Source organism: Neophocaena asiaeorientalis, unplaced genomic scaffold (genome assembly GCF_003031525.2).
Source record: "Neophocaena asiaeorientalis asiaeorientalis breed wild unplaced genomic scaffold, Neophocaena_asiaeorientalis_V1.1 scaffold649, whole genome shotgun sequence".
Classification (NCBI taxonomy): domain Eukaryota; kingdom Metazoa; phylum Chordata; class Mammalia; order Artiodactyla; family Phocoenidae; genus Neophocaena; species Neophocaena asiaeorientalis.
This window is the reverse complement of record NW_020173202.1, coordinates 1177163-1248018: the sequence shown is the minus strand read 5'-3', so window position 1 is coordinate 1248018 and position 70856 is coordinate 1177163. Positions and strand designations below refer to the sequence as shown.

Below are 70856 nucleotides of genomic sequence, written 5' to 3'. Positions count from 1 at the left end.
AGCTAAGGGTTTTGGGGAGGAAGACCCCAGAGTGAAGTGCCTTTCTCATCACATTGATTGGGTACAGAACAGCACGTAACTGGTCATTGATGCTGTGGACCTTGATCGCTGGTCAAGCCAGGGTCTGGCTCCTCCCACACAGAGGGCTACTCTTCCCTTCCACTGTCAGTTCTTTGGAAGCCAGTCACCAAGGCTACAATTCATGGGGAAGTAATTACCCCTCACCTCCTGGAAGAGGAGTGTACTTGCATTAGGTATAGTTCTTCTAGGACGAACATTTGTCCCTCCTCCCCAGTTTATTTAGCTATTTACTCAAAAGTTTGTCTACATCAGTATGGGCTCATGTATTTATGGTATCCTTTGGGTTACAATCCAATGCTACGTTACTTACTCCTTTGCTCTAATTGTTCCAACTTTGGCGACTGGGGTCTTTCCCGTTGGCACCTGTGTCCTTTCGACTCGCCCCCCCCCCTCCCCACCACTACCTATTTTGGGTTTTTTTTAGTACTTCCTCACTGTTAGGCATTCCAGAATAGTCTAGGCTCATCTGGTAACTCCTGTGCCAGCCCTAGATTAGCCATTTCTCCAAGAAGCCTGGGTGTGTTTTATTGGAGAATGGTATTAGGCAGTAAGATCTGGGTGCTGGGTGTACTCATTGCTACTGAGATGACACCGTTTCTAGGCACTCTCAGTGGACAGAGTGAGGAGATGGGCATATGCTTACTGGCCCATATATATACACACACACCTATTTACTTCTGTATCTGCGTATCTATCTATCTATATCTATCTATAAAATAAGGCTGAACTCACACTGACGTCCCAGCACACAGGCTCATTCTAGCACCCCCTTCTCACCCGCTATCCCACTGCTGATCTGTAACTTCTTTCTTTGACCGTGAGAAACCCAGTTTCCACTCTGTATACCACATTGCTTATTTGTTCAATCCTAGCTCACATGTAATTTCAGAATTGTTGAACTATTGCTTTGAGAATACTTCTCTTTTTCACGTCTTTCCCTTCTGCCCTCCGTGTCCTTAACGGTTGGAATTTGACACAATTAATGTGCTGTCTTCTTTACGTTTGGATTAAAATAGGAAACAGATCATGAGTAATTTCCCCAAAAGCCTGACTTTAGTTATGACTGGCTCTGCCCTCTCCTCCTCAGGCTGGGCCATATTCCCAAGTGGGGGCAAATGGAGTCCCCCAGACTCCCTTTCTCTGCGTTTTCTTAGACGGCAATTCCGGCTGCTGACATCAGCCTTCTGCCAGCCGTGATCCAGCCTCTCCTGGACACAGCCATCTGAGGAGGGGGCAAGGGAGGGGTCCTTCCCTCTTGTCCAGCTGTCACACGTCTTCTTCCGTCTCTGTCGTTCATCCAGAGGCACAGCCAGCTTCCCACAGACTTCTGGGTTCCAGGTCATCCCGGTGAGGGCCCCTCCTGCCTCCCAAACTGCTGAGCTGTTCTGCACGCGAGGCTGTGAGCTCACAGCCACTCGACCTCTCTTCGCTGCGGGTGGATCCCCTCACCAGGGTCACAGTTCAGAATCAGACTCACAGAATGGCGAGTTCTTCATTTGGCATTTAAGGCTCTGGGGGCCCAGAAAGTTTAAGTTTATGGGAAAACCTCAGGAAGCTGAGGATCCCATAGCCACTTAAAAGGCTGAACTGGACTTGAAACAGAACTTGCCCAGGAGACAGTGGGCAGTGGGTCCCCTTATCCTGGAGCACAGTGGTCTATAATTGTCACGACCTAAACTTAACCTTGAACTCGCTTAAAGACCCCAACCTATAGACCAAAAACGTTGACTTAAAGCTAGAGTTGGCTGTGTTATTGGATTTTCAAAACATCAGGGCGCATTTGTCAGCTACCACAACCCGCTAAGGAAGCAGCTGGACCTTTTTGCTGGAGAACAGGACATAATCCACCACTTGTAGCCATAGTGTCTCACCTTGGATTTTCTTCTCTAGCATCTTGTTTTTAGGTCCTATTTTAGAGTCACCCTCAGAAGAAAGACAAGAGACCTTTAAGTAATCTCAGAAGTTAAGTGCCAGGGTGTGGTTATTAGGTTCTCTTGGTGCGTTCACCTCCATCAGAGAGGGCTCTTTGCAGACTCCACACAAGAAGCACACCTCCTTCTGAATGTTCCAGACAGCCTCCAGTTTTCCCAAATAGGCATGTGTTGTTTAAAATGTGTATCTTATGTCATGTCTTATATCTGCCCGATGGACCCCCACCCTGAGCGGTTCCTGTGCAGATGGATATCTGAGTAACCAAATGCCAAGGGGCGTCTCCTGGGCGCTGACATTTCCAGGCAGGGCTGCAGGAGACCTTGCTGCTGCCCTCAGACCTTTCCCCCCTACAAGCCTCCCCTCTCCTGTTCTAAACGCGGGGGAGAAGGGGAGGGGTAGAAGGAAAGGGGCAAAGTTAAAGGAACAGAATGAAAGCTGAAAAATGAATATGTGCATGAAAGTTCTGCCATCAGCTCTCCCCACCACAGCTGCCCGCCCTGTAGGCGGGACAGTTCTGAGGACATGCCCGCCGCCCTGCGGACTGCGCTGCCTCTGGGAATGAAGGACTCCGGGTGTAGATTCTGTCTGGTCCCGCTGGGCTCGGGGCTGTCTGCCCATCCCCCCCCCCGCTCTGGAGTCCACGCTTGACATTTTGGTTCATACATTATCTGACCCACATGCAAAGGGGGTGCCTTGGCCCGTGCCGTGCTGTGTGTGGTCACGTATCCTTTGTTACCTGGACTGCCTCACCAGCGTGGGCTTTTGGGTTGTAAGGGGAAGGGGAGAAAAGGAAGGAGCAGCTCTCCCCCCAGGACTGCCCACCGTTTACTTGGGTTACTGTTTGTCCTTTGAGAGGTGTGCTGACCCACAGGGGTGTGCTGACCCGCAGGACGTGCTGACCCGCAGGGGTGTGCTGACCCACAGGGGTGTGCTGACACTGCAGGACCGGGTTCAGTGTTTTGCCACTTCATGAGTCACCATCCAGCCATGCGTCCACTCAGTCATTCAATAAGGATTTTCGCTGACGCTGGGTTGCGCTGGAATTATCATTCCAGATAAGATGGGCTCCTGCCTCAGGGAACCCACGGCCTAGCAGAGGACAGGGGGACGCAGGGCAAGTCCATCAGCCAAAATGGTAGGCGTGGTGACCAGGCAGCTCCGGGCAGTGCAGCAGGACATCGGCCGGGATGCTCAGGCAGGTCCCCCTGTTGAAAACTTTCCCTTCCTCAGTGTCCCCCTTCCAGACACACTGCTGCCTCGCTCACGTCCTGGGGGTGGGGTTGATTCCCGTTCGGCGAAACTTTACCACACTGCAAACAGGAACAGAAAATCATTTACCTTCACCTAGAAGCATTATCAGACTATACTAGTTTGCTAAGGCTGCCATGACAAAATACAGCACAAATGGAGACTTGAGGTCTGAGATCCAGGTGTGGCAGGGCTGTTCCCCGAGGCCTCTCTCCTGGGCGTGTACTCGGCCATCTTCTCCCCGTGTCCTCATGTGGCCGTCCCTCTGTGCATGTCTGTGTCCTGACCTCCTCTTCTTATATGGACTTATATAGTCACACGGGATTAGGACCCACCCTGATGATCTCCTTTAACTTGATCACCTCTCTACAGGCCCAACTCCAAATACAGTCACACTCTGAGGTCCTGGGGGCCAGAACTAGCACATGTGGATTTGAGGGACACAGTTCAGCCCCTATCACAGACTCAGGTCATTTCTCTCCCAAACCTTCAGACAACCACCCAAGGGCAGAAAGAGAAAGACAAATATCGTATGCTAACACATATATATATGGAATCTAAGAAAAAAAAAAAAATGTCACGAAGTACCTAGGGGTAAGACAGGAATAAAGACACAGACCTACTAGAGAACGGACTTGAGGATATGGGGAGGGGGAAGGGTAAGCTGTGGCAAAGAGAGTGGCATGGACATATATACACTACCGAACATAAAATAGAGAGCTAGTGGGAAGCAGCCGCATAGCACAGGGAGATCAGCTCGGTGCTTTGTGACCACCTAGAGGGGTGGGATAGGGAGGGTGGGAGGGAGACTCAAGAGGGAAGAGATATGGGAACACATGTATATGTATAACTGATTCACCTTGTTATAAAGCAGAAACTAACACACGATTGTAAAGCAAGTATACTCCAATAAAGATGTTAAAAAAAAAAAGCCACCCAAGGGGGTTTGAGTCCCTTCATCAAGACCTCGGTGTGGGGCAGTCTCGCTTGGAGGCTTCACCTGGCTGAACGCTCTTACCCCTAAAGTCTCCAGGAGGGGAAGGAAAGGCCCACACAGTGGTAATCCCCTTGCCCTGCGGCAGGCACCAAAAACCCCACGGTTGGATAACTTATGTACTGTGCACTTCCCCTAAGTGCAGGAATGAATGGCCTTCCCCCTTCTCGCCTTCACCTACACGGGTCCCACCTCTCGGCCTTGCTTTTCTTACCTGCGAAGCTCGGGCTTGGGCCACGTCCCCTACAGTGCTAACTTTCATCCGTTCTGTTTCTTGTATATATGATGGCTCTTCACTGCTAGAGAACATCACCTGACTTGCTATCATCCACAGCGTGAAATAATTCCAGTTTTTACAAAGGAAGGTCCTGGTTTTATTGGGAAAACTGGGCCGTGGGGAAGTTGCATATTTTCGGTAATGATCAGAAAGGTCGTTTGCGGTTTTACAGCCACATTTTCACCCGTCTCCCCCCTGCAGCTCTTTTCGGGGTCCTGTTTGAGAAGAACAAGGAGGCCGCCTTTGCCAGTTACCGCCTGTGGGAAGCCCTGGGCTTCGTCATCGCGTTCGGATACAGCATGTTTCTGTGTGTCAGCGTCAAACTCTACGTCCTCCTGGGCGTCCTGAGTCTGGCCATGGCGGCATATGGAACTGTCGAGTATCTGGGGTCCAAGAAGGTGGCCAGGCAGCTCACCGAAGAGCAGACAAAACCAGCTGAGGAAGGAGTAACACAGACAAAAACGTGAAGCAACAAACCCCATGGTGGATGAACCCAGAGCGTATCAGCGGGAGAGTTTTACCTGAAGATGCCTCAGAGTTTATAGCTGATTCTTTATGACTACTTCAACATTTCATTTTTTACATGAATCTTTTTTTCTATTTTATCAAATTTTTCAGTCCACCCTCTCATCCATAGAGATCCAGAGTATACGTGAAAGATACAAACTCAGGGTACAATCAGCCACTCAGAACTTGCCTAGAATCATGGGTAACAGCTGATGCTTGTTTTTGTTGCTGTTGTTAAGAATTGGAAGGCTGCTTAAAAAACGCAGCCCAGGGCTTCGCTGCCGGCGCAGTGGTTGAGAGTCCGCCTGCTGATGCGGGGGACGCGGGTTCGTGCCCCGGTCTGGGAAGATCCCACATGCCGCGGAGCGGCTGGGCCCGTGAGCCATGGCCACCGAGCCTGCGCGTCTGGAGCCTGTGCTCCGCGACGGGAGAGGCCACAGCAGTGAGAGGCCCGCGTACCACCAAAAAAAAAAAAAAATTGCAGCCCAACACCATCATTTTACAAACAGGTAAACTGAGGTCCAGGCAAGTCAGTGACTACCTCTGAGAGTCAGTAAGTGACAAAGCCAGACTAGGGTTTATGTCTCTTAAAACTTATAGAGTATGAGTTTCTAAATAAATGCAATTACATTATGGACTTGACTCTTGTCCACATACTTTGGACACACACACACACACACACAAGTCATCACATTACCCTGTTGTAGACCATTGGAGACAACAGACAAAAGTAATTTCCAGGGCTTCCCTGGTGGCGCAGTGGTTAAGAATCCGCCTGCCAATGCAAGGGGCATGGGTTCGAGCCCTGGTCTGAGAAGATCTCACATGCTGCGGAGCAACTAAGCCCATGTGCCACAACTACTGAGCCTGCGCTCTAGAGCCCACGAGCCACCACTACTGAGCCTGCGTGCCATAACTACTGAAGTTCGCGTGTCCAGAGCCCATGCTCCGCAACAAGAGAAGCCACCGCAATGAGAAGCCCGCGCACCGCAACGAAGAGTAGCCCGCACTCGCCACAGCTAGAGAAAGCCTGCACACAGCAACAAAGACCCAATGCAAGTAAAAATAAATGATAGATAAATAAATTTTTTAACATCTTTATTGGAGTATACTTGCTTTACAATGGTGTGTTAGTTTCTGCTTTATAACAAAGTGAATCAGTTATACATATACATATGTCCCCATATCTCTTCCCTCTTGCGTCTCCCTCCCTCCCACCCTCCCTATCCCACCCCTCTAGGTGGTCACAAAGCACCGAGTTCATCTCCCTGTGCTATGTGGCTGCTTCCCACTAGCTATCTACCTTACGTTTGGTAGTGTATATATGTCCGTGCCACTCTCTCACTTTGTCCCAGCTTACCCTTCCCCCTCCCCATATCCTCAAGTCCATGCTCTAGTAGGTCTGTGTCTTTATTCCCGTCTTACCCCTAGGTTCTTCATGACTTTTTTTTTTTTTCCTTAGATTCTATATATATGTGTTAGCGTATGGTATTTGTTTTTCTCTTTCTGACTTACTTCACTCTGTATGACAGACTCTAGGTCCATCCACCTGACTACAAATAACTCAGTTTCGTTTCTTTTTATGGCTGAGTAATATTCCATTGTATATATGTGCCACATCTTCTTTATCCATTTATCGGTTGATGGACACTTAGGTTGCTTCCATGTCCTGGCTAAAATAAATTTTTTTTAAAAAAGAATGTATAGAAGTAATCTCCAAAAGGATACGACATGTGAGGCTGATAACACGATGAGCCTGGAGGTGGGGCATGCCAGTCACATGCCTTCTGCCCACTCACCAGCAGTACCTACGTCCCTCTGTCTTGCTCCTTCCTCACCATCTTTGACGGCTCGGGAACACCTGGTAACGCGGTCACGGCCCTTCTTTGAGCCCCGCTTTCTTTCTGAGGCATCCCAACCCTCTGGCACCTCTCAGACAGTGTTCCCCGTGTTTCCTCTTTTCTCCTTTCATGGACCTGTCAGTTAGATGGCTGTTTAAACACCACCCCCCTGTGGCCAGTGTTTCCGAGGTGCGTCCTTCAGCCCAGCCCAGCGCCCTCCAGGAGGCCACCTGGCCGCTCTCAGGGGCACTCTTGCCTCTAGGGCTTTGCTCACCTGCCTCGTCGACCTTGAACACTCTCCTGCCCTCAGCCCCTATCCATCGAGCTTGTCTGGGCCATGCTCGTGGCCCATGAACACACACTTTCTGACCTCGGTCTTTTGTATGAGCATCTCCCCCTGCTGGACCTCAAGCCTCCCAGTGTCCACTATGTAATACTAGTGGGTGCCTAATGGAGGTTTGTTGAGTGAAGAAAATGTAGCAATAATTCAAAGAAGGATGAACCCATCCTTGGCCTGTCCACGAGCTTCCAGCCGAAGCCTGGCCCTTCCTCAGTCGTTGGTTCACTCACTCACTCAGTACCAACCGAGCCCCAGATGCCCCAGATGCAAAGCTGAGCCAATACACACGCTGTCCTTCCTTCCTGCAGCTTTCAGCTTCAGCCAAGAGAGAAGACAGGTGTTAATCAAATAAACATTTCGGCTGCTGTGAGTAGACACATGAGGCCTCTCAGATGCCACCTGCCCCCGCTGGGATTCACCCAGGACCCCCAGCTCCGGGACTGGCTGCGCTCTGCAAACCCCGCCGTCCAGGCTGGGCCGTCCTGTCCGTGTGGCACCCTCTTGCCCCACCCGTCCGTCAGACAGCTCAGGTGCTGTGCTTCCCCTCCGTCCTCCGGCCGGTCTCCTCCAGGCCACACACACACACAGCCGCTCCCCATCACGTCCTGCCTGCCTTTCACGGCTCCCAACTTCCAGTCCTTCCTGCCGGCGCCAGACCCTCCCCTCCGCCCAGGACCGACCCCGTCCATCCCACAGCCCAGCTCCTTCTGAGGGCTCTCAAGTTCAAGTTCACGGTCTGAACGGACCGCGACTATGGTCTTCTTAACACCACTGACGCTTTACGTTCTCGAAATCTCATAGCACCGCTTCCCCTTTTCTGCCAGTCTTGCTGGCCACCTTGCGCTGTGTCTGTTTGCAGGAGGCCTGACCCCTTTGCATTCCCCCAATGCGGAGCTCAAGTAATTTCACAGCGAGTCAAAGCTCATTGAGCATCTCTGCAGAAGGCGCTCGACGAGGGCTGGGTAGCACGGACCACCCGCCGACCTGCAGCGCTGAGACTCTGTACATAAGCCACGTGGGCCCTGCCTGCACATCAGGCTGACCACGGCCTGATTCGGAGCTGGGCTTTGGGTGCTCCCTCAGCTCAGAGCATCTGAACCTGAGGTGCCCTGCCTTGCTCAGGAATCCCTCAGACCTTGGCCCCGAGACACAGTGGCGCCAGGAGTATGCCCTAGGCTGAGGGTCCTGCAGGGATGCACGCTGTCCAACAGTGTCCCAGCATCAGAGCCCGGAGACAGGGGCCCCCCAGGCAGTCCTGGGTTTCCTTGATTTCTTTTAATTTTTCGGAAGCCGGGGAGGCGCCCTCGGCGACTGACAGCACTGGTGTGACCTGACGCAGGGCCGTGTGCTGTTGAGCAGCTGCCTGCGCCCCGAGGATGGGCTGACCTGGCTTAGAAGGCAGCCGCGAGACGCTCAGTACCCTTGCTGGGAGTGCTCAGTCCTCCTGAGCCTGGGTGCTGGTGCTGGGGGCACTCTGCCTGCAGAGATCCAGCAGACACCCAGAAATGAGGGGGATGTGGGCAGAGAGGCCCGGACTTGAATGTGCGGCCCAAGGCTGCCCCGTCTCCCAGTTCCAGGCAGAGAAGCCAAGCGGAGGGCATCTCGGCGTGGCCCTGAGGCAGATCCCACTGCCTGAAGAGCGCACTCGAGGCCGAGGCGTCACCAGGCTCTGAACAGATGGCTGAGCACCTTGTTCTGTTTGCTGCTGCTGCTGCCCAAAGAAAACTGTGCCAGGAGCCCAAGCCCCTCCGGCGACGGGAGGGCGTCAGGTCCAGCTGGACGCAGGCCTGGGCGTCTGGAGGGCCGCCGCCAGGGCTGCCGAAGCTTCCCAGCTGGATAACACTTTTCCACCTGCCAACCGGCTGCGGGGCCGGCACTCTGGCCCTCCTAGAGGGCTGCCTACGGCATTCGGGCCGTTTCTTTCCTCTTCATCCTTTGAACTTGGGCGTGTGCCCAGGTGCCCTGGAACGACGGGGCCGAGAGGCAGAGTCCTCGGGGCTCTTGTCTCCACCTGGGCAGGAGCGGGTGGGGAAGATGAGCAGTGGGGCCCCTGCGTCATGTCAGCGTTGCTCTGGGAAGGCTGAATGGTGGCAGAAAGCAAGTGATTTAATCTTGCTCTTACTGTTCCATTTGCAAAATGGGACTCTTCCTGCTTCATAAGGAATCATTAAGACAGTGTGCGGGCTTCCCTGGTGGCGCAGTGGTTGAGAGTCCGCCTGCCGATGCAGGGGACACGGGTTCGTGCCCCGGTCTGGGAAGATCCCACATGCCGCGGAGCGGCTGGGCCCGTGAGCCATGGCCGCTGAGCCTGCGCGTCCGGAGCCTGTGCCCCGCAACGGGAGAGGCCGCAACAGTGAGAGGCCCGCGTACCGCAAAAAAAAAAAAAAAGTAAGACAGCGTGTTATTAAAAGGGGAAAGGGGCAGGGGAGATAAATTAGGAGTTTGGGATTAACATAGACTACTATATATAAAATAAACAACAAGGACCTATTGTAGAACACAGGGAAATATACTCAATATTTTATAATAAGCTATAAGGGAAAAGAATCTGAAAAAGAGTAGAGAGAGAGAGAGAGAGAGGGAATATGTATATGTAAAAAAATAAAATGCTTCGAATTTTTTTTAAAAAGACAGTGTGTTATTATAAAACACTGTGAAGGGCTGCACACAGTGGAGTGAAGAGAATGAACACCCCAGACCAACGTTAAAATGCAACGGTTTTGTCTATCTCTGAACGCCGGTGGAGTTATTACAAGCCTCGACTGGATTGGATCCAACAATCGTAAATCTCTTGACCCACCTCCCAGGGCTCAAGAACAAAGGTATAATCTTACTACTTGCTCAGAGTAATTAATGAGGGCAAGGTTTTTAAAAATATAATGTATGAAAGCATATCACAATATGTTGTTAAAAATTTCCTAAAAATTAATGGTATATCCAAAATAAAATGTTAAATGTAGAAATAGCAAAGTTCAAAGCATATAATAATAAGGAGAAAGTGAGCATGGCAGTCATCTAGGCTTATGCTCCCGGACTCACGGTCATCGTCTAAAACGAGTGCTGAGTTTACTGGCAGCCCAGGCGATAAAAAAGAGCACAGATGGCCTAACAATCATTATCTGATACAAGGAGGCTTGCCAGCGTTTCAAAAGAGAATAACTTCCTAGGTCCTGAGAGAATAGTTTCCGAGGTCCTAAGATGTAAAGGAGTATTCATGTGGGTCGCAGGTGAGGAATGTGGACAAGCCCATGGATGCTGGCTATGTTCTGGCTGGTTGGTCCTGGTGACCATTGACAGTAGCTCAGGGACTTCTGCCGGACGGTGATTCCGTGGACAGGTAGGGCCAGGAGTGCTGCAGGGCCAGAAGGGCGGCTTTCGGTGAATAAGGTCAGTCACTTCCCACTGAGCCCTCCAGGAGCCTGGAAAGTTCTACTCAAGGCCAGGCTTTGGGCCTTAGGTGACCCACACCCTCAGCCCCATGCAGAACGCACTAGCACCGCTCCAACAGGGTTTACATAGTCAGGGAGTAAAGTATACAAGCCAGTTTACTAGTCAGAGATGAAGACAAAATAAATCACATAGAACGTGAGGGTTAAAAAGGACTAAGGTGTTTGTCAATCCTTTCCAGTTTCACGTTCAGATCAAAAACGAGGATGGTGTTTCTTCCCGAGTCCCTTTCCAGGCCGGGGTCGCAGCTTTCCTCTGCATCCCTGAGCCCCCTCCAGCCCCCTCCAGACCTGGTCTCAGAACCTCCCCCTCCCCCAAGCCCACGGCCCTCTCTAGGCCTCCCTCCTGCCCATCACCTGTGTTCATCTCCCATTTCCCACCTCCCCACGTGCTTCCAACTGCTCCATCAAATTACCTCCGCTCTGGCTCACGGGGCCCAAGCTTCCTGGTATGTCTCCAGGGCTTCGTCTCTGCTCAAGGGCAAGTCTCCCCCCTCACGTGCCATGGGGAGGTGAGGCTCTGCAGGCAAGACCAGCTGGGACACATTCACAGTGGTGCTTCGTCTGCTGGCCTCCAGATGCTCAGCTAAGCGTCTGGGTAAAGCAGCCTGTGGCGGGGGGCGTCTCGTGAGCTGCAGGGGCGCCCCCAGCCCAGGCGACGCGGTTGCCCCCCACAGGGCCGTCACCACCACCTTGCTGAGCCCTTGACCAGCCATGAGCCTTCTGCGTGTGTTAGCTCATTTCATCCTAATGGTTGGGGGCCGTTTGGGTTTGTCTCTCCCGACCTCTGACCCAGGGGTCCAGCCTGGCGTGGAGCCCAGGCATCAGCATTTTTAAAAGCTCCCCAAGTATTTGAAAGTGTAGCCGGTGTGAGGCTCCCCCGGGTTTAAAATCGTGTCATTTCTCTGCTACTGCAGCAGTTTGCTCCCCCCGGCCTCCAAGCCACCCACTCCGGGGGCCAGGCCTCCCCTGCAGATCTCTGCCCCCCAACTCAGCCACGGGCAGACAATACTCGTGAGTTCCGGGGGGGCTGGGCCTCGGCTCTCGGCTCTCTCCCGCCAGGCCCCAGACACTCCTCTGCTTCCAGCATCACCTCCCTCGGTCGTCAGCCCCTGTGGGTTTTGCTTCTGCGAAAGCTTCCAGCCCCTCTCTCCTTGGTCTCTGGTGCTTCACAAGCCGACAACAACCTTCCAAACTGCCGGGGTCACGTGCTGCTTCCCTGCCCACAAGCCACCAGCCGTGGTCCTTTTCTTTCAGGGTGAAATCCAGCGGCTTAGCCTGGTTTACAGGACCCTCCAGGATTCGGTCCTCTCTCGTCCTTTCCCCCACCATCCCTTTTCTCCCCGAGATATAATATACACTTCCCCCAATACAAGTTTATGTGTGTATTACTTACAAAGATAATCATCTCTGCATCTCGGCGGGTATTGCTGGCTTTATTAAAGTTCCTTTCTTCCTCCACTCCTGGCCTACGTTAGTGCTCAAAATTCCCCTTAGATGTGTTTCCTTAGGGGAAGTCTTTTAAAACTGCCCTAACCTCCCCCAGGCAGCAGCCTGGCTGGCTCAGGTGCCCTTCCATGGCTTCCCCAGAGGGTTCTGCCCTTTCTTCCTCGCCGGCCCTTGAGGCTCCTCCCGGGATAACAATCTGTCCCCTTCTCTGTCCCCTCCCAGCGTAAGGGTGGGAACGTGGGCAGATCCCACAGCTGGAGGAACCTGGGTCTGGAGCAGCAGTCGGTTAGTTTGTCCTTTCCTCCCGCCAGGGCTCAGCACCCTGGAGGGGCAGCAGGTGGGAGAGGAGTGCGTGTCCGGGGCCGTGGGGACCGCGCGGGCTGTGCCGCATCACCCGGGCTGCGGGAGCGGGCACGACGGGTGCACGGCGCCCCCTGGCGGGTGGGGCGGGCGGAACAGAGCGCGCGGGCGGGCGGTCCTGGGCCGGTCATTCACCTGAGTTCCCCGGGCCATGCTCCAGCCACAGGTGATGCTCCTGGCCCACCTTCCTCTGGTTCAGTGGCCCGCTTGTTATTTCTGTTAGAACATCAGTCCGACCCTCAGCGCAATGCTCCTTCACCTCTTCTCCCCCAGTTCCCTACAAAAATAAAACAAAAAACCACAAGCCTCCCCACCAGGCTGCTTTGGGAGGGAAAGCCTCTTATCTAGGAATTCAGAAGCAGGTCATTCTCCTATGAGGCTCCGTCCATGTCTGCCCTCAGGATGTTTTCATACTGTATGGAGCAGCCCTTAATTAGAGACTAGTTCTTTCCTTCCAATCTCCAGTTCTGCGGGGTTTCTGTTTCCCTCCACCTACCACCCTGGAATGTGATCAGGGACCCGAGTGGAGATTTTAACCTGTGGCCATGAGATCCACAAGGATTCACTGGTGGACACACACAGGGAAACACGCATTCCATCGATGAAATTCTGAGGCGAGGGAAACGTCCTTAAAGAAAACCAGGTTTGGGAGGGTTTACATTTAATGTAGGTCTGTGGGAGGTTCCAAGGACGTGAGGAACCCCAGTGCCACCGTTTGAAGGTCTTTGCCCCCAGCCCCTCCCCTCTGCTGCTGTCTCCTCAGCCCCCTCGCTGTCCCACCTGCCCCTCCAGCTCTGCAGCTGAGTTTCCTACTCCCACCCACTGCCAATCCAGAAAACAGGCAGAGGCCTACTGTGTGCTGGGTGGTCACCACACAGGGTAAATAGGGTAAACAATGTCCGTGACAAACCTTACCAAAGGGAAAAAATTTAACTCTGGTGCACCCCGTAGCTGCTGGGAGACATCTGACTGAATGCAATCCAAACGTTGCAGAGCCGAGGGTCTCCATCACTCCAGGCAGAGTGACGCCAGGGCCATAAGACTGACCAAGAGGGTCTCCAGGGACACAAATGGCTGTAACGTGCTCCACAAAGCAAGTCTGAGGTGGCGTGGGCCCAGAGGAGGGGGCAGAATCCTGCCGGTGGGAAGGAACAAAGGGCAGGTAAGTGGGCTTTGAGAGCCGTGGGGCAGACATCTTTTGGGCAAAATTAAATTCTTTTTTATTCAGAAAAATCCAGAAGGTATTGTGTTGCTCATTCTGTGCTGAGACTACAAATACTTATAATTCTTCTAATACTTCCCAGCTTTGAGCAATTTATATACCAGTGAGGAAGACCAATGAGGACACGCATCTGTAAAGAGCGACATGATATATAATGCAATACAATGTGTACTTGAGTGGCAGCGGGGTCAGGGAAGAAGGAGAAACATCCCGAGGCGGCCAGGCGCAGGGAGAGGCCCAGCGCCTGGAAAGGGCAGCCGGGGATGTGGAACCGCAGCTCAGGCACAGCTGTGGACCGCCCACCAGTCCCATGCTGGGAGGGCCGCCCACCTCTCTCAGCCTCGGTTAGCGACTTCCCCACAGATTCTCAGAAGTCCCCGGAGCCAGGCAACGGCCCGGGCCAGAGTCCTGCCCTTCCCCTTTCCGAGGGGCCTCTGCTCTATCCCACGTGGGCTGACTCTCCAGGAGACTTGCTGACTCTTCACTCTCTCATCTGAGTTTCACCTCCGGCCTGGGAGGGGGACCTTATAGAAAGGAGCTATGTCATTTCCAGGAAAAGAGGTCATTTCAGAGGAAGACGCTGGAAGCAGTCTCAGAGGCTGGAAGTCCCCGCCTGGGGCAGTGTGCGAGGGTCCCGGGCACCAGTCTGAGTTTATGGTTCATGTCAAGGAAATTTGGCACCCTCAGAATGTCCCTAGGATGTGAATAGCACGTGTTTCATGCCTAAGAAATCACCTTGAGCATCATTTACTGTTGCGGAAACATTTTTAATCTTACAAAAGTAAAATTGCAGCAGAAGTTGAGTAATTGCACTTAAACTGCCACACGGTGTGCAAACGCACTTCCTAGTTTAAAAAAGCCCTTTAAGGTTTTTCTTCATTTTTTTTTTTCAGGACAGGTGTAAATGAACTGAGTTTCAAACTCAAAATGATGAAAATCCCCTACATAGACCTTCCTGAGTGGATACACAAGAGGAAGATGAGGACAGAAGTTAAGGTGACAGCACAGGACTTGTTTTCAAAGGTGTTCTTTTTAGTTTCATTGCTCCTGGAGAAATCAACTTATATCAAAATATGGCATTCCTTATATTTTTTGTGAAACTGAGAATTTGTAATTATTTATTCATTCAGTTGTTTATTCAAGAAATCAGTGGGGGCTTCCCTGGTGGTGCAGTGGTTGAGAATCTGCCTGCCAATGCAGGGGACACGGGTTCGAGCCCTGGTCCGGGAAGATCCCACATGCCGTGGAGCAGCTAAACCCCTGCGCCACAACTACTGAGCCTGCACTCTAGAGCCCGTGTGCCACAACTGCTGAGCCCACATGCCACAACTACTGAGCCCGCGCGCCTAGAGCCCGTGCTCTGCAACAAGAGAAGCCACCGCAATGAGAAGCCCGCGCGCCGCAGCAAAGAGTAGCCCCCGCTCGCCGCAACTAGAGAAAGCCCGCGAGCAGCAACGAAGACCCAACACAGCCAAAAATTAATTAATTAACAAAAAAGAAATCGGTGGATCACTGCCACACACACAGTCCCTCTCTGCCCCTAGGGGTGGAGCTGCGTCTGATCCAGGTGACACACCTGGGTCACCCAGTGGTGGTGAGTGAGCAGTGATGACGGCAGTGCTATTTTCGAAGGCTGGTCCCCGAAGGCCCTCTTGAAAAGTGACAGTTGAAGCGAGTTCTTGAAGGGAAGTGAGCGCAGGAGCGTCTGCGTGTGGCGCGGAGACAGGCACGACGGTGCCTCGAGGTTGAAGGAGTTTCTGTGACTTTCTCTTGCAAGAATAAGTAAAAGTATCCAAGAGCATTTTCTAAATTAGATACTACCACGTAGTCTCAAGTTACGAAAATTAAAACAATCTCATCTTGATGCAGAAGTAGAAAGTTGAAAGTTCAGTGGAAGGGAATAAATAGTAAAGAAATAAAGTCAAATATGTAGAATGTGATAAATTTGCTTTTGAATATTTTGTACTTTTATTTAAAATTTTTCCTTCTGTCACATCATAGGAAATCACAGACGCCCTTCTGTGGAGCTAGCACCAGTGAGTAGAGACGGTCCGTAGGGGACAGGCTCCCAGCGGGCGGGGTCGGCATGGGGTGTGGTCAGCTGTGTGCCACCCGCTGTCCCGGCCAGGAACCCTGCAGGAGGCAGGTTTCAGCAATGACCTTCATGCCGCTGTTGAAATTTCCATGCCGTAAATGAGACGAAGGTCACTGGAAGCCGTGCCACGTCGAGGAAAGGCAGGGAGAAGGGACGTCACCTCCAGGGCTCTGCACTTGCTGGAGGAGACCTCACGTCTCGGGGGAAACTCACCGAAAGTGTCTTCACCAGGGAAACAGGCATGAGTAACCCCAGGACGCGGGCCCCCTTTGTCCCTTCAGACGGAGGATACACGCGGGAGCTCGAAACCTGGAAGACGGGCAAGCAGGGCATAGCTGCTAACGGTTTATGAGGTGGCCAGTAGCCTCCTGCCTTGACCACGTTTGGGAAGCAGTGAAATCTTAGTCCTTATTTATGCAGCAACGTCGTGGACCTGGAGATGCTCACACTAAGTGAAGTCCACCAGACCGAGAAGGACAAGTACCTCGCGATATGACTTATGTGTGGGCTCTAAAACACGATCCAAATGAACTTATCCGTGAAACAGAAACAGACTCACAGATGTAGAGAACAGACTTATGGTTGCCAAGTGGGGCAGGAGGATGGATTGGGAGTGTGGGGTCAGCAGATGCAAGCTAGTATACATAGAATGGATAAACAAGGTCTTACTGTACAGTACAGGGCAATATCCTGTGATACACCGCAATGGAAAAGAATATGAGAAAGAATGCATCTATGTATGACTGAATCCCTTTGCTGTAGAGCGGAAAATAACACAACATTGTAAATCAGTTGATTTACTTCAATACTTCAATAAAATACTTTTTTTTTTTTTTTTTTTGGCGGTACGCGGGCCTCTCACTGCTGTGGCCTCTCCCGTTGCAGAGCACAGGCTCCGACGCGCAGGCTCAGCAGCCATGGCTCACGGGCCCAGCCGCTCCGTGGCATGTGGGATCTTCCCGGACCGGGGCACGAACCCGTATCCCCTGCATCGGCAGGCGGACTCTCAACCACTGCGCCACCAGGGAAGCCCTACACATATATTTTTAAGCATAAACTGTGTCACACAGCAACTATTTTTTGTGGCTTATCTGATCATTTTCCCGGATCAGAAGACACGATGCTGCAGGGCGGGTTCCCTGGCGGGTGGTGGGACTGCCCCCTGCCCGCCCCCTCCTCAGCCTCCCCTGGTCAGCACTGCCTGCAGTTTCTTCTCTCTTCCTCTCTTTCTCAGCTCTTCTTTCCCCAGACATGGAGATGGGCCAACATCATGTCTCTGGCTGTGAGAGCTGTCGGAAAGGCATTTAGTGGACTTTAAACCCTTGTTTTCATGAGCTCAGTCACAACATCTTAATCACACGTATTCTCTCTCTCTCCCTCTCTCTCCCTCTCTCTGTCTCTGTGTGTGTCTCTCTCTCACCCAGAGGGTGTGATGCCCACCTGGACATAATTAACCACACAGCGTACACTGCCAGCCTTAGTCTCGGACTGACGCTTCCAAAGAAAATGGTTCCCTCTCATGTGTAAACTCACAGTTTAAAAACTTAATTTTAAAAGTTACAGTTATTTCCTGATTATTAAAGTGATCTATTCTGTTATAGAATATATAGGAAGCTCTAAAGTAAAAAAAAAAAAAAAAGTCGTTTATAATCCCATTACTTGGAGATAGCTACTTGCTAAAAATTTGGTAAATTTCCTCCCAGTACTTTCTATAAACAAGCAAGATTAGGCGCTGCTCTACACAGTTGACATTGTGGATTTTTTTATCCATTTAATCTGTAATCTTAAACAACTTCTCATGTCATTGTGTTTTGAAATATTTAGAACATCGGTATCATAGACATATTACAGGGATCTCCTGTCGCTAAGTCTTTGTTTATGTCACTAGCTATCACTTCATGAAAGATTCTAAGACATGGAACTTGTGTCCGAGGTATAGGAGGGCTTTGTGTGTGTTTGATTTTAATTTTTGTTGTTTGTTTCTAGTAAATAGGTGTAAAGTTGACAAAGAAGATCTTACGTCCCTTTGGTGTTCTTTCTAGATCTATTAGGCCAGGAATCCGGGGAAGAAAAATAATTTGAGGGGACCTGCCGAGGAGGCACTGAGAGTGGATTCTCCAAGGACGGGACCCTGCGTCCACGGACACCAGGCCCTACCCCCTGACCCAGACTTGCACTCCTGGGACCGTGTCACGTCCCGGCAGAGCTGCAGCCCTGTCGTTCTGTCAGTGACCTGAGACATACCCCTCCAGCCTGGTTTCGCTGGGCTCGCCCCAGGTCTCTTCAGCTCTGAGAACTTGTACTCGGCCCGCCAAAGTGTGAGTTTCAGGGACAGGCCCTCCTTTTCCTGTTTCTCAGGCTTGTGGTTACGAAGAGACGGCCGCTGCCCAAGCTGTGACACTGGACGGGCAGCCCCCTCGTGGGCGAGTGGGTGGTAGATTCCCACAGGGCTTGAAGGGTAGGGAAACTCTGAAAGAGAATCACAGTTTACTGACCAAGTATTCTTCATTTATTGACATCGAACAAAAAGCAAAACCAACTGGAGTGAAAACAGAGAAGTTTCCTTAATAGGAAGAGTATTGAAGAAATAGAATGGTTTTTGAAAATGGAGTTTCTAAGGATAAAAAGATTTAACAAGATCCCTAAGGGAAAAGCTCGAATATTATAACTTTAAAAGAGAGGAAGTAAAGGACAATTCAGTCTTTCAGAAGTAAGGGAAATACACCAGGGTGTTGATAAAGACAAGCAGAATTTTCAAAAATTCTGTAACTTTGATTTTCTATCTTTAAAAAGGAAAATGTGTAATTATTAATGTTTATGTTACCTATTGAGCTAGAATATTTATAATTTAGAAAGTCTTTGGTGGACTGTGGACAGAAATCTGCACTTAAGGGGTAGCTTTTAACGTCTCTCAAGTTATCCTTATGTTGAGAGAAAGGATTTCATCCGTTTCTTCCCTGCATTTGTGTAACTCCCGTCCCTGAAAAGATGAGTGAGTGCCAGCTTTTCTGGTGTTACCGTGCGTGTGCCACGGCATCCCTGGAGGTGAGACACGTGGTCCCCAGCCAGCCCTCACCTGGAGCAAACGCATCCTTGTGTGCCCCCAAGGAACCCTTTATAACAGGCATGCAGTTCATGGGAGGTGTCACTACAGGTACCAGTCGGGATGTTTCTGCAGCTCTGGACGCTTGGAAGACTCTCCAAGCGCACCTTCTTAGGAAACACGAGGCAGGTGAACCTGCGTGACGCAGAGATGGGGGGACGTGTGGGCTGGTGGCCCAGTTGGAAAGGAAAACCCTGATAAAATTAAAGCAAAAAGGACTGCAAGTCAAATGACCCAAAATGTCATGTAAATCAATAGTCGTGGTGGGCTTCCTGAGACATGGACTTTTCATGCACACAGGAGTGAGGCTGCTGCCAGCAGGGAAGCGGTGGGCAGCGTGGTCAAGACCCTGGGCTCTGGTGCAAGCTGGGCTGGGGGGACCTTGCTCCTGCCGCTGACTGCCCTGTGACCTGGAGCGAGTGACCTAACCTCTCTGAGCTGCCACGCCTTCATCCATAAAATAGGGCTTTCCCAACGCAGCCAAAAATAAATAAATACATTTATTTTTAAAAAAATAGAGCTTAAAATTGTACCTACTGCACCTCATGTTGCTCAGTTCATTGCAATAACACAGGAGAGCACATGACACGTGGAAAACATGCAGCGAAATAGTAATTCTTACTGTTGAGACCCCTTAAAGCTTCCAAGTTAGGTCTCAGAAACGAAGGCATCGACGCACCGTGGAACTGCAGTTGGGTGCGAAATTGTATTACTACATTGGGAAAAAAAAAAAAGTTTCGTTAAAAGTCTAAGCATCGGGCTTCCCTGGTGGCGCAGTGGTTGAGAGTCCGCCTGCCGATGCAGGGGACGCGGGTTCGTGCCCCGGTCCGGGAGGATCCCACACGCCGCGGAGCGGCTGGGCCCGTGAGCCACGGCCGCTGAGCCTGCGCGTCCGGAGCCTGTGCTCCACAGCGGGAGAGGCCACAACAGTGAGAGGCCTGTGTATCGCAAAAAAAGAAAAAAAAGTCTAAGCATCGTTTTGTTAAAAGTCTAAGCATCAGACAGAAGTTAGTAATTACTGCAGCAAATGTATCTGGCAGCCGAGATGCCCCAGATACAGTACACAGTGCTGTACCTGTAAGAGTACCTCAACTACAAGGACCCCGCAGGTAGCTATTGTCATATTCACCCCACATTGCTGCTAAGTGGAGAGACCAGACAGAACCAGAGTCCGTTTGATTCCAAAGCCCGAAACAGGCTGAGCAGGGACTTCCCCGGGAGTCCAGCGGTTAGGACTCAGAGCTTCCACTGCAGGGCGCACGGGCTCCATCCCTGGTCAGGGAAGCCTCCTCAGCAGAAAATCAAATCTAACAAAATGAAAGGACAGGTGAAAATGGGCAACTACAAAATGGCCAGGTCCCCCCCACCCCATACCCTCTTCGAGGGGAATGCGGGACCAGATCTACCGGAAAACAATGCAGACTTAGAGAACCGTCTATTTGTTTCCATCATTATTTTAACTTTATAGACAGCAAGTCTTCCCAAACTTCTCAAGCCCCTTCAGTGACAGCTGTGGATGGAGAGCCGTGCTCACGTGGACACTCTCAGGACACTAGGGCTTCAGTTTAATGCCAGATGTGGGAAGTGAAACACAATTTCCCTGCTTTCAGGGCAAAACAAAACTGTAAGAGGTTTTTTCCCTCTGCCCCGATCCTCTTTCCACAGACAAGTTTTAGTTTGCCTTTGACCTTATTCGATGCCGGTCAGTGTGCCTTCTGTCCTTCTGTGGGAAAGAGAACGAACTCAAGCCTGCGTCCCTGTGCTCCGCTGCGTCAGGCTCGGCCGCGGCGGGGACTCGGCCACATGTTGCCACCCAACTGCTCGGTGGCGCACAGCTACGCGGCGGAGGTGAGCACGGCCTCGCTGCTGCTGCTGGAGTGTAGCCTGGGCACGCTGGGCAACGCCGTGGCGCTCTGGACCTTCTTCTTCCGTCTGAAGGTGTGGAAGCCCTACGCCGTCTACTTGTTCAACCTGGTCCTAGCAGACCTCCTGCTGGCTGCCTGCCTGCCCTTTCACGCCGCCTTCTACCTGCGGCAGAAGACCTGGGGCTTGGGACGTGCGTCTTGCCAAGGGATGCTCTTCCTGCGGTCCCTGTGCCGTGGGGCGGGTGTCGCCTTCCTCACCGCCGTGGCCCTGGACCGCTACCTCCGGGTGGTCCACTCGCAGCTCAAAGTCAACCTTCTGTCCGCGCAGGCGGCCTGGGGGATCTCGGTCCTGGTCTGGCTCATGACGGCAGCCCTCACTCACCAAAGCGTGTTCCTCTCTGAGGCCGAGTGCCCCAGTTCTGAGCCCAGGACGGAGTCCTCCTTCAGCCTTATCTGGCAGGAAGCCCTCTCCTTCCTCCAGTTTATCCTTGCCTTCGGCCTCATCCTGTTCTGCAGTGCCGGCCTCATCAGGACTCTCCAGAAGCGGCTCCGAGACCCACACAAGCAGCCCAAGCTGCAGAGGGCCCAGGCGCTGGTGGCCATGGTTGGGGTGCTGTTCACGCTGTGCTTTCTGCCCAGCTTCCTGGCCCGCATCCTACTGGCCATCTTCCGAGGGGCGCTCAGCTGCGGGGTCCTGAGCTCCATGGTCCACGCCGCCGACGTGACCGGCAGCCTCACCTACCTGCAGGGCGTGCTGAACCCCGTGGTGTACTGCTTCTCGAACCCCGCCTTCAGACGCTCCTACCGCAAGCTCTTCTACACCCTCACCCTCAGGGCCCGAAAGCAGGAAGCAGAGGCTCCGGGCTGTGAGCTCAGAGATTCTTACTCCTGAGGATGGCCAGCTCCCCACCTCGCGTCCACGACAACTACCCGGGGGGCGCTGAGCAGTCACGATGGTTACTTAAGATTCTGCACTCCAAGCTTGAACGCAACTTCAGCAAGTGTCACTGTTGTTTAACAGGATTTCCTTCAGCTATTTTGTGTCGCAGAGCAGTTCATCAAAATGAGCGAGCAGAGCCTCCTTTACACAATTCCCATGCAGGTTCAATCACTAAATGACTACGACACAGTCATAGCTGGAAAAAGATGCTGTGGTGGACCGGTGACGCGGAAGGCGGTGGAAGGCGGTGTTGCAGACGCGGTCCTGACTCCGTTTGGTGTTGGCAAGTCACTTTACCCTTCTATGCTTGAATGCAAAAAATGCAAAAACTCTATGCGCTTTTTCTACTTACTGCACAGACTTGTGGTAACTGACATGGCGAAGTGGGGCTTTGGGTCTAAAAACAGGTTCCGCAGGCTGTAAGTGTCCTGAGCTCGGTTCTTCTTAGCTCACAACTGATTGGTAAACGTGAGCTTCACCTGCACAGATTTTACACATTACATCCGAGACAACACCGTCAGCGCCCTCGTTTATTATAAGGAATACTTTCCTACTAAACGTCTCAAAATTGCTTCTAGTACTTTTTTTTAAGTTTGAATGCCTGAATACTTTTGAAACTCAATCTGCTTCCCCTGCTCTAAAAAAAAAATCACTGTACTTTAAGCCTCCTGGGAGAAACACACAGCGTGAGATACCAATTTGCATGTGAAACGGTGATTTCCACCCAATGGCAACTCCTGAGGACAGCAGCCAGGGACCAGCCCGGGTGCAAGGCCACTGCAGGGAGGGTGGGCACAGCCCCTGGACACCAACAACGGCTGCATCTTTTCCTCTCACTCTTCTTAAATTATGTCCCAAATTTGTAGCTCATGCCGGTGACAAAGGATTTAGGAAGTCCGCTTCCTATCTGCCTTATCTCTCACTCTCTGTTCAAGGCGCTTGTGCTCTCCCCCAAAGGGACTCACCAAAGTGCTTAGAAGAGGCCTGGGGTCTGCGTGTAATACAGGGTCCCATGCAGCCCACACCGGGCGACCTCACCTGGAGCTGCACCTGTACTGCCCCCAGGGAGAGACCTCTGCTTTTCCCAGGAGGTAGTCCTATGATCGCTGTAATAGTTAAGGTTAAAACTGCTGGCATTAGGCAATAGAAAAGGGCAAATCCTCACCCTCTCCCGGAGCTGTTTGCCTCCCGGGTAGGTTCCTTTTACCAGAACCAGACTTGAAATGCGGCGTGACCCCCACTATTGTGCTTCTGAAGGATGTAGACCCTGTTGACACCGTAGTGTAATGTGCCCAGTGGTCCCCAGGGGAGCGAGGGTCCCATCAGCAGCATTGTGCTATTTTCTCGGGTTTTATTTCCTCCTTAGTGAACAGAATTTCAAAGGGCTTAGAAGGGAAATGTGACCAGATGAGATGCAAAAAGGTCAAATAAAATTCTCTGATGGGAACATTCTATGCTGTGTTTCTTCCCTCTCAAAGAAAAGAAATGTCTCCATTTTTCTTCCTTTGGTCTTACTGCATATACAATTTTTAATGCTCCTTTTAAAAAAATCCAACATTTAACATAAATATTTTCCATATTATGATAAATTCCCCGTAAGCATTACTGATGACCTAATCGTCTTCCCAGAAGCTGTTTCTTAACCATTTCCCTGCTGATGACATCTAGATTCTTTACTCCCCACACAAGTAAATTCCACACCCCGAAAGCATGTACCCATCTACAGACATCAGGCGCCCTTAGGTGGGGCAAAGCCAGCTCATGTGGTTGTCTAGACAGGCCTACTGGTGAATGCTGGGCACGAACGCTTCTCACGCACGGTCGGTCCTGCCTGGCTCCCTCCACGATGCTACGGCCAGTGGCTCTGCCTGGCGAAACGGGGAGGTCTCCTCACAGCATTACTGCCTCTCGGGCTCTTGCTGACCTTCTCCTGGACTTGCCGTGGGATCCAGGAGCTTTGAAACCCCCATGTCTCGGCTAACCCCGGGGCGGCCTGACTCGGTTGGTCTGGGAGACATGGGTAGGTTCAAAGGCCCCTCATTAACCCCTTTACTGTGCAGCCAGGGCTGAGAGTCCCTGGGTTACTGGCCACGGTCAGAGCCTTTGGGTCAGCATCCGCTCGGTCACTTCCCTGCTCTGTGACCCGGGACAATTCACCGAACCGCTCTGAACTTTCCTCTTCCATAAAATGGGGATAATAACAACAGACCGTACGGGATTATTGTGGAGACCAAATAATACATAAAACTCTGTTGGGCACAGAGCCTGGCACACGACAATATTCAGTGGGTGTTACTTTGCTGTTTCCAAGCGATAGGTTTATTCCCTGACCTTTGTTTACGTCTCCAACAGTCTGTGGGCCCTTTGCAGACACAGCTTTTCGCCAGTACACCCTCAACACAGAGCCTCGTGAACTGGGTGTCACGCCATTCTGCTAGGTCAAAGCTTTATTACTATTCTTTCTTTCTAGTAATTCTTTTCTGCATATTTTCTAAGGATTCTGTGGAAAGGACAATGCTTTGTAGTGGAAGCTTCAGGATCCTCTGAACACCCATCTCTGAGGATGTTTTGGTCACCCTGTCCTGTCACTCCCGTCAAAGACACCAGCTCTGCGCTCAGACAGTTGTCTGCTTTAAAGACGTAGAGTGACAAGGTTCTCGTGTTCTCCAAATTATTTTCTCTGAGAAAAGGAAAAGACTCAAAATGAAAGTGTGATTAAAGAGCACACGGTAGGCCTCAGAACCACAGCTATTTGCTACCAGTAGCAGATTTTGGTTTCTTTTCCCGTGTGACTCGCTTCTTGTAAGACAGCAGGTACCCAGCCCTGGCTGCGAGGCTTGTAAATCTCAGAACTGTCTTAATCCCGACATATTCAGGAGCCCAGATCTTCATGTGAGTGGTGCATTTCTTTCCCTATTCAGGTAATGCCATCCCTGTTTCAAAATCCTGGTCATCTACGCCTTTTTCTTTCCAAAATCCAGCAGAGGCCACTGAGCCCTCCCTGCACACACCCTGCAGGTGCCGGTGTGCTGTCTGGGACACTCCAGTCTCTGTCCTGGGAATCCCTACCCGCCACTCAGGTCCAGCCTCTGGGACCTACCTCTGACATGCCCCAGCCAGACCCCAGCATAGCGCCTGACTCAACCCAGCCCAAAGGCCTCCGGTGGGCCTCACGTCTGCTCTCCCCACCCAGTCAGCTCCTTGCACGGGGCCTGGCACACAGTAGACGCTTAATAAATCTGTGGAATAAACACATAAACAAATCAACCAGATTTAAAGTTAAAAAGTTCACTTTATCCACTATTTAATAGTTTTTTTTTTTTTTTAATTCACTTTGAAACACTAGATCCAGAGACAAACTTAAAATTGTATCGTAGGGCTTCTCTGGTGGTGCAGTGGTTGACAGTCCGCCTGCCGATGCAGGGGACTCGGGTTCATGCCCCGGTCCGGGAGGATCCCACATGCCACGGAGTGGCTGGGCCCATGAGCCATGGCCACTGAGCCTGCGCGTCCGGAGCCTGTGCTCCACAACGGGAGAGGCCGCAGCAGTGAGAGGCCCGCGTACCGCAAAAAAAAAACAAAATTGTATCGTAAAGAATCTTCTAGGGAAACACAATACAAAGGAAAATATAATTTTCCTCTATATTTTCATAATAACTTCTGCCAAGAATTCAGGCAACGATTTTGATCTATCTAAGGGTCGGGATGGCGAACGGATACCATGTTTGGCTGTGGCCTTGGCGGGAACTGGGAAATGCATCACGTACCTCTCAGAGGCTTCCCGAGCACACCGCCCGTGCTCACGGGAACACCCCCTCCACAAACAACAGTCACCCTCAAAATGTCTCTTTTATAAAACTGGGGTAAAATGTGCATAAAATGTACGATCTGACCCGTTTTAAGCACACAGTTCAGTGGCATTAAGTACCTTCACACCATTATGCGACATCGACACCATCCATCTCCAGGATGTTTTTGTCGTCCCAAACTGACGCTCTGGCCCCATTAAACGCTAGCTCCCCTGCCCCTCCCCCAGCTCCTCCCTCACCCCCTCCTTTCTGTCCCTATGGTTTGACTCCTCCAGAAGCTTCACATACGTAGAAGCAGACAGTACTTGGCTTTTCTCTTAATGGCTATGTCACTGCACATAACGGCCTCGGATTTCGTCTATGTTGCAGCCTGTGTCAGTCTTTCCTTCCTTTTTAAGGCTGAATGATCATCCACTGCACAAATGCACTGCGTTCCATTTATCCATGGGTGTCAGTGGACACGTGGGTTTCTTCCTCTTCTTGGCCGTTGTGAATAAGCTGCTATGAACATGGGTGTGCAAATAACTCTTCAAGACCCTGGTTTCAGTTCTCTTGAGTCTATACGCAGAAGAGGAATGCTGGGTCACAGGCTAATTCTAGCTTTAGTTGTTTGAGGACTCTCCATACTGCCTCCACAGCGGCTGCACCAGTGTCCACTCCCACCAGCAGTGCAAGGGCTCCAATTTCCCCACACCCTCGCCAGCACTTGCTGTTTTCTGGTTTTGTTTTTTCTTTGTTTGTTTGTTTGTTTTTTACAGTAGCCATCCTAATGGACGTGAAGTGGAGAAATGCTTCTTTGAAAATCGGGAAATGCTTGGTAACGTCAGAGACTAAGAAGAAGACATCGTGTGCCTGGATCCCGGAGCACCAGGCCCAGGCCCACCATGAGTTCGTTTGTGGCCAGACTGTTCTCTAACCCACCGAGATCTCACACAGTGTCTGGTTCTAAGGCTCTTTTTCACTGAAACCATAGGCCTGAGGACAAGTGCACGGGGGATTGTCAGAGAGGCCGTCCCCTGGATGCAGAGTCGTGCCTCTCCTCTCCCAAATCTCAGCCACAGATAGCGGCCGTGCCCTCGGCTCTAAAGTCAGGACCAGACAGGCTGCCGTCCAGCTGGGAGTCCTTCGGCCCCGGCTGGAGTTTAGCCCTGCTGCTCTTTGGCCAAGGGACCTCAGGCACATCACCTTGTGGAGGTTACGTCTCATCTGAAAAGTGAGGGCAACGACCCTTTCCTGGAAGGATGGCTGGGAGGACAGCTGACCACCCAGGGCCATTTCCTGACCCATCCACGCTCGATGTCACGGGGTCTTCAGTGAAAGGGCCCCTGCAGGACAGCAGTCTGTGGGCTGTGATCAGAAAAAAGGAGAACCGGGACGTGCGAGGCGCCGTCCCACTTCACACCCTTCCCCTCCCCCAACCCGGCACCCACAGCCCAGTCTCTGCCCGCCTCTCTCTGCCGCACACGCCAGCCCGGCCCCGTGGCCTCTCCCTCTCATGCAGGGTTACAGACGCTCCTCCATGGTCCGGGCTCTTTTATCTTCTCTTCCTCTGTAATCCGACAGGCTTTCCACTAATCGGGCAGGTGGTCTGAGGGTGTAGATGGTCTACACTCGCACACACAGGGCGTGCTGGGCTGAGTTTTGCCAGCCAGTACTGGACCCACTTCTATGCAGCCATGTGCTGGTACCAGGCTGTCTGGGAAGAGACAACAGCCCTGACTTGCAGCAGTCGAGAGGTGTCAACACTCCCACGTGGCTGACTTGAAGCTGTGACCGACTCACAGCGGCTTCCCGAAGGCTCCCCGATGAGTCCACAGCCGTGGCCCCCTCTCTCCCCCTGTCCTGGCCATCAGTCCCCGGGAATGATGTGCATCTCACTCCCGCACCTCGGGTCACCCGACAAGGACAAAATGAAATGCGCTAAGAAGAGAAGAATCTCCCGCAGACCTCGGGGCGGGGGGCGGGGAGAAGTTCCCACTAAGGGTTGGCAAGGGGGATGCTCGGGAGGGTGTAAGGCACCCGTGATCCTGCGCCAGCATTTAACCCTGTCAGCCCTGCTCGTTGTCAACCAAAAGTATCATGTGTCCCTTCTGGAGACTTCTGGAAACATCCTGCAAAGAGAGCTTGTCTTAAAGGCCACCAAAAGTCCAGTCAAACCCAGGCACCCAGAAGAAACCTAGTGGGATGCTTGAAGTGTGAGCTTTAGTAAGTGGAGGATAACGGAAGGTAAGACCTCGGATTTCCGAAGAACTAACAGGAAGCAATGTGCTTCGGCAGATGGTACGTGAAGAGGTCGGACATTCTCAGGCTGGAATTCCAGCTTCTCCACTTACGGTTTCCAGCTGTCCCCCTAGAGCTGCATGGCCACGCTGTTTGCACGTCTGCAGCGAGGAGGTGATGCGAGTGTCTGCCCAGTGAGATTGGTGTGTCCTCTGAGATGCTCGCATGATAAAACCTCCTGGTCCCACACGTCTGGACACACTGAGCTCGGGGCCCTGGCTGGGTCAGGCTCAGTCCTCCTTTCCCTAAGGAGTGAATAAAACAGCATCACATCTACAGACAGAGGGAACTAAGATGATTTTTGGAGAATATCTTAAATGAAAACTTACAAATGCACGTGATATTCACCAAAACCGCTACAAGATCTCCCTTTCACGTATTTTACTGGAGAAGTATATAATAACACAGAACTTCTTTCTTAAGTGTTCTAATCAAGGACAGCATCAGATGGGATGAAGTGAGAGAGTGGCATGGACATATATACACTACCAAATGTAAGGTAGATAGCTAGTGGGAAGCAGCCGCGTGGCACAGGGAGATCAGCTCGGTGCTTTGTGACCACCTGGAGGGGTGGGATAGGGAGGGTGGGAGGGAGGGAGACGCAAGAGGGAAGAGATATGGGAACATACGTATATGTATAACTGATTCACTTTGTTATAAAGCAGAAACTAACACACCATTGTAAAGCAATTATACTCCAATAAAGATGTTAAAAAAAAAAAAAAGAGTAACAGCAGGAATATTAGGTCCAAACTATTCTTATTTCCTAAGTTAAACCAACTGACTACGGCACAGCGGGAACTGGGGGAGGAGGTGGGGTCTCTTCGAGCCGTCCTTAGCACGAGGGCGCCGACCTCCTTAGGGCCCCGCCTTCCTTTCTACACCTCGGGGTGCTCTAGTGTCCGTCCTGGTGAGCCCTGGGGGCCGCACTTCCAGACAGCGCCTGCTCCCCGGACGCGGAGATGCCACCGGAAGTCATGCGGGAACAGGCACCTGAATGTGCCAAAGGGCTGGGTGGAGCTGAGACCCCCCGACCCCCCAGACCCCCCTCCTCCCAGGGCCGCTCCTGGCCCCAGGCTGGGCTGTCAGGGAACACAATGGAACCTTCTACCCAAGGTCCAGCCCCTGACAAGCAGCACAGGACGCTTTCCACATTTTCATTCAAACGGGACGGTTTGCGCAGTGGGCCACTTTGCACGGACCAGACAACGGTCTTCGTTCTGTGACATTTTACGTTACATCCAAGCAGTTTCTTGATCCTGTAAAGGGAGATCACGGCAGGAGATTGTGCTCCAGACGATTCCTGTTGATCCTCGATGCCCGGGCAGCCCTGGCAGACAGAGATTCAGAGAGGGGAGGACACAGATCTGTGTGCAGTGGACGGGGGGAGAGAGAGGGAGGAAGGGACGGGGTTTCGGGCCCAGACCCCAGGGGCCCTGCACAGCCGCTGGCCCGGTCACCCGGCTGTGCACTGCGCCATCACTGCAGCAATCTGACAGCCCTGGGAGGCGTCTCTCCAGTCTGCTGCTGCGTCTGGATGGTTAAATCATTCTCAATCTCAGAATTCTTTAACAGCTGCCCAAGGGCTGCGTTCAGCCCACAGAAGGCTTTTGATTGACTCACAAGTTATTTTTAATGACTTTATATTATACATAGTTAAAAAAAAACCCAAGGCTCTGCCTTTTTAAAAGTTCAGATTTTCAGCTCTTCTTGAAAAGTGGCAGATCCGCCAGCCCTGGACGCACACTCCCCCGGCACTGGTGGGGTTGGAGCCCCACTCCTCGGGTGGGTTTCACCTACCAGTCCCTGCGTCTCGGCTGGTGGGTGTCCTTCCTGGTCCCAGCGAGCGTTTACGCCATCGTAGACCCTGATCTACACCTCACTGAGTTTCAAACGCAGTTTTCAGTTTCCCCTCCTGGGTAAGTGTGACAGTTAATTGTCTGCGTCCGCTTGGCCAGACAGTGGTGCCCAGCAACTCATCAGACACAAACCCAGTTGTTGCAAGAAGGTGCCTGTGGACGAGGTCAGTGTCGTGAGCAAAGGAGACTCCCCCACATAGCGTGGTGGGCCTCGTCCAATCAGGAGAAGGCCTTAGAGACAGAGCCCCAAGGTTTCCCAGAGAAGGAGGCATTCTGCCCCCAGACCGAACACAGAAACCCGCCGGAGCTTGCAGCCCTGTGAGCTTCATTCAGCCTTGTCACCCTCACAGACGTCGGAGTCAAGTCCTCTAAAGAATCCCTGTATCTGTGCACACAGCTGTGTCTGCTACCTGCTCTGTCCGTCAGGAAGGAGAGCTCTCCTCCACTCTTGCTGTCCGCCTTCCCACTTAGCAGAGGCAGCGATCCCAGTGACGGCTGCCAGTGCAGATCTTCAAAAGATTTGCTTTTATCACTTTATTTCTGTTTCCATCACCCCCAGTCTCTCTCACTCACATCTCTTCATGCTCTTAATTGCAGGCTTCACCTGGGCCTCTGCCGCCTTCTCATCCAGAGTGTCCTCCTGTCCTTTGACGCCCTCGTTTCTCCCCCGACACGCTTTCAGACCCCTGTCTCTGGCTTTTCTCTACGATCTTCTTGTACCTGCGCTGGGGTCAGTCCAGAGCCCCCAGAGCTCGTGCATTTGGTTTCTGTTCAACATGAACCCGAACGGTTCTCGGTTAGATTCAGCCTATATAGGGTCCGGCTGTATGTTTGTGCAGCCCCGTTAAACTTGAATGTTCAGTGCAGAAGGCAGGTTTGTTTCTGACCTCTGGACAAAAGCTCAAACTGCTCTGTTATCTATACATTCATATGACACCTTTTTTCATTGAGCAAGAAAAAAGCGGCCAGGTCTCACCAAAATCCTAACCCCATCCAGCACCTGCATGAAATGCAATCACCAGTTCTGAACTACGTTTTTTCCTCAGTTAAAACTCAACAAAGGTATATTTCATAATAGCAGTTATTCCCAAATTAAAACTACAGGCAAAAGAAACCTTCTTTAATCCTGAACAGGAAACTGGGGCGCGAACACACTGGCCATTCTAGAGAAAATAAATGTGTTTCAGGGAAATAATTCCTCCAGGCAGCCATGAGCTCGGCTCGGGGGAGACTCAGGTGCATTGTTTTTGTTTCTAAATGTGAATTTCAACGTCGAGTGGGAGAAGTTCCCGAAGTCTTTAATGACTCACTTTTCTCATTTTTACTGGAACTGTGATGCAATCATACTTCTATTATCTGAGACTGCAGTCCAGCTGCACAGCAACAAGCCTGTTATTCTTATTAACAAGCCTGGGACTCTCCTGTGATTATATTATTTTACCCACAACACATTAAAAGCATTACAGCTTTAATCTATGGCTAAAACATTTAGTTTGATTCCCAACACCAGCATCCAAAAATTTTAAGAGCTGGCTGCCTAGAAAAACGCATTGGCTATTACTTTTGCCAATGCAAAGGTAAACACCGTTAAGATAAAGGGAGAAAACAATAAAAACGCGGTAGCAAAATTACCTGGAAAGTGACCATAGTTACCTAGAGACCATGGTAACTTAGCAGTCGCAATACTTGAAAATTAAATTCCCAACCTGACATTTAAGGGGTGTGGGGGTGTGTGTGATGGGAGGAGACTGAGAAAAGTGAACAGGTTCACCAGCAGAGAGGCAGACAAAGGGACTCTGCGTCCTCAGTGGGCAAGTGATGGAAGGGGCGTCCAGTGGATTCTGACCAGAGGACTCACAGGCTCTTTGGCCTTTCACACTGGACAGCAGCTTGAGTGTCTGCAGGTGGGAAGGGGCTTCCTGGGCGCTGGTGACAGGCGGATGCTCCCCTCCTGGTCCTGCCCAGCTGCCTGGTAGCCATGGTGGCCGTCACCAGCCTGGAGAGACCTCGGGGCCGAAGTTCCTGGCGAGTGTCCGGCCGGTGTCTCTTCCTCAGTTGTGAGACATCGACAGATTCCTTCAGCCCCGAGGGTGGGCGCACAGGGTATGAAAGTCACCAGGTGAGGGTTCAGGAAGCCCAGCTGTGACTTAACAGGAGGGTCATCATAATTCCCACACAGAGGGCTCTGCGTCTGCTCCTCTGGGTCTGCTGTCCCACCTCCACACTCAGCTTGGGTCTCACGGGGCCTGCGACTTGCACCCTCTTGCCCAGACAAATCGGAACAGCAAGGCTGGCATTTCAAGTGGGACCGAAGTATTTATGGAGAGCAAAGCTAGGAACCAAGTGCCGACGACAGGCCAGGCTTTCTAGGCACAGGGTGCGGACTTGAAAAATGGCCCCCTGACCACAGGGCCGCCCCTGGGGACCTTCTGCCGTTTGAACAGAAGAATGTGTGCTTTTCACACAGTGCGGTGGAATCAGAGCTGCAGCCCAGCCCCAGAGGTCAGGGAGAGTCGGGCAGAAAAGGTACTTGAGTATGAAAGTGTTAAAATCTGTGTCTTCCTCTGTGTGTCAATTAGACAAACACGCTTTGGGTGTGGAACCACGTGCTAGACACTGGCTGTCACTGGTGAGACAGACACGATCCTGCCCTAACGCCGGCTCGTCTAGAGTTCGGCACAGACTCTAAGAAATGAAATACATAGAACAAACGGAGGACGGAATGTGTGAGAGGCTAGGAGGCCACCAAGAGGATGCATGGGGACCCACCCGGGTCAGGGAGAGACGTCAGGAAGGCCTCACCAAGAAGGGCGCCTTCCAAGGAAACCTGGCGGGAAGAGCAAGCATGATCCGTGCCCAAAGAGGAGCATCCAGGCGGAGAGGACAGTGCCAAGGAGGGAAGGCATGGCCTTGGGAGGAAGGGGGCCAAGCTCTGGCTGGGACCCTGGGCGTGAGAGGGGCCTGAGGTGGGTAGGGGGCAATGGGGCCCAGGATGTCAGGCCCAGCGGGGGGCAGTCAGGATTGTCTTCTAACTGCAAGGTCAGTGACTGAAAGGGGTTAAGCAGGGAACGGAGAGGATGCACTTTGGGTTTACAAATCCACTCGGGCTGCAGTGTGAAGGCAGGAGGGAGGGTGAGAAGACAGGCCATGGTGCTACTGCAATGGTCTGTGTGAAAGAAGATGTGGTGGGTTGAGGGGCAGTGGGCCCCGCTATGCAGAGATGTGCTGGGAGACAGAGCCGGCGGGCCTGGAGATAGCCTGGAACGGGGGCTTTCCAGGGAGTGGGCTTGGTAAACACGGTGGGCAGAGGCAACAGTCATCAAGAAGAGAAAGACCGGTGCAAATCAGCTCTCTGGGAAAGATGGAGTGCTCGTCAAGTTCAGTGTGGAATTTGAGGCCTGGTGGAGGTATCTGGCGGGCACATCCAAGAGACAGGTCTGTCTGCCAGCCCAGAACTTTGGGGAAAGTTCCAGACTTGTTTTTAGCTCTGTGTCGTGGGGGCGGGTAGAGCAGGAGGGGCCCCCACGGCAGCACAGAGGATGAGCCGCGGGAGAGAACGCCCCTGGCCAGGACACGTTTGGAGATGCTGCTGAGAGGCAGGTGGCCCCTGGGTCTGAGGAGATGGCCACCAAGGTCATGAACGTCTCCAGAACTGCCACCCCGCAGCCCCTGCTCCCCAGATGTGGTGGGTCAGCGGAGGGTCTCTGCGTGGTGGCAGAGACCTGACCTTGGAAGTCAGCTCTGCGGGTGACCGAGGACAGCTCGTTGGGAAAGCTTTCCCCAAAGGCAAGGCTGTCAACAGCCTTTGATGTGGATCTCCGGTGCGGCCACCCCTCCTCGCCCATCACTCACACCGGCAGACCAGATGCAGGGACATCTCACCTGGAGCCCCTATGACCGCAGCCTGCGTCCAGCAGGTGGCGGCAGCGCCCCGTCCAGGAGGCCAGTGGGCAGCGCATCTCCGGTGAAGTAAGGACCCTTGTAAGGACCCCCTTTACAGCGTCTCATAGATGCACTTGTTCACTACTAGCGTGGAGAGATGTGCTGGGTCATCGCCTACATGCTCGGTTCAGAAAAAGGACCCCCAGATGTCCTTTGTAAACTCAAATTCTTAAATTCAAGGAGCCAGTTAATCTTTCAAAATAAGGCAGAGAAATAAAACTTTCTCATTAAAATATTAACCCTGATTCCAAACACGGTACTTGGGCAATTCAGACTGACCAGGTTACCACGAAGGTGGGGAGGGAGGCCGCTCCTGGGCGGAGGGAGCTGGACCGACCCCTCTTCTCAGAGACCCTGGCCAAGACCATCCCCGCTTCTTGTGCTCTGTTCTTTCTACTGCAACTTGAACGTGTCTTTAAAATTTGCAACCTTTGCTCTTTTTTTTGAAGTGAGTGGTACAGCTGCCCTTCCTTCCCTTGAAGTTCATTTTCCCACCGTCTCCCCTCCCCTCCCCTCCCACAGAGTAACAGTCCATGGTGACAGAACTGTGGTGTATTCACTGTTATTACACGTGTGTGGACACGTGGCCGCCCAGTGGGAGACATTTCTCCAACTTTCTTTCACCTTGTTGTAACCACACGACTAAGTTGAGGCCAATAGGTTGGGAGAAGTGATTCCCACAACTTTCAGATTGTGCCCTTAAAGGAAAGGCCACCTGCTTCCCCCTTTTCCTCCTTCTGTTGCCTGGGGCGAAAATGTGAAAGAGGGAGTTACAGCAGCCCCCTTGCACCATGAAGACAGACTGAAGTTGAGGACAACGGCATCCCGCTAGTGTCCTGGATTGTCTACCTGGGCTCTAATACAAGAGAGAAATAAACCAAGGGATCAGAAAAGATACAGCTCCTACTGCTAGCTCTCTTGTAGATTTTCCTAAATAAAACATCAGGAAAATTAGTATATTCGCAAATGCAACTCAAGCAAGAACGTAAGAAAGCAATCTCGCAATTCGCAGTGAGTGTGGCGGGTGTTCATATACTGAACCATAAAACGTGAAAATAAGTCACAGCTGTTCGTTCTGAGCTCTGCTTCCGCAGCCTCCCCGCGTGTAAAGTCCCTGAGCACAAAGACGGCATATGTACCTCTGGCTCCCACAGGGCAGTGAGCTCCACATCCGAGGACCTGAACTCCGTGAGGGCTGCAGCGATTCGAATGGTCTTCCCGCAATTGTGAGGGAGGATACGGGCTGCTCTAGGAATCGGATGAGATAACAGAGGCCTCTGAAGTCTCGAGCCAGGAGTGCCCTGTTCGTATAAATGGGTGGGCGAAGGGGGTCCCACCCCCCCCGGCACCGTCACAGCTGCCTTCTGCGGCCACAGCTGCTGCCCACCACCCTGAGGCCCCCGAGAGAAGAGGGTGCTCTCGACATCAAGTACAGAAGTGGCCCAAGTTTGGGGAAATTCCCACTGCACTGAAGAGCTGGAGGGTGAAGCAGGGAGGCGGGAGAAGCCCCCTCCCCCAAGGGGGCATGGAGGGCGGCAGACTGGCCAGCAGAGATCCTCAGAGGAGGGCCATCCACGGTGGGAGCGTCAGCGCTCAGTTACTGTGCGGGCTGACCAGGCAGGTGTGGCTGACCAGCACCACAGTGTCCGTTGTCGTCCTCATGTTATGGGGATATGCACCTGAAAACTGAAAGCCTGAACTGGGAATGACTACCTGGAACCCAACTTACCAGAAAGGGGGACACCACCCGGAAATGAATTATCACATGTTTGAAATTAACTCGAATATGAAAAGTTGCTCTGCCTTTAGAAACCTAGCTGTTATGGGCTAGTTGGACTTGTGTCCCCCCAAATTAACACGTTGGTGTCCTGACCCCTATTCCTCAGAACGGGACTGTATTTGGAGAGAGGGCCTTAAACAGTTGATAAGTTAAAACGATACCATCAGGGTGAGCCCTAATCCCATGTGACTGGTGTCCCTGTAAGAAGGGGAGGTCACACACTTCCCCCACAGAGGGACGACTGTGTGAGGACACAGGGAGAAGACGGCCGTCTGCAAGCCAAGGGGAGAGGGCTGGGGCGAAACCAGCCGTGCCCACACCTGGATCTCAGACGGGGAGATAGAAACGTCAGTTGTTTGAGCAGCCTGGTCTGTGATATTTTGTTACGGTGGCCGTCCCAAAGTGGTACACCAGTAGGCTCAAAACATACACACTGTATTCCCTTAGACCAGATTCCGTGTCCTCATACCTCCCGAACGCCTGGAATTTGCACACACTATCAGAAACCTTAAAAGGATTTAAAAATATTGTACTTTCCTGGCTTCACTTAAAAGCTAGGCTATCTGTCCTCAGAAGCAAATCAACATACAATTTGCAAGATAATACCTCCGTGCCTGAATTTCACCTTTGCTGAGATATACATATAGTAAAATCTCAGTTATCCAGAAATAATTGATCGAGACCGCGTCTCAACTACTTTGTAACGGGAACGAAGAAAAATTATCCTCTGGTCAGCACATAGATGTGATTGGACATAAACACACACACATGCGTGTGCCATAAATTACACATGTGCATATGATTAATGCATGAATAACAGCCTGGCAGGCGCGAACCCATTGTCCCTATTAATACACAGTCCTGACAAGTGTAGACAGATGATCCCCAAACACAGTGGAACAATGTTTGCAAAGAGTCAGAGGAGGGACGAAAGGCACACACTTAAGGTCCAGCCAGAGCCTGACAGTGAGAGAAGATACGAGAAACAGATGAAAAGGAGACCCGGGAACCGTTAAAGAACAGTCCGGAGCCCTTTAGTGTAAGAGCAGAGACCCCGGCAGCCCCGGGTCCCCGGGGGCGTCGGCCTCTGCAGCACCAAACGGTTGTTGATGCACCTGTTCTGATGCCCAAGGCAGCACGAGAAAAGGATGCCGTTAATAAAATATGTAGCACATTTTAGAAACACCTTTATTCATCATGGCTGAAATCTGAAAAGGGTTATTGCATAAAGAAGCAAGTCTCACTCCTCTGGAGACTGAGATGCAGAAGACCTTGATTCCAGCTTCGCCGGGTCAGTATGACGTTTCTGTGCCGGTTTTGAAACACGCTTTCACGCATCTCATCAGCGCTCTGGTCAAACCGAAAGAAGCATCTGAGTAACGCCTCCTCTGCTTTGATTTCTGAAGTCACACGCTAACAGATTTGAAGGACGTGGGACCCCTGAACACCAGGGTCTCCCAGTCGGAGCCCTGAGACTGGAAGACAATTTCTACTTCACCCACAGAACAGTTTTATTTTGCAAAGCCAAAACCACGTGTTAAAAATACAGGCTTTGGATCTTAAGAGATCACGTTGAATTTCATGTAGAGATGTAGCTGAAGCGTGTAAGAACAAGAGCAAGTTTCAGATAACACATTAAATACACATCAGTATCTTTGCAGCTCATGTCAGGACTTTTCTAATAAGCACTGGTGGGTTTTTTGTTTGCTTGTTTGGTTTGGTTTGGTTTGGTTTGGTCGCGCCTCAAGGCTTGTGGGATCTTAGTTCCCCGACCAGGGACCGAATCTGGGCCGTCAGCAGTGAAAGCACAGGGTGCTAACCACTGGACGGCCAGGGAATTCCCGTGTTTGTGTTTTTGTAAGATGGGTTGACGCTTTTCCACTTAGGTTCATATATTTACAAAGCACTTTCAAAACTTGAGTTCTATGAACTTTTGACGCAAAGAGATTTGTGAAAAACTGATTCCATAGTTAAGCTCAGACTTTAGGTAAAACCACTTTACTGCAGCAGAAGCCAACGTGATCCAAGCTCTCTGAGAAGCTAATTTGAAGCTCGTCACAGCCAGAGTCCCCTGCACACAGCTTTCTTCAACTCCATGATGGAAGTGAACAAAAGTTCTTACATTATTGTCTCAGTAAAGTTTCCTGGTTCTTTTTTAAAAAGTACTCTATTTATTAAAAAACAAAAAATTTAAACGACTAACTCCTTAAACTGCACTATAAGCTCCAACTTTATTGTGTTCTGTTAAACAAATAATTATTAAGCCCCTTCTGTACGCTAAATGCATGCAGTCTAATGGATTTTTAGAGAATTTCCAGTCACAGAGGGAAATGAAGCAAACTTACACTTCCTGACGGCCTGTTACAACCTCAACTGCCTTATCCGCCGTGACAAGTGTCCCTAGTACTTATGCAGCCACCTCTTCTGTCTCTGAGCTTGTTTTTCTTCTGCTTTTTTATGAGCTCACGCTTGAGAAATGAGAAAAAACTCACACTTTTTCACAGGGAAATGAGATAAAGCTCAAGCCAGCCCATTTTGCTATTATGACACCAACAGTAACCATCGCGATGGAAAGACGTTTAAGCTTCTGCCTAAAATGAGTTACACGAGGGCATTCGTTTGTTTTTTCCATTTTTTGTGAGCACAGGCTCCGGACGTGCAGGCCCAGCGGCCATGGCTCATGGGCCCAGCCGCGCGGCGTGTGGGATCTTCCCAGACCGGGGCACGAACCCGCGTCCCCCGCATCGGCAGGCGGACTCTCAACCGCTGCGCCGCCAGGGAAGCCCATCCATTCTGGGTTTTTAAGCCGTGGGATGTTTTGCGACGACCAGAAGAAATTGTGGTCTAGGGCTGCTTCGTGAATATTCCTGATAGTGTTCGCATTTGTCAGCAATTCATTTTCATTCAGCATTTCCTAAAGCCTGTTTTGCAGAATGCCAGCCAGCAGGGACGGGGGCACAGAGCGTCCCCGTCAAGTGAGTTTGGGGGACGCTGCGCGTCGGTGCCTGCTGGCACCCCGAGCGCGTGCAGCCCTGATCTTGCAGGAAAGACCCCGCTCGCTTTGGCTTCGTGTCCACACGCCCCGTGCGTTTTTGTCCTGCCTGTTCGCCCGTCCGCGCCGAGCCTGGGGGGCGTCACATGGTGAAGGAGGACGGGCTGTCGTTGTCCGCGGTCTCGCTGTTCTGCCGGGAGGTGAGGGTGTCTGAGTGCAGCCGGGAGCACGAGAAGCCCGGCGACTTCTGTCTCCTCTTCACGCACCACAGGTCCTTCGTGATCTTCAGAAAGTAGCTTCTAAACTTCTGACCGACGAAGGCATAGAGCACCGGGTTGAGGCAGCAGTGCAGGAAAGCCAGGACCTCGGTGACGTTCCTGGTGTAGCCCAGCAGCCTCTCGCTGCTGCACGAGCGGTCCGTCCTGCCCAGGTTGACGGCGGTCACGAGAAGCACCATGTTATGTGGGATCTGGCAAGCCAGAAAGACAAGGACCACGGCTATGATCACGCGGATGGCTCTGTGCCTTTTGGAATTCTGAGCTTGAATTAAGGTCTTGACAATAAACATGTAGCAAAATATCATAAACACCAGCGGGATGAAGAAGCCGAACAGGAGCTGCAGCCCCAGCATCAGCAGCTTCCACCGGATTGGCTCGGAGACGGCGTGGTACCTGGGCTCGCAGACGTCGCTGCCCTGCAGCTTGTATTTCTGGTTGAACATGAAGGTCGAGCTGGAGATGAAGATCGACACGACCCACACGACCAAACAGATGATCCTGTGGTGGGCCAAGGCTCTGGACCGGAACCGGAAGGACTTGGTGGCCTGCACGATGGCGATGTAGCGGTCCAGGCTGATACAGGTCAGAAGCAGCATCCCACAGTTAAAGTTGATGGCGTAGATGCCCCGGGTCAGTTTGCACATGACGTTGCTGAAAATCCACTCGCCAGTAGCGTGGTTGACGGCCCAGAACGGGAGGGTAAGGACGAAGAGGATGTCTGCGATGGCCATGTTCAAGAGATAAACGTCTGTCATAGACTTGGCTTTCTTATAAAAAGCAAAGGTGACCACCACCAAAATATTGCCCAGGAGGCCAGAGACACATATCAAGGAGTAAGCGAGTGGCACAAATAGCCCCGAGAACTTTCTGACCTCCTGCAAGGAACACAGAAAGCTATCAACATCGAGTGAGTAATCGGAACTATTAGCGAACCCAAAATAATCCTCATTTGCATCGTAGATGTTGGTGGAATTCACGGGTTCCTGGAAAGTGAACAAAGACAGAGTTGGCAGTAGTGTCGTTTTCAAGGAGCACGATTGACCGAAATTATACTCCCAACCAAAATGAAAAAGATGCTCAAATTATACCCCGATAAAGATGTTAAAAAAAAAAAAGTATAGTGACAACATCAAATGCTGGCGAGTACGTAGAAAAATTACATCATGTCACTGGTGGGAAAATAAAACGGTTTAGCCACTCTGAAAAAAAAAAAAAAAAAAAAGATGCTCACCTCTCTCATGGTGGTGCTTGATCTGGGCAGAGAGTCCGGGCCTGGACTAGAAGGGGAGTGGATTTTCAACTCCTCTGGCTCACAGCGGAGAGAATAGGAGAGAAGTGAATCTAAGGAGGAAAGAAAGCAAAATGCATTACAGTTAAGTATTCTCAGAGATCCAGAGAATTAAGGAAATAGATTTCTTCCCATTTCAACACAAAGAGTGCACAGCATACTATTTTACACAGAAATGTTCAGTTAGAGCTGATGTCAGCAGCCTCTTTCTGTAAAAGGCCAGATGGTAAATATTTTAGGATCTTCGGGTCCTGTAGTCTCTGACACAGCTACTCAAATCTGCGGGCGCAGTGTGAAAGCAGCTACAGACAGCTACACGAATGAGTGGGCGGACCAGACATGGTGCCATGGGCTGTGATTTGCCGATCCCTGATCTAGAGCATAAAAAAGGGTGATATCAGCAAAACCACAGATCTGATCTGCAGAAAAAATCTGCAAAATTCAAACTAATTACATTCACAAGAGTCCACTGAACAAAACCTATAGAAGTGTAGCTGTTGCTAGGATACTTATAATTTATAGTCCTAGCCTGAAAATATTATATATGATATTAAAGGCTGGGTATATATTTATGGTTTTATATATATAATCCTGAAAAGCCACAGATACGTCCAATGGACAGTCTAGCTAACGACCACTAATCTACTGGGGCAAACACATCATAGTCCGCAGAAACCAGAGTTTGGGAAGGAAGGTTCAGGTCGGCGTGGTTAGGGAAGGCTCTGCGGACAGGCCCACTCTGGGTCCTTGGAGAACAGGTCACCTGCAGGTGACCGCTCTGGCTGAAAAGGAATACTGAGCGCTGCGTGTTTGTGAAACGGTGTGACCAGCCTGGCCGGGTCAGCCTGACCGTCCAAACAACCTTGATGGAGCATGTGACATGCTGGGAATGCCAAGAGGGGGGACACGGGGTCCAGGCTCAAGAAATTCACTAAGAAAGGATGGAGCTGGAGTCTCAGCACGCAGGACTCTGAAATCTATCATTTGAAACAAACAGGAAGGAAAGAAGGATTCTTTGCTCTTCCCATACTCACTCATCCTTCTTTGCTTGGTGTTCATCATCCTGCTTTATGATCCAGCCCCACCCCCGACAAAACCCCTGTCCTGGAATCCTGACACCCCTGTGAAATGCACACTCCCTCTCCTTCAGCTCCCCCCTTGCCACGTGGCCCAGCAAGGTCAAGAAGACGAGGAACAACAGAAACGCGGGCCTCAGAGGCTCAGACAGGAAGGAGAAATGTGTCCCATGACATATCTACCTGCGCCAAGTCAGTCCCCACCTCCAGAGTCAACACTGACATCTGGGGGAAGGATTCGGTAGATCACAGAGGGCACCCCGAAGGATTTTCTGAACATACTTCTTGTATCATTTGATTCTCCCGCTGTTGCTTCCCAATCACAGATCAGGTGGCCTGAACCCACTCCTTCCTGGATGCCTGGACACTGAGTGTTCGCTGCCGCTCGGGTCCCTGCTGTGGACACAGGACTGCAGGGAGGCTGGGCTCCCCTCTGCACTTTTGCAATTGCCTGCAAGTTTAGAGTTCTAATGGGCACTTCAGAGCATGCAGAAGACGCATAATACAGAGCTTCTGTTCTGCGAAAGCATATTGAGGAAGTAGACACGTCGATCAGATTATCAGATTAAACGTATCAATCAAAACTCAAGACTTGTGCTTCCAGCCATGATGGATTAACAGAGGCCAAATGCACCTTACGCATTAAACAACCAAGAAAGCCTGTAAAATGCATTAAATCACAGTTTACAGACATCACAGGACTATGGTCCCCGACAGGAGACCAGTGAAGTGGGCAATGGCCTGAGCTCTGCGAAGCCCCCAGCTCTCAAGGGGAGCAGTTCCCAAGTGCAGAGCAGGGGGGTAACCCAGAGAATGGCCCTCTTGCTGAGTTGAGGAGACCGGGACCAGAATTCAGGGAGGCCGGGCGGCTGGGAGAGGAGGCCCTTCACACAGAAAAACGAGGAGACCAGCAGAGTGGTGTCCTTAACAGGAAGCGACACGCGACTGGGGGAAGGACCACCAGAAAGGATGGGCAGCGGGGTTCGCAGTGTCCTCCCAGGCTGGAAATAGCTCCCACGGCCAGATCGCTGTTGCAAGAGAAACCAGTTGATAGCCTCCCTCATGTTAAACTCTATTCTTTTAGCCCATCCAGCCACTCTCCCCCACAGATATATATATATATTTTTTTCTTTTTCTTCTTGCTTAACTGCCGTTTGAAAATGATCGTTCTCTGGTTAGAATTGAACTATGCACCTGGTGTTTACTTCTTGGAGAAAACACTCCCTAACAACCCTTCCCTTGTGAGCCTTCTTCATTCCAGAAAGAAGGTCATGGCACGATAGCCTCAAGGGCCACCAGAGCCCATCCTGGGACCACCTGACGCCAGCTTTGATGGTTCTGAAACTTTGCTGAAGTCAAGAAGAATGTGCCGCTTGACCCTTGTCTGCTGCCCGATTTCCCACCCCGAGACTATAGAGCCTTTCGTACTCTCAAGGGAGGGCACATCTTGAGGACACTGGCCTGCTGTGGCCCCCTTTGCCTGGCAAAGCAATAAAAGCACTCTTTTCTACTTCACCCAAAACTCTGCCTCCGCATTTCTACTCGGCACCAGTAAAGAGAGGCGGGGTTTCGGCATCAGTGGCAACCATGACCTTCCACATCCCAGAGCCCTGGGAGCATCCTCAGAAGGGTGCCATCTTAGGAGTAATGGGGTTAAAATAATCGGACCTAAATGCTGCTCTGGACCTGCCGTCCAGAGCAAAGTCTGAGAGGAAGTCTCAAATGATCCATCTGATTCCAATAATACAACTACATTCCAGAATAAAGCCCAAAATTATTTAAGGAAATAAACAAAACTCAGCCTTCAACATGTAAAACCCATAATGTCAGGCACCAAACAAAAATTTCCAAACCACAGTAGATCGAATGTTTGCAGCTCCCCAAAATTTGTATGCTGAAGCTGAACCCCCAGTGTGATGGCAGGTAGAGATGGGGCCTCCCCCCTCAATGGGATTCGTGCCCTTACAAGAAGAGACACGACAGGGCTTGCTTCCTTTCTCTGCTCTGCACCCTGTGGGGACACAGTGAGAAGACTGCAGACCAGGAAGCAAGGTTTCATCAGACCTGGATCCTCTGGGGCCTTGATCTTGGATTTCCCAACCCCTAGAACGTGAGAAATAAAATGTTTGTTGTTTCAGCAACAGACAACAATTTGTGGTAATTTGTTATGGTAGCTCAAACTGACTAAAACACAGACATTTAAAATAACAGAAAAGTGTGATCCATGATCTACACAAAGAAACAGAAAAATGACAGAGATGATAGAATTAGCACAAAAAGATGCACCAACAGCTACTGTAAATATACTCCACACGATCAAGGTAGAGGAAGGCATAAACATGACGAGGAGTGTCATGAAAGATATAAGAAGACCTAAGAGAGATCCTATAGGTGATATACACAGTATGTAAAATGAAAATACATTGATTGGGGCACTTCCCTGGCGGTCCAGTGGTTAAGAATCCGCACTGCCACTGCAGGGGGCATGGGTTCGATCCCTGCTTGGGGAACTAAGATCCCACATGCCTCACGGTGCAGCCAAAAAAAAATAATAATAATAATAATAATAATGCACTGATCAGGGTTAACATCAGACTGGACACCAATGATGGACACAAATCAATTGTCATTCTATGCCCCAGCAACACTTGGAAATTGAAACTGAAAAAAAAGTCATAATAGCATCAGAAAACATGAAATGAAATACTTATGAATACATCCACCAAAATGTGTACATATCCTGAAAACTACAAAACATCGCTGAGAGAAATTAAATCATCCTACTTAATGGAAAGATACGTCATATGTAGATTAAACAATTCAATATTGTTAAAATGTCAGTTCTCTCCAAACTGATCTACAGATACAACAAAACCCAAATCAAAATTGTGGCAAGGGTTTTTGTAGAAATTGACAAGGTAAATCTAAAGTTTATTAAGAAATCCAAGGGATTTAGAATAGCCAAAACAACTTTGAAAAAGAGAACAAAATTGTAGGACTCACAATACCTGATTTCAAGGCTTACTGTAAGCTACAGCAATTACGACAAGAGGATAGATTCGTAAATCAATAGAACAGAATAAATACAGATTTTTAACTAAACTACCAACGTAATTCAGTGGGAAAAACAGTCTTTTCAGTAATGGTGCCAGAACAGCTGGATATTCATGTATAAAAGTTGATCCAAACCCCTTATATCACACCGTAGGCAAAAAACTAATTCAGAACAGGTTATAGAGCTGTATGTGAGAGCTAAAACCATAAAACATCTAGAAGAAGACATAGGAGAAAATCTTCACGCCCTTGGGAATGAAAGAGATTTCTTGTATAAATTGCTCAAGGCATGAACTGTTATAAAATTGATAAATTGTAACTGATCAGAATTTAAAACTTCTGCCCTTCGAAAGGCTTCAGAAAATGAAAAAGACCATTGCATGGGGAAAAAATTGTAAACTTATATCTGATCATTGTGGCCAGCATATTCAAAGAACCCTTACAACTCAATGTCAAGAAGACAAACAACTCAAGAAGAATAAGGAAAAATTTTAAGTCGATTCACCAAAGAAAATACATAGATGTATTTATAAGCACAAGAAAAGGCACTCCGTGTCATTAATTATTAGGAAAATGCAAATTAAAACTGCAATAAGAAGTCGTTTCATGCTCACCAGACTGGCTAAAATCAGAAAGGCAAACAAGACTGTGGAAGACGATGTGGAGCCTCGCGTGCTCACCAAAGTGGTGGGGACGCAGCACAGAGACCCGCTCTGAGAAAACAAGTCAAAGTCTCTCATAAGTTAAACACACACTTACCACGTGAACCACAAGTGACTCCTGCGTGTTCACCCAGGAGAATGAAAATGAAAGACTTGTACTCAAAGGTTTATTCTTAACAGCCCCAAACTGGAAAGAACCCCAGTGCCCATCAGCTGGGGAACAGATGTGTGGGTTGCACCCCATCCACACACTAGAACGCAGTCAGAAGATGAAAAGTGGATACTGACGCCCGCTCCACACACGTGAATTACAAAAGCATTTTTCTGGGTAAAGAATTCAAACATATAAGACCCATGTACTGCATCATTCCATTTATATGAAATTCTAGAAAAGGCAAAGCAATAGTGGCAGGAACCAAGTCAGTGATTGCCGTGGGTGAGGGGTCGGAAGAAGAGACCGGCTGGGCCAGGCTCGGGAACTTTTTGTGGTGCGGGAGATGCTCCCTGTCAGGACGGTGACTGTTGTCAAAACCCACTGAAGGGTGTACTTCAAATTGGTGACGTTTACTGTTATAAATTATGCCTCAAAAAGCTAATAAAAATAACATGCACACAGCTTCACACAAATGCGCTGATGCGGGGGACTTGTCCTCACTTGGGACTGAGCAGGTTGTGGAAGGTGTGTGGGAAGAAGGACTTTCAAGGACTCCAGAAGGAGGAAAAGGTACAGACTGAGGGAGGGGTGGGCTACAGGTGCATGGGAAGGGGGCTGGGAGCAGAGCAGGAGGGGATACCACGGAAGCGGGGACACAGGGCTGCCGTGGAGACCACGCTGCTGGGGAGCGGTGCAGGGACCGAGCCCAGACGGAGTCCAGACCTGGGGAGGCAACATGGGTGCTGGTGAGACGCAGCTGCGGGGTGTGGGGGTGTCAGGCCTTCATACCATATGGAGGTGGGGTTGGCAACGGTGGGAATGGCAGCCCAGTTATAATGCAGTAAGGGATGACCCGGCATGCTTGGCCCAGCTGGGACCCCACTTAGGGAAGATACTTTTTAACCACACCGTGGTAGAAATGTTTTCTGAATTCAAATTGAATTCAGTTCAACCAATGTTTATGAGTATCTACTGAGGAGAAACACAGAGGATGCAGAGATGCATTGAACGTCAGCTCCAGCTTCTAGAAGCTGTCAGGTAAACAAATCATTAAAAAACTGTGCAATACTAGTAATAATAGTGGGGTGTACAGAAAAACAAGGGGTTCCCTCTGGTAAGGAGAAGGCCAGGGTCAGGAAAGTCTTTGTCATGAGTGTCGGCAGGAGGGTCGAAGCTGGCACCACAAGAAACCAGATATTCAGGCCATGCTGCTGGGGGGCGCGCTCCAAGCAGAGACCTTAGAGGTTCGGTCTGACTTATGTCTGTTCCTGAGACATTATTTTAATCTCCTTTGATTTACTCTTATTTCTGATTAGAATGGCAGAATAAATCACAATATGTGATATTACCCTAATGTGTAAGTCCTGCATCTTTCAGGGACAGTGTTACATAAGTGTTGGGTGTAAACCATATAGAAATCTGCGTGATGACCAACATAACGCTTCTGTGGTTGAGGATCAGTGTTCTCCAGAAAGGCTGCTCTCAGGTTGACACGTGCGCGAGGCACTCGCCGTCACTGGGTAATTCACCCTGCCCCAGGCCACCATTTTCGTTACAAAGATCATGTGAGTCGTTTGGAGGAAATTGTGCTGGTGACAGATTGGCATCAGGGGCACCACAACATGGAAAGAACCTTTCTTTTTTCCTCAAGTAAATTACCTCAAATCTCGAGCAGCAGTAGTCAACTTTTTGGAGAAAGAATCTGCGGACTTTCTGTTATGAAAATTGCGCTATTAAGACATTTTGAAAATAGATGTTTCGTACCTTCTCTAATGAACTGAGAGTTAAGTATACGTGTGGTCATTTGTTATGGAAGCAATAGAAAACTAAAATAATGCTCAATAAATGTAGCCTGTTAAAAGTAATTGATGTTTTATTTTTAGGCCAAATTATCGTAAGGCTTAGGATGAGGTACGTGATGGTTTCATCAAGTCTATGCTGATCACACTTACATAGGAATTTTGAGTTGAGCTACGGAAAAAGTGGCCAGCTTGAATCAGCTGAAGCCGAGTGGCTATGATGGTGAAGAGAGACCCCCATGTGCCAGAACTGGAGATGTTCCCCCTGAACGGACGGAGGGCCAGGGAGGAATGAGGTCATCAACTACCCACAAGGTTGTCACTCGAAAGAGGGTCTAGGCTTACCCGTCCCCGCACGGGGTCAGAATGTGCCCATGCCCAGTGAGTGGAGACGGTATCCACAGATTTGACCAAACATTAGAAAGAACACTTGAACCGTGTAGTAAGAATGACACGAGCTGCCTTGGGGGACGGCAAACTCTCTGGCAGGCACAGTGGTGAGTCCTTAGAGAACACGAGGTGGGTGTGACATGGGTCAGACCTGCTGAATCAGAGTCTCTGGTGATGAGCTCTTTGGTGAGGAAAGGGTTGAAGCAGGTGCAGCTCTCCCTTCCAGCTGGAGACACGGGGGCAGGACTAACCTTGACCGGCCTCCTTGGAACCAAGCTAAGTGCATTTGCCTGTGGAGGCCCTGACGGAGAAGCTTTGAGGCGGACAACACCCTTGTTCCTGGATGTGGAGCATGGGGGCCGCTGGAGCCCCGTCCACGGGAGGGTGCGGGGCACGGGAAAGAGGCAGCCTCCGACTGTGCGGTGAGCAGGTCAAACCTGCAGAGCCCTGAGAGCAGTGTTTTCACGCGTGCTGCTCATGGCACCCCATATTGATCTGAAACCAAAACCCACGTTTAGTAAGCTGTATCTGATGGTTCGGGGCGCCTCCAGGAAAGCAACGTCACCCTGTGCCTGTGCCTGCCTGTGTCTTCTGAGTCATCAGTAAAGCTGGGGGTGACGTAAGCTCTGGAGTCCTGTGCATGTCCGCTGTGATCATGGACCATCTCCTTTCACACTGTCTCCGGGTTACTCTAACGCACGTTTGTGTGTGAGAACTGGGACTTCACCGCGAATTCCAGCGTCCAGCAACTTAGATCATTGGAATTTAGATCAGCATTTAAAAGTGAGTTCCTGGGAGATGCTCTGGGTACAAAGAACAGCGGGAGAGAGGGAGAAAGGAAGAGCAGGGGAAAGATTGCTCTGGGGCTGAGTGAGATTGGGCAATGCTGCCACCTGCATCCTCCTCTTGGTTATTTATGTCACGGTTTCTTACCACGGCTCAGAGCCTTGCTGAGTAAGCACACCTTCCCAGCCTGCCCACCCACAGGAAGTTTAGAGTCGGTGTTCTTTGGAAAACACTTTGGAAAAAGCTGACCTAGAGGAGCTATCCCTTCCTTCCTTCCTTCCTTCCTTCCAAGACAAGTATAAACGCCAGGCCCACATGCCGCCTGGTGGCCAGCAGCTCCAGGCTGTGTCCAGCGCTGGCACTTCCTGGTGGTGAGGGACATCACTAAGGCGAACAGATCCCCCATCTTCAGGCAGCAAGCTGGTCTCCACGCCGGCCTCCAACTAGGAGTGTATCCCCCACTCAGAAATTGCATGAAAGGAAAAGTGCACAGGCCTTGCGCTAACTCCTGATGGATTCTTTTCTCATCGTGGACATACTTAGAGTTCATCTATTATTCACGAACCCGCGTCCCCTGCATCGGCAGGCGGACTCCCAACCACTGCGCCACCAGGGAAGCCCCTAAAAGATGTATCTTTGAATGGCTTTTCGTCCGTTTATAGAGACACACGGTGATAAGTTGAACCTTCATATGACATTTGCATTTAAGATTTGAAACCATAAATATGTTACTCTTTTAGATGAAAAGTAAATGTGCTAAAGTCCCAAGATTCAACGTATGCACATGGCGAGAGCGTCTGCCTCCCAACTGTCACATTTCAAAGATTTTGTTACGACCCAGGAAAAAAAAAGTGTTACTTCAAGGAAAACTTAATGTTACTTAATTAGATGACCGTCTTTAACATAGTGTTTTAAATGCTAATTTACTTTTTTTTTTTTTTGCAGTTAAACGCTGTGGCTTCCTAGTACCATTTTCATTAGGTACAATATGCAAAAGAAGGTATCTCAGAAACTAACAGCTAATTGACTACTTCATTCAAAAATGAAAAGAATAGGGCTTCCCTGGTGGCACAATGGTTGAGAGTCTGCCTGCCAATGCAGGGGACATGGGTTTGAGCCCTGGTCCAGGAAGATCCCACATGCTGCAGAGCAGCTAAGCCCGTGAGCCACAACGACTGAGCCTGTGCTCTAGAGCCCACGAGCCACAACTACTGAGCCTGAGAGCCACAACTACTGGAGCCCGTGTGCCACAACTACTGAAGCCCATGTGCTTGTGATCCCATGCTCCACAAGAGAAGCCACCACAATGAGAAGCCCCTGCACCACAAGGAAGAGTAGCCTCCGCTCACTGCAAATAGAGAAAGCCTGTGCGCAGCAACGAAGACCCAACACAGCCAAAAATAAATAAATAAAATAAATTAATTTTAAAAAAAAATTAAAAAAAAAAAACTCAAGGCAGTGCCCCTTCTCCCTACTCAGCTGCTCTCAAATCCACCAGAGGCCGCCCCCCGGGTCTCCACTTCACAGGAGCTACTCCTCTGCTCTGGTCTTTGAGGGCTTTGGAAGCCCTCTGGTCACATGCAGAGGACCAGGGACAGGCAGAAAACAGTTTAGGGCATTAGCAGCCAGCGTCTTCACTGGTATCAGTTGACCAAGGACAGCCTCGCAGGGTCTGTCTGTCAATTACTGGTCTGCTCTCTGTTCGGACCAGGAGTGGGTGGCAGCAAAAAGGAAGTAAGATCCCCAAGAGAAGAGAAGAGGTGGCTGAAAAAGCAGAAGGGGGTGGGTAACAGACCAACTTCAACCTTTTTGTGCATTTGGCCAGGGGCAGAATCTACCCAACAAAATTAAATACAGGGAAAACATGAATAATTTTAACAAAATATTATCAGCAAGGAAACTGTTAAATTTTTGATTTAAACAAATTTAATAGCAAGTTTAATAGTTTGTTAAAGTTAAGGCAGAAGATTTTAAATCTGTGTTTATTCTCATAAATAGTGACGGCCCACAAGACAAGGAACAAGAACTAAATGTGTATGTGTACATATGTTCGGTACATGTATGCACATGCATACATGTGTGTGTAATGTGTATGCATGTGTGTGTCACATTGTGTGTATGGGTATATGTAGGTATGTCGTGTTATGTGGGTGGGTAACAGACCAACTTCAACCTTTTTGTGCATTTGGCCAGGGGCAGAATCTACCCAACAAAATTAAATACAGGGAAAACATGAATAATTTTAACAAAATATTATCAGCAAGGAAACTGTTAAATTTTTGATTTAAACAAATTTAATAGCAAGTTTAATAGTTTGTTAAAGTTAAGGCAGAAGATTTTAAATCTGTGTTTATTCTCATAAATAGTGACGGCCCACAAGACAAGGAACAAGAACTAAATGTGTATGTGTACATATGTTCAGTACATGTATGCACATGCATACATGTGTGTAATGTGTATGCATGTGTGTGTCACATTGTGTGTATGGGTATATGTAGGTATGTCGTGTTATGCATTGCATGCATGTGTGATGTGTGGGCTATAGTGACGGCCCACAAGACAAGGAACAAGAACTAAATGTGTATGTGTACATATGTTCAGTACATGTATGCACATGCATACATGTGTGTAATGTGTATGCATGTGTGTGTCACATTGTGTGTATGGGTATATGTAGGTATGTCGTGTTATGCATTGCATGCATGTGTGATGTGTGTGCATGTATGTTGTGTACACACATAGAGTCAGTCATATGTAGGTATATTATATACGGGTGTATGCATTGCCTGCGTGTATGCGTGTGTATGTTTGTTGAGTGTGTGGAAAGCGGGTGTGCACGCTTGAAATTAAGTTCTAACTACACACTGGGCATTGGGATCACTGCTTTACATCCATTATCCCTTATAGCCTCACAAAAACCCTCTAAGGTAGACTTATACCCATTTATAGATGGGAAGACTGCAGTTCCTCTAGGGCTGTGAATTAGAGACCTAATTCACCTTGTCTCCAGGACTATAAAATTCCCACAAGATCTTAAATAATATGTTTATTTTTAAACGATATGTATATCAGAATCTCACAAACTACAAAAGTAAGAATTCAATAAATGTAGGTTCTCTTAATTCATTTGAACCATGGGTGTTTTATCCTTTTTTAGATGAACATCGGTGGAGCTGAAACCCTAGTCTGGCTTCCTTCTGCTTTTGAATAAGAGTGGTTAAGAAAGAAGCCAGAGGGTTTTTTCCAGTGATTGGTATATAAGTTTGCATTTTTTTTTCTTTTGGTTCCCTTTGCTTCTTTAAAAGCTCACTTTTACATTTTCTTTTTCATTACAGAAATTATATTTCATACCTCTAATCATTTCCAGAATTAGTGATTAATTAATTCAGACCTTGCATTTGTTTCTTTACTGATCTCTGCAACAGCTGTTTTCTGCCACTCCACAGGCTTTGGATGGAACCTGCGGCAGACTCTTTTCAAGACCACTGCGCATTCTTTGATGGTCATGAGACACTCACTCCACAATCGTTGTGGCATTTGCAGCCATTATCAGAGCTTTTCGTGTATTTCACTGAGTCTCATAAAAATTTCCACCCAATCAATTTCTCTTAAATGACTGCCTGAAAAGCTCCTTCCCAGTCAATCCCCAGCTATTCGAGACCCTCACTCGTCATCTTTCGGTGCGTAAATCACCTATCGCGTGGCCGCCAAAACATTATTTTAGCTCAGGTTTTAGCTCTGCAAACTCTTTACGTACTTATTTAAATAAAGAATTGCTCTCCAGACAGGTACCCCCTGGACTTTTCCCCTATGAAGCAATGCCCGAACCATCGCCCAAGCTCCAGTTCGAGGCAATTAGAATGAAATCACTTCCTGTACATTTAGAGGGAAAGCGAGCTTCCTGAACACACAGTACTATGCCTAAAACTAGTAGGACACTGTATGTGTGAAAGTGAGAATGTTTCACTAAGTGTAAACACAGACAACATGCCAGCATTCTGGAATTCTTAAGAGTAAAGCACTCCCATGTCTAATATTCCTTAGATGTGGGTATCAGAGAAGAAAATACACTTTTAAAAGGAGTCGAGGGGGCTTAGCAGGGCTCACCTTGAGAAACGCCGTGATCCAAAGTGCCCAGTTCGGCTACACGCCCCTCATGACACCCCAGGAACGCACGGCACCGGTGTGATTCTCTTAACCAGATGCACTTTCTAATGGTCATTAAGAAAAAAGCAGTGAGAGACCAGAATTAACCAAAAGCAAATCGCTGAATTACCACTTCCTATGTAAAAGGAACGCCTATTTGCCCAAATACAGATGGTTAACCATCTATATCCTGTAGGTTATAAAATAATCATATGACTCCCTGGAGCTGGTGGTAAAGTTGCTGAGAAGGGAGGGACCTGGGTGCTGTTATCTCCCAGAAGAAGGACTCTGAGTTGCCTTTCAAGGTGTGACAATGAGTTTATGCTCAAACACTCACTCCGTCTCCTGGTCAGTTACCTCTGGGAGCAAGGGCACTTTGCGGGCTGCCTGGAAAGATTTAGGAGCATTTAGAAAGGGCCGTGTGGGCATTGTGGTTAGTGATGCAGCCTCTGGAGCCCCCTGCCTGTGTTCACCCCGAAAGCTGTGCACCGCAGGGAGGTACTGACCTTCTTCACCCCTCATTCCCTCGTCTGTACAATAAAGACCATGACGGGGCAGCCTCAGAGTATCACGGAGGACAGCAGCCTCAGTTCACGTGACGCTGGTAGGACACTGCCTGGGATGAGGTAGCTACTCAATAAACACTAGTTTTTTGGGGGGATAAAAAGACACAAGTATTACTATTGTATCATTTGGGATCAAAAACACCATGTGTGGTGATGGATATTCACTAGACTTATTGTTCATTTCACAATACATGTAAATATCCAATCATTATGTTGTACACTTGAAACCAATATAATGTCATATGTCGATTATCTCTCAATTTAAAAAAAAGAAAAGCGTGAGATGCTAAAAAGCTGGGCACTTGATCTTTATGAGATGGCAGGAGACAGATCTAACAAGTGCCCTGTCATTAGGTATGGCAGTTGATGGAAGGAAAAGCAATTGATGAGTCACTTGGAGAACTCATTTTTGGGTACAAGTGATTTAAAAAAAAAAAAAAAAGACAGAAAAATAAAAGAAAAAGAATTCTGGAATCATAAAAGTGTTCACGACGATGTAGTGTGTTGTGATTCAAGTCTCAGGAAATAGGTTTTTTACTTTTTTTTTTCTTATACATTTATGTATTTATTTTTGACTGCATGGGGTCTTCGTCACTGCGCGCGGGCTTCCTCTGCTTGCAGTAAGCGGGGGCTACGCTTCGTTGCGGTGCGCAGGCTTCTCACTGCGGTGGCTTCTCTCCCGTCGCGGAGCACGGGCTCTAGGCGCACGGGCTTCAGTAGTTGTGGTGCACGGGCTCAGTAGTTGTGGCTTGCGGGCTCTAGAGTGCAGGCTCAGTAGTGGTGGCTCACGGGCTCAGTTGCTCCATGGCATGTGGGATCTGCCCGGACCAGGCCTCGAATCCATGTCCCCTGCATCGGCAGGTGGACTCTTAATCACTGCGCCACCAGGGAAGTCCCGGGAAATAGTTTTATAAAAAAATTTATAGCAAAGATCAATTAAAAGCAAGACCAGGTTGACTGACATGTTCCCTCCTCCTTTCTCTTTAGCTTCCTTTCTCTTCCTGAGTTGAGCAAGCTGCCCACGGCCCACCCTCTGCTTTGTCTTACTAAGAGCTAGTCAGGAGTCTCTCCTTCCTACAGACCCCAGAACGCCGCTTGTCCCCAAGTCTGAGCAACACTGAACGTGGACCTGTCCCCTCGTCAGCTTCTCTGGGGAATCGTCAGCACGGCGGGACCCTCTTCCCGGCCATTGTGGGTCATTTCCCTGCAAAGTTTCTGATTCCTGTCTCCTTCCCCAACCCTATAGAAGAAAAGCCTTTTTCTGTTTGACTTTGAGGTGCGTGCCGACCTCTGATCCCAGGGCACCGATGTCACAACAGTCCCATTCCTCCCTCACAATGATCCTTTTGAATGTCATTCGCTTCTTTCCAAGTCCTGACTTGTTTTTCTCTGACGGAGCTTACGATTCTGCATTGACACGGGTGTCCCATCCCCTCCTCTGTTTGAAAAGAGCCCTTCACGTGACATCCCTCGGGGTCCCTGACCTGGACCGCTGATCCCTGGATGGAGAGCAAGGGAGTGTGTCCTTTCTGCCTTTCCCACTGCTGCCCCATCACATCCCCTGCTTCTCATCACCACCCACCACCTCCTCCGAGGTCCTGCTTCTTGCTTTGGGTGGAAGCTGCTGGAAGGGCTGCCTACCAGGCCCCAGGCTCCTGGCAGAGGAGAAAACAGGCCACCTCAGGGGCTGGTGTCACGCACACACCTTTTCTGCCCGTTCCTTCCGAAATCCCCTTTGATGGTCTTGTTTAGCAAGAAAGTGGGAAGGCAAACCCTTCTGCAGCTCATTATCGCCTTAGAGCCGGCCTCTGCCTGAAGCAAAAAAACAGCTTTGACTTCGCTGAAGACCAAGACAGAACCGTGAGTAGGATTCAGCATGCTGAGAAAAGCGACGCCGTGAGGCCACACGACGGGCCAGGAGGCTCCATCACTGCAGCCACACGCTTCGGCACCCGTGCTGGCCCACCGGTCAGAAGAGTGGGAGACACCCCCAGGAGGGACCACTGTCCCTCACACGACTTCTCTGCCCCCAGAGGGAAGGAGAATCCGTAGAGGGTTTGGCCCTGGCCTCCAAGCAGCTCCAGCCCTGGGCCTCTGGCCTTCCCGTGCCGTCCACGGGGCTGCTCCTCTGTGGGACTCCAGGCCTGTGTGGTCCTCATACGGCCTTCGCCCCAGCACCCCTTCTGTACTTCAAAGTAAAATCCAAATTACATGTCATCCTTGGGAAGCTCAGACCATTTTGTTTTCTCTCTCTAGAATATGTCCCACGTTACAGATCCTGGGAGCTCTCACCTCATTTAAATAAAATCTGCTGCTCATTTGCATGGCATCGTGAGGGATGTAAAAGGCAAGAAGTACACAATGCGGTGATGCATTTTACATAAATAGTTTCCAGTCTGAAAGTCTGACAGTGGGTGTGAAAAATTCATTCAGAACAAAGTCCAGGGACAGTTTGGTAGATTAATATCATGGCCAAGCAGGAAGTGCTTTACACTTTGCGGTGAGGCTGGCTGTGATACTCCTGTGTAGGTCTGGGCTTCCCGGGGACCCCTCCTCTTAACTGCGGGGTTCACCCTGGGGTGTGGAAAGGCAGCTCGTCCAGCTGCAGGTCCCTGTTTAATTAGAAGGAAGGGGAGTCTTGGCCACACAAGCAGGGCAGAGAATACGAGTGGGTTCCCCTAAGAAGGAAGAAGAATTTAAAAGGAAAAATAGGAACTTGAGAAATGTGTGTACATTATGAACAAACGCATTTTTTCATTATAAGAGTTAAAGTGATTTTAGGCAAAAATTTCATAAAGTTTTTCAATCAAATGGACTTCCTCACAGATGATATCGAATGTTCCTTTAAGGGACAACAAGGTTTTTTTTTTTTAATTCTTTCTTTCTTTTAATTTATTTATTTTATTTTTGGCTGTGTTGGGTCTTCGTTGCTGCACGCGGGCTTTCTCCAGTTGCAGCGAGGGGGGAATACTCTTCATTATGGTGCGTGAGCTTCTCATTGTGGTGGCTTCTCTTGTTGTGGAACATGGGCTCGAGGCACGCGGGCTCAGTAGTTGTGGTGCACGGGCTTCGTTGCTCCGCGGCATGTGGGATCTTCCCGGACCGGGGCTCGAACCCACATCCCCTGCATTGGCAGGTGGATTCTTAACCACTGCGCCACCAGGGAAGACCCATAACAAGGATTTCATACATTTTCAACTTTGTGGATAATTTCCAAAGACGCATGACGCCCGGATCACCAGTATCTGCCGATGGGATCGCGGCGGATAAAGCCGATTGCCTTTGGCATTTCAGAGGACCTCGGCCCTCACTGATCAACAGTTCCGGTGTCTGATATTCGCCGGCCGCTGTGCAGGCTCAGCAGATGGTGCTTTGCAGGGTTTCCGAGGGACACGCTTGAGTCTCGGTTTGGTGGCTGGAGTGCTGGGATATCGGGGACCTGGAAAATGAACGCAGCTGATGTCGGTGTTACCCGTATCTTAACGAGATGTCCGTTTCGTGTGCTAGATAGTCTTTGGAGACCGCCAGCTTCAATGCCTTTTCTTCTAAACAAGCGTGCGGCTCACGTGTCAAGAGGTAAAATCTATTTCCCTCTTCTTTGGTCTGGACTGGCCTCGCTGACTGGCTTGACCAATCGTTCTGTCAGAAGCAGTGATCCGGGATTCCGGAGGCTGGCTCACAGGAGCCCTGCAGCTCCCCACTGGGCTGTGCTTTCTTTGGAACCCAGCCTCCGTGCTGGGCTGAGAAGCCCAGGCTCTGCAGAGAAGCCACGTGTGGGCAGCGTGCGGAGAGCTCCTGCTGAGACCCCAGACAACAGCCAGCCCCGTGGAGCCTTCTGACCACTCGGGTCCCAGCCACCCTCTGGGTGTAACTGCATGGCAGGCCCCTCCTGAGAACCGCTCAGCTGAGCCCCGCCAACCCCAGAGCCTTGAGAGGTCATAATAAATCGTTCTGAGCCACCACAGTCGGAGGTCGTTTGCTGAGTAGCAACGAGTAACGGGAGCCGTTCTCTCCTCTTCAGCTTGAGCTCTAATCCTCTTCTGAAGTAACGAGATGTGTTACAAATAACAATCAAAACAGAAACGGACTTTCTTTGTTTAAAAACGATCCTCCCCAGGAAAGCCAACAGTGAGAAGAGATGCTAGAAGTGGGGGGACAAGAAACGTAAGCCAGCGATGCTGTTGGAGAGATGAAGCCGGGCGACTCTAGAAACAGAACATCTCATCCAGCAGCGGCTTAGGTCTGTGCCCTGTGGTTTGGCTTGGTAGCTTTTCCTCCATCTAGAAATACGGAAATGCTGTTCATCAGATTCTGCCAGCAAATTCCCCAGTAGGGACAGAAGTGCATTTTACAGACGGAATTGTCGACCACGCTGACCCCTCGTATTCTGGAACTGACAAAGATTTCGGGTTGCACAGCCTTCGTGTTCGGGGCACGTGCTGTAGCTTTGGGCCTGCACAGTTTGACACTCTTCTTCACTCTACGCGCTGAACGATCCAGCCTGAACGTTGTACTGCTAGAGAGCCAGGGGCACGCCGATCTCCTTTGCCTGCTGTAAATTAAACTCTCAGATAGCTACCCCGTGCTCTACACTACATACAGAGGCGCTTTAAAGTATGTGATTTATTTCCTGCCTTTAAGGGACTTCCACAGTTGCCAAGGTGAGGTGCAAACACATGACATTTCAGGCAGTGAGTTCAAGGCTGAGTGATGCTGCACAGGACTGAGAATGCGAAGAGCTTGAGCGGGCATAGAGCGCAGTGTCTGTGGGGACGGGCCAGAGCTCAGCCAGGAGAGCTGACCCACTGGCCAAGTAGGGAGGCGGAGGGGGCGAGCCTCAGGGCGAAGGCGTGGTCACCGTCCTGGACCAGCCTGGGCAGCCGTGGAGGGGCTGGGCTGCAGCGGGAAGTCGAGGAAGGCTGGCCGAAGAGCTGGGACTTGGTCTCAGTGACGACGCAAAGATGTGGCAGTTTTGTGAGCTGTGGAGTGACAGGGAGCAAGTTCCCAGCACCGACGTGGACAGGAAACCGTCCAGAGGTAGGCAGCCCAGAGCCCCAGAGCGACTGGCAGGGCCGATGGCTCACAGCCAGGCGTCTCGCTGTTCCCCTCACCCTGCTCTGTTCATGTACACGAGAAGCCCAGAGGGTGCTGGTGTTGTGAAACTGAAACTCAGAAATAGAGCAGCTTCCTCAAGTTCACGCATCTCATAACTTGGAGAGCCAAGACGCAAAGCCATGTCATCCGACCCTGAAGTTTATGCGTTTCTGGGATAAATGTGAAGAAGAAATGACGTTTTGAAAAATCAGTAAAAAGCAAGAGGAAGAAGGAGTAAAAATGATGCCAGATTTTCCACCTCAACAGAAATAGGGAAATCAGAAATGGAAACTTATTTCTAAGTTTCTAACATAGTTCTAACCAGAGCAGGTATAGAAGCTGATGTAAGGGGAAGGAAATGAGATTCATTTAAGGTACATGGGGGTGTGAGGAGACTGAAGTACTGTGTAACCGGAGAGCCTTGACTTTAGATCTGGGTCGGCCACATGCTGGCTACTTTTGAAATTAATTCCTGGGTGTCCGTCTCCTCATTAATAAAATGAAGCGGAGAGATTTGTGAAGGCTTCAGGTGAAGACTAGAGACGCGGGAAGTGCAGATCTCCCGCATGTTTGGTACGTACCCCCAGAGCTGACCTCTCCCCCCTCCTTCCCCTCCCCTCCCCCTCCTCCCTCTCTGCCTCCAACCCCTCTCCTTCTGTCCTAAAGAGGAGCTCTAGCATGAGACGCAGGGAGCGCTATGCACAGGAGGTTGTAACTGAACTCAGAGACGCAGATGAAAGCCCTGGGAGCTTGCACTTAAGCACAGGAAACAGGAGAACAGATTGAAGTGAGGAAAAGGACAGAAAAGAAGTGGCCAGAAGAATAGGTCCCTTGAAATCAATACAGTGTTACTGGAGCAAAGGGAGAAAAGTGCTTGGAGAAAGACCTGCGGAGTAGAGACTCTGAGGACTGAAACTGACCTCTGGATTTAATCACTCGTGTTTGCAGCGCTCTTGGAAGATAAACTTTCAGTCTGAATGCTCAAGTGAAAGCTTTATGATAAGGATCTAAGATGAGAGTGTGGCCTCAGGAAATAAAGACCAGAGATGTAGAAAAAAAAATTTTAATTGGCTGTGGTAAACAAGTTCCTACTGTATCTTGTAATAAACCATAATAGAAAACAATATAAAAAAGGGTATATACGTATAACTGAATCACTTTGCTGTACAGCAGAAACTAACACAACATTGTAAATCACCTAGACTTCAATTTTAAAATGCATAAATAAAAAATCAAACAAAAACCAAAACCTGGCAGTAAGACGCCAAGAAGTAGAATGGCGTGATGGAGGCAGCAGGCACAAGTGAGGCTTTCTTTTTTGAGCCCTGGGACTGAGCAGACACCACTGCTGACCCCACTCCACACCCCCGGCCCACGTCCGCTTTTAGCTGTGACTGTGGGAACAGAGACTGCCCCCTGCACAGTCCCCATCTCAACGCCCAAAGCGCTGGTCTTCTGACTCCAGGCTTTGCTCAGCCCTCAGGCACAGCCCAGGAGTACAGAGGAGCCGGTGTCCCCTGACGGACCAGCAGCGGGAGGGGAGTCAGCCCTCACACCACGGAGATGGGAGTCAACGTTTCACGCCAGCAGCAGCCGCCCAGTCCCCCTCCTCGTGGGCTGCCAGGATTAGGGTGGCCAGCCGTCCTGGTCTCCCAGAATGCAGTGGCAGACCAGGATCTAACAGAAGTCACGGCACTGAGGACCGGGGGCGGGGAGCCCTTCTACTCAGCCATGGCGAGGGCAGGGCGTGATTAGGGAGATGAAGGGGCCTGGGACCAGCACACGCCAGGAAGGAGGGGGTCGCGAGGGGACCTCAGGGAAGATGCAGCCTTCGGTGTGTGAAGAAAGCCAGCAAGGAAAAGGAACGGCCTTATTCTCCACTGTGCCAAAAGGAGGATGTGGGCCAAAAGACATGAGAGTGGGAGGAGGTGGTTTCAGCCGGGAGAAAGGAGGGATTTTGAGACACCCAGGCTGCCCAGACATGCTGGGGAGAGAAAGGTTCTGTTAGCTCGTGTGCCAGAGGAAAGGGGGTTAAACAGAAAAGATTAACCCGATCTAAAAAATGAAGCTCTGGGAGGTGGTGGAAGGAGGGAAAAGCTGGGTTTTTTTTTGCGTGTGGGGGAGGGGGGTGGGAAGAAATATATTGAAATGATAACTATGGTTGCTTGGTGGCGGGGCTAGAAATATAAGAAATATAATTTTGTTTCTAAATCTTTGTGCTCTCCATGTATTTAATAATGAGATACATTGGTTGTACAATGAAACAATCTCTGAGAGCTGTAAAAAGACTAACTGTAGTAACTGTTGCCGATATCACTAATGTTCACTTCTGGAAAAATTACACCTTCTAGATATTTCCTGTTAATCTTCATTGTCTCACTGCTCCCATATTCACCACTTTTTCCATCAGTTTCCAGAACAGTGAACATGCTATTTTGCTCCAAATCAGTTACAGTAAATGGTGAAAGGAATTGTTGGACACGACTCCCGGCTCAGAACAGGAAAACCAGAGTGAGATTATTACAATCAATGAAAGAGCTCTAAGTAGCATTAAAACTAACTTCCAGTGGGACTGGCTTTTCTCAGACTTAACTTTAAAAATATCACAAAACTCTTCAACGAGGGCATGACTAATTTTATCAGGATAGACAGGATTAGATCACAGAGTGGGGAACAGCAGAAAGGCCCCCTTTCCACCTGTTCTACCAAATCAAGAAGGGGGACAGGAAGGGCACTGCTGGGGCTGGTCCCCGGCAGACACCCCATAGGAGGCCAGCAAGTCCCTCCACCTCGGGTCTGGAGAGAGGACGCCCACCCCTGACCAGAGCACATGGGAGGAGTTGTGCAAATCACTTCAGCCTATTTTACAGAATCTGAAAAGGCTAAAAGTGACAGAAAAGCCAAAGAAGACTAAGCTATTTTATTGCATTTTCATTTAATTTTACATACAAGACAGTGGCTTTTAGTTTCCTAAAACCTCTGTTTATCGGTCAGAAACAAATCTGAAAGCCACACATCCTTTTATGTTGGGGACCTCCAATCAAACAATTTTGATGTTAGATAAACCCGCAAATAAAATCTGTAGCCTCCTTCCTTTGACCCGTAAAGACATCACTGCCCCAGTTCCCGACGGTGCTCTCTGTGCATGGGAGGGAGGGCAGCCAAGCAAAGGGCCTGGGGCCTCCACTGATTCATTGCATTCCTCGGTGACCCAGATTCAGGCCTCTGTTTTCATCCTGTCTAACGGGAACAGCCAGGCTGACTTATAAAGGTCCTACAGAAATGAGAAAGGACAAGGTCATGATAATGTGACAACAGCCCCACTGCTTTCCTAGCCGTCACCTCAGCAGCCACTAAGATGGCTGGGGAGAGAAACGTAACAACACAACAGCAGGAGCCACCGCCTCCGAAACAGTAATGAGCCTTTGGATTGAGGATTTCTCTGCCTAGGCGGGGCGGAGGCGGGGGGGGCCAGGTAGGGGTTCCGAGTGAGCAGACGGAGTGAGGGTCTGAATCCCCTCTCCAGACTCTGACCGAGTGGGCCTGCAGTTCTTAACACCCCTGGGGCTGTTGCTGCCCAGGAGGCCACACGTGAGCAGGAAAGACCAGGGGCTGCGCTAACCTGTGGCTCATCCTCCCTTCACCCCCAGAATCTCAGGTGGTTGGTATGATGAGCAGGGAGACAGACAACGGGGAGGGTGAAGTCCTCACAACTCCATGCAGAAGGAGGCTGAGGGGGGAAGTGCAGAGGCCTGGCCGCACCCCAGGCCTAGTGGCTGCTGCCAAGGGCTGAGGGCGAGCCCTGCTCTCTCTGCCGCCGGCCCTCCCCTGGTCCTGGGTGGCTGCACCTCCCCCTCGATGGCCTCGCTCACCATCTTAACACTTCCCCTCTATTTCACTCCTTACCTTCTGCTCAGACCGCCCCCTCCTTCACATCTTCATTCTTTCTTTGTTCCCTTTTCTCTTTTTTCATGCATCCAACTCCTCACTCTACTCCCCAAACGGAAGAAGTTGTGCAAAGTAAAATGGAACGCATTTCACAGATATCAACCTTCTCTGACATGGAATCCTCTGTAGATCCTAAGACCTCGCCCGGCCATCATGAAGAACTCGCTGGATGCTGAGTGTACTTGACAGAGGAACTTGGCAATGTCTAATTCACCTTGTCCTGGGGGAAGGTAATTCTGAATTAACTTTCAACTGAGGTTGATCGTCTGCAGTTTTAAGTATTTTAACATTTGAGACCTGGTTGATGAAATTCTGGCTCAAATGCATCTTCTAATAAAATTGCCGTGGTCCAGCCCTGCCTCTGATGCCTTTGTGGTCACCACCGCAGACGTGAGCTTTTCTCCTCTACAGGAAAGCACCAAATTCCAAGCAGAAGTCGCTCAAATACTGAGGGCTATTTGCTTGTGCGTTACATGGCCCCAGACTGAAATATATCGAGTCGTCCTCTCTGTATATCGGGGTGTTCCCATCCCACCCTGTCCTCTTTCCTGCCGCGTTCCTCCCGGCGTCTGACTCCAGGAGTGACCTTCCCGCTTGAAACTTTTTGCTTCTATAAGCTCTGGGCTGGGAAACCAAACAGCCCTACTTATCAGAACCTCACCTAAAATAAGAGTCGGTACATCTGAATGTGCACCTGAGGGTCTCCCCTGGGAGAGGGGATGGGCTTTGTGGTATCTATTTTGGCTGCAAGTCTCTTCTTGTGTTCACTTCCTCTTTCTCAAGTTGTCTTAGAGGCTTGATGTTATTAGATAAGAGACCTCCAGGTAGGCGAGGGCTCCAAAGGATTAGGATGTTTAGTAAGGGAAGACATACTGCAAGATTAGAGCAAATGCCTCCAGTATTGTCATATTAATGGAATAACAGTATTTTTTAAATGGCATAAATACATGATGAACCCACAACGCAGTGAAACTCGTTGCCACCCATTTGTCACTTTCACTTGAAAGATGATTTTATCATGAGACCTTCTTCCCATGAATGCAGCCTCATCCGTTCTCCTGAACCAGACGCGTGAGTAGGTCCACATGTGGATGTATGTCCACACGCGGATCTGTACCTTCTGCTGAGCCGGCTCCAGGCTGCCCCAGCCCTTCCTCCCATCCCACCCCCCATTTGTCAGCGCCCTGGGGCTCTCTTCTTCGTGATGTGGGACTCGCCCCTGCCCTGTGCTCCTGACCTAGAGCACCGCCCTGCTCTCCAGGTCCATTCCTATCCTCCTTCACACAGTCGCTCACCTCCCCCCACCCCCCACCCCGCCCCGCCATGCTTCATCCACATTTAGATCCACCAGCACCCCTCATTCTGTCCACGGGGGCACAGGGGTGCAGCCCAGCATGTTCACAAATGGTAAGTTAAGGAGACTGTGTCTGGTTTTGGTCTGTAGAGTGTGCGTTTCTTCTTCACAGTCATGGCTCACGTAAGTGATGGCACTTTCAAAGGTGGCTGTGGTTTATCAGGTTCCTCGCCACTGTTCCTGCAGTCCTTTCACAAGTGCTAGTCACCATCAACAGGGCAGAGGCGACCTGAAGGGACTCGATTCCTCCCACGTTACCCACGGATGGTGTAACTTCATCTCCCTAACCCTTTCACCACACCTGCTCTCAGGACTGCAGTTGGAATTATGTAACATAACATAACATAAGATTGCTTAGACTAACACAGGTGATGTCTCTAGAACAGTGGCCAGCACATCACGGACTCAGCACAAGTTAGTGTCTCCCCTTCTCTCCCCACGGTGCGTCTAAGTGACAATCAATGCCTGGCTCGATACCATAAATGTTCGCAATTTTCTTTTATCTTCAAAGCATTAAACGGTTAAGACAACAGGGATACAATGTTTCCTAAATCCCAGGATGAAATAAAAACTTACCAGTAAAGAAGTAGCTTCTTGTTCCGCAAATGAACAGCCACAGGAGTTTTCTTTCTTGAATGTCAAGTTTCTTTAACCTTTAGACTTCTCTCCGCCAGCGCAAGGCCACTGGCCTTCATCCGGATTAAAGCGGCTCGGATGCTGAGGGCTCAGCGCCTGGGCCTCACGTGTGCCTGCGCTCGTGCTCTTACTTTGCCCACACTGGGTGGTGTGGTGAACGTCTCACCGCAAGCTTCGTCCTTCCAGCTACACCTCAGATCGTAGGGAGGTAAAATATAAGATGGAGGAAGGAAGGCAAGCTGATGCAACTAGGTCACTTAATAATTTCAATTTCAGAGACAAGTTTTTTTCTCGTTTCAGAATCATTAGTCTGTGAAATACTTTTTAGTCTTCCTGGAAATTACAAATTAATCAGAATGATTATAAAGTTCTCTGAAAAGCTCCACATGGTACCTAATGAACTTTATAGTCATCTACCCACATTCTGGCTTAAAAGCCTAAAAAACCACATGACTTATCCTTTAAAAGTAAAGATGTGATAAATTGAGAATCTGCACGTCACAAATAATGTAGGTCAGCGATCAGCGAAGGCATACCCCAGCTGTAAAGGAGAAATATTGCCCTCAGAAGATTCACACTGCCTTCTCCACCACTTTCTACAATGTGTGGCCATTATGTTATAACGTGACCTGTGCAGGGATAGCAGAAACCTGAGTGCCTATATCCCCAGAGCAACTATTCAGTTTGGGAATAGTCCTGTAATTTGAGGGGGAATCTGGGTCACGTTCTCTGAAATCTAAAATAGAATCAGTCAAGCCACAAATCCCCCTATGGAAAGTTCTAAATTGGCCCTTGGTAGAAAACACCGGTGACCCTGCTGGGCAAGAAGTGAGAATGTTCATCCCTGGTTTGTCTAACTGTCTCCTTCCTTTTTTATATGATTATAAATAGTATTGTTAATGTCAACACATCTAATAAAATTAGAAAGAACTTTCATATTTATCATTTCGCTTAATCCTGACAAACTATTTTGGGAAAACATTTTACAGGTGGAAAGTTACTAGCACATAAAGATGTCAAGTAATTTTCTCAAGAGTCTATAAACCAGGAGTAGTAGATTCAAAAAAATAAGGCCTGGGTCTTCCAAGTCCTCTTTACACCAAGCCACAATTCATTCATTTTTTCAGCAAATGCTTACTGAGCTTCTACTACGTGACGGGAACTCTTCTAGGCCAAAGTGTTGCAGCCGTGAGTGAAACAGACAAATTCCTTGACTTCATGGGATTTATATTCCAGTCATGGGAGCTGGGCCATAAACAAAATAAAGAAAAAGATCTACAATATGGTAGAAAGTAATGAGTGCCATGGAGAAAAATCAAGCAGGGAGGACAGATAGGGATTACTGAGGCAATTTTAAGTCGAGTGGACAGGGAAGGTGTCACTGAGAGGTGACACTTAAGTGGAGCCATGAGACAGGTGTGGGAGTGTGTCATGTGTTTATATGGGGGAGGGGCATTTCAGGACAAAGCAACAGCAAGGCACCGTCCCTGATGCAGACATCTGCCTGACATGCTCAGGGGAAACCAAGGAGGGCAGTGTGACTAGAGTGAGCCCAGGAAGCGTGGGGAGAGTTGAGGTCAAAGAGGTGAGAGGGGGGCTTCCCTGGTGGCGCAGCGGTTGAGAGTCCTCCTGCCGATGCAGGGGACGCGGGTTCGTGCCCCGGTCCGGGAAGATCCCACATGCCGCGGAGCGGCTGGGCCCGTGAGCCATGGCCGCTGAGCCTGCGCGTCCGGAGCCTGTGCTCCGCAACGGGAGAGGCCGCGACAGTGAGAGGCCCGCGTACCGCAAAAATAAATAAATAAAAGAGGTAAGAGGGGCCAGGTAGGGGGTCTTCCAGTCCATTGTAATGACTTTACCTTTCTCCTTAGGGTGAGATGGGAAGCTATTGGAAGGTTTTGTGTGACATTACATTTTAAGGACTGTCTGACTTACATTTTAAGAAGATTACTCTGGTGGCAATGTGAAACGTAGATTACAGGGAACCCAGATGGAATTAGGAAGAACATCCCAGTAAGATACGATGGGTCTGTTTTGGAGATAAAGTCAACAAGATTTGCCAACAGACTGGATATTGGATTTGAGAGAAAGAGAAGCACAAAACATGGCTCTAAGGTGTTTGACCTGAACATTCGCAGGATAAGTTGATGAAATAAAATGGGAATATTGCAGAAGCAGTAGGTTGAGGATGGAAGAGGAAATCAGGAATCTAGCTAGGAACTTGAGAAGTCAGAGATACCTATTAGAATATCCCAGTGGAGATACCAATACAATAAATAATTGCTTATCTGAGTGTGAAGCTCAGAGGACAGCGCTGGGCTGGAGATGTAAATTTAAGGGTCATGAGCTTATGGGTGGACGAGATCACCAAGGGAGTGGGCACAGATGGATAAGAGAAGAGGTTCAGTGCCTGAGATCTGGAGGCCAAGCACAAAAGTATTTCAAGAAGGGGAGAATAATCAAGTATGTCAATGCTGCTAGCAGACCAAGCAACGCAAAACTGAAAAGAAAAAAAAAAAAGACCATTAGAGTTAGCACCATGCAATCATTGCAACCCTGACAGTCTTTGCGGAGTGGCATGGGGAAACCTAGCTGGAAGGGGGCTGGAAATAGGAGAGGATACAAACACTTATTTCAGAGAGTTTACACAAGAGGAAAGAGAGAAATGGTCAGGAGCTAGAGATGACGCTGGGGTCCAAAAATCTGTCGTTAAGATGGTAGAAATAAGAGATGTTTACACACTGGTGGGAATGACCCAGTAAGGAGGAAAATGTTGACTATGCCAGAAAGAAAAGGGAGAAGCACTCGGTCTCATCCCCAAGTGGACCGAGGAGGCTGGGAGACTGTGCACCAGCAAGAGACTTCCTCAGTTGTAGGCAAGGCGGCAGCGTCCACAGGTACAGTACACAGGTGGATGTGGTGGTGAGTGTTTATGCAGGTTCTCTTCCGATTGTTCCTTTGTTCACAGTGAAAGAGGAAACCAGGTCATTGGCTGAGAGTGAAGATGGAAAAAGAGGCATCAGAGCTTTGACAAGAGAGGAAAAGAAATGCACCAGCCATCTAGGGAAGAGGGAGAATGAAAGGGGTACAGAATTACATACCTTCCAGGCAACATCAGTGAGCAACCATGAATTTAAAGCAAGACCAGTCACAACGACTGTTTGTTATCCTTTTCTAGACACATTCATTATGTAGACACAAGAGCCAGGGAGTAGGAGAGCTGAACCCAACAAGAGCTGTGGTTTAGCCAGCTGAGTAAGACAGACGGAGGGCCAGTGGGTTGTGCAATGAAAGTATAACATGGCCTTCTAACCATCCAAGGATCACTCCACCCCACGAGAGTCTAGTGATGGCCCACAGACAGATTCATCGAAAAGAAGCATAACGATCACCATCTAGATTCAGAAACGGGGTCTGTCCAGCTCACGGTTGACATGGGTCTCTGCACTGACGATGTCTCTGACATTGGTACCAAGGAATACATTCTGATGGGATATAATTGCCCTCTTTGATGTCAAGTAGAAATGTAACAATAGTGTTAGTAATGTTAGTAATCTTGGTATTACCTGTCCTTATTGATTAGGAAATTTTGCTAACGGTGCTTTGCACAAACAAATGTAGGTCCAGACACCAGTCTGGGCTAGGGTTTGGGAGACATTACTCATGCATAGTAAAATAACGTGAGCAGAAATTTCTAATATTTGATTTTAGGTTTTCCTGGTCTTTTCCGTGATGTAACCAGCACTCCAATACCCCCAAATGTTAGGTAAAATTCTGCTGTGCACACTAGACGTATGCTAGAGGTGCTTTCCAAGAATGAAGAAAAGAGATGGTCTTCAGAATCAGGCACCCACAGTGGAAAGAGAAGCGTGCCTAGGGGTTGAGAGGGGGTGTTAGCAGAGAAAGTGGCTGCCCGGGTCATTGGAAATCCCCGAGCATCCCCGAGAGAGGCCTTGCCGTGGTCCACATGACCCTACAAGCTTTCAACACACTACAGATGAGCGTGAAATTGGAAAGTGATCCTGGGTTCCTCTCCATCGGGCTGCTTACTTGACTCTTACCTTCTGGACTAATCTAGTCATCTGAGCACATGGCATATCACCCCAGACAGCACACTGCTTCACTACGTTGGTGCCATCATGGCCGAGAAGACCCAGAAGCAGAAAGTCGTATTGCTTTGAAAAGACGCACGTGGGTCATAGGGTGGCAGATAAGTCTTCTGACATCGAAAGAGCCTGTGTTCTCGAGGATACTCCTGGGGACCCAGGCATCTGGGTTGAAATTCGTTACCGCAAGGAAGGCCCCAATCTATCTGCCCTCTTTGGGGTTTGACGTGACATATGAGACTATCTTATCCTAAACCATTTACTGGATGATCTGAAAAGATGCCAGCTCTCAATGGGTCCAAGAACAAGATAGGATTTCCCAGGGTGGTCCAGGCTGGAGTGTTTGCTGCCGCTCCCATGCTGGCCTCGAGAGAGGGCTTTTGCTCCCCCTGCTTTATTACCCTCAGGCACGGACTGAGCCCTGATCTGTATTCCCACGGCATGCTAAAGACTAGTTCTTAAACGAGATCTTACTGAAGGTTGAGGATTAATAAAAGGAAGCTCCAATCCATGTGGGAACTTAGGTTGCTATTAGAAGTGACTTCATATTTCCAGAGCCGTCCTCAGGGGACCCTCAGACGCCCTCTTTGCTTGGCTCCTGGGTGGTCACCTCACTGCCATTGCACTGGGCAAGGCACTAGCCGCTCCCACTGGAAAGGCAGTCAGTCAGCCTCAGAGCCCAAGCCCCAGCAGCAGAGGCGCTGGGCAGGGAGACGTCCCTCTGTGCTCCCATGGCTCTGGCCCCTCATTCCAAGATCTGTTTCTCAGAATGATTAACGGTGGGAATTTCTACTGCCTTCAGGAAGCATGGGCATCACCGTCCCATCCAGGTCACCCCCGGGAACCTGCCCCACCCCTTCCCAACAGAACTGCCACCTCATAGCATTAGGTCCAGCTCACCAGAGTTACACATCGCTCTCAAACATTACACCCCCTGGAAGACCTCACCCATCCAGCCCAGGCGGCTGCCCCAGGCCCCACCCAGTGTCCGGCACAAACTCCTCCAGCTCCAGGTGACGGTCACACCTGCATGGCTGTCTTTCAGCCAGATCTCCTGAAAACTCTCCTCAAAGAATCGATAAACCACCCCGAAGAAAGCAAGCAAGGTGTCTTACCGGGATCGACTGCAAGCTCACGTGTTCCTCCAAGGAAGCAACCAGTTCTGCAGAGGCATTGCTGTGACACACACCTCATCTACATAACTCCGGAGACTCATGGCATTCAGAAGTTCCTGCACTCACACATCCTCATTTCCTTCCAAAAGTAATGACCTTGGTTCACTGATAAGCCCGCTGACCGGGAGACTGTCTGTTTCAATGGGTGTTCAAGTCTTCATCACTTTGAAACCAAAATTCACTCAGATTTTGAAATTTTTCATCAGAGTAAATAATGCACGTTAAAACTGGGACAGGGGCTTCCCTGGTGGCGCAGTGGTTGAGAATCTGCCTGCCGATGCAGGTGACACGGGTTCGAGCCCCGGTCTGGGAGGATCCCACATGCCGCGGAGCGACTAGGCCCGTGAGCCACAACTACTGAGCCTGTGTGTCTGGAGCCTGTGCTCCGCGACAAGAGAGGCCGCAATAGTGAGAGGCCCGTGCACCGCGATGAAGAGTGGCCCCTGCTCGCTGCAACCAGAGAAAGCCCTCGCACAGAAACGAAGACGCAACACAGCAAAAATAAATTAATTAATAAAATCCCACCCCCAACATCTTAAAAATTAATTAATTAATTAAATAGTTGGGCGGGAAGATATCACTCTTCATTTAAAAAAAAAAAACTGGGACAGCCTGCTAAGGTGGCAACCTGGTCATCCGTGGAGCACTTGCTGTATGGAGCACTTGCTGTATGCACACATTTTATACTGTGTCCCTAGTGCTCGCTAGAGCCTGTGAGGTCCTCAGCATTGTGCTCACCTACCGATGAGGACACAGTAGCTCAGAAAATAACAGACACTTTGTTCTGATTCCCACTCCCCCCCAAGAGGACTGAGAACTGTGCAGAGCATCAATATTCCTTCCAAGAAGTCATCTTTCATTATCATAAACACGTAAGTTAGCTCTTGACAATATCTGCCATTGCTGAAGAAAAATTAGTAAGAGCCAAAGAAGACATTCAGCATGAAAGAAAGAAGCAAACACCGGTAAGTTTAAGAATTACATTTTCATCACCAATAAGACATTCATTCGACCAGAGTAAGCTGTAGCGACACAATTTTTTCCACATTCATTTATCCAGACGTTTTAGTTAACGCTTACTGTTTCTACATAAAGTGATTTTCAAGCAGATACCGTGCATGCCCTTCATGTGCCCTCAGGCCTCGACCTTCTAATCCAGCGGCCAGGCTTCCAGCCTCAGGTATCTTCCCTCTGTGCCCAGAATCTCTGTGAAACGAGAGCCTGCTGACCCAAGCACGGCAGACAGGACGCGCTGCAGAACCAGCACCCACAGGAGTGGCCCCACTCCATGTCTGGTGAGCCAGCGTCTCCCAGGGGAATCAAGCCAGTTACTCACGATGGGTCCTTGCTGCAAGGGGCCTCGCAGGACGGCACTGCTCTCATTGGCTGCCCCTCTCCCCCTGCCCTCGGTCGCTCTCCAGGGTCCTGGACTACCCACCAGGTTGTAAAATACTTCCATTAGAATCCAGCTTCTGCTTCTAGCAAACCCCAAGCCATGCAGAACTTATGAAACATGTAAACACTGTTAGAGTTTCATCCTGGGATAAATGTGTCCTTCCGTTTTAATACATACTTTTTTTCCATATGTACAAAACGTATTTTACAATTGAGTGTTTTGGCTTTGTTTATTGAAATACCTAATTACAAGGATGCCAATGGGACCCTAGCAGAGTAAACAAAATTGCCATTTGGAAGTAAAATTTTTCATGCTTGCTGAAGAAACCAGTGCTAATCACAAAATTCATTAATTCTGAAAGAATAAAATAGGTCCACATTCTGCCTCCTATAGAGCAAAAAGAACAATGTTGTAGATGATTTTTAAATAAGAACCATCAACTGCTAAAAAAAAAACTGAATTGTGAAGATCTGAGAATGTGCTACCACATGCAAGGAATTTGGAGATTCTGTGTGAATATAATTAATGAAGACTTATTCATTCTAATCCTCAATGTAATTCCTTTAATATACATATTAAGATGTAATTA

At 49.8% G+C, this 70856-nt stretch overlaps 3 protein-coding genes across 6 annotated transcripts in view; 2 read left to right on the top strand and 1 right to left on the bottom strand.

The window, feature by feature from the left end:
• UNC93A (unc-93 homolog A) overlaps positions 1-5385 on the top strand; it is a 25616-nt gene extending 20231 nt beyond the window's left edge. The window contains exon 8 of the mRNA XM_024744904.1: positions 4734-5385. Coding sequence (XP_024600672.1) covers positions 4734-4999 — 266 coding nt within the window. The 3' untranslated portion in view covers positions 5000-5385. The remainder of the gene's footprint in view (positions 1-4733) is intronic.
• A 14911-nt stretch (positions 5386-20296) lies between these two features.
• On the top strand, positions 20297-22364 carry GPR31 (G protein-coupled receptor 31). The gene has a single exon (XM_024744915.1). The coding sequence runs from the start codon at positions 20471-20473 to the stop codon at positions 21650-21652; it is 1182 nt and encodes a 393-aa protein (XP_024600683.1). The 5' UTR covers positions 20297-20470; the 3' UTR covers positions 21653-22364.
• A 15687-nt stretch (positions 22365-38051) lies between these two features.
• On the bottom strand, positions 38052-63667 carry CCR6 (C-C motif chemokine receptor 6). 4 transcript variants are annotated; one of them, XM_024744889.1, is made up of 5 exons: positions 63534-63616; positions 52502-52639; positions 51957-52060; positions 39872-39981; positions 38052-39623 (listed from the first exon to the last, which is right to left on the bottom strand). In XM_024744889.1, the coding sequence occupies exons 4-5, from the start codon at positions 39878-39880 to the stop codon at positions 38505-38507; spliced, it is 1128 nt and encodes a 375-aa protein (XP_024600657.1). In that variant the 5' UTR covers positions 39881-39981; positions 51957-52060; positions 52502-52639; positions 63534-63616; the 3' UTR covers positions 38052-38504. The 4 variants fall into 4 exon arrangements, with proteins under 4 accessions (XP_024600657.1, XP_024600655.1, XP_024600656.1 ...); XM_024744887.1 differs by lacking the exon at positions 52502-52639 and adding an exon at positions 61707-61823 and having other exon boundaries at positions 63534-63554; XM_024744888.1 differs by lacking the exon at positions 52502-52639 and having other exon boundaries at positions 63534-63667.
• Between the last annotated feature and the right edge of the window lie 7189 nt (positions 63668-70856).

Coding starts and splice junctions, on each gene's coding strand:
- GPR31 (XM_024744915.1), top strand. CDS start 20,471: ATGTGGGAAGTGAAACACAATTTCCCTGCTTTCAGGGCAAAACAAAAC.